This window comes from Strix aluco, chromosome 13, assembly GCF_031877795.1.
Source record: "Strix aluco isolate bStrAlu1 chromosome 13, bStrAlu1.hap1, whole genome shotgun sequence".
Taxonomy (NCBI): Eukaryota; Metazoa; Chordata; class Aves; order Strigiformes; family Strigidae; genus Strix; species Strix aluco.
Window position 1 is genome coordinate 4,304,543 of NC_133943.1, and position 71,256 is coordinate 4,375,798.

At 41.1% G+C, this 71,256-nt stretch overlaps 2 protein-coding genes across 8 annotated transcripts; one reads left to right on the forward strand and one right to left on the reverse strand.

Annotated features, from left to right (window-relative positions):
- Positions 1 to 5,210: 5,210 nt before the first annotated feature.
- On the forward strand, positions 5,211 to 35,094 carry SMAD5 (SMAD family member 5). Of its 7 annotated transcripts, none has more exons than XM_074839086.1 (9): positions 13,201 to 13,368; positions 13,810 to 20,341; positions 20,930 to 21,006; positions 23,069 to 23,671; positions 24,867 to 25,118; positions 26,306 to 26,425; positions 27,073 to 27,294; positions 29,784 to 30,040; positions 30,982 to 35,094. In XM_074839086.1, exons 4-9 carry the CDS (start codon positions 23,269 to 23,271, stop codon positions 31,123 to 31,125), a joined length of 1,398 nt encoding a protein of 465 aa, XP_074695187.1. In that variant the 5' UTR covers positions 13,201 to 13,368; positions 13,810 to 20,341; positions 20,930 to 21,006; positions 23,069 to 23,268; the 3' UTR covers positions 31,126 to 35,094. The 7 variants fall into 7 exon arrangements, with proteins under 7 accessions (XP_074695192.1, XP_074695187.1, XP_074695191.1 ...); XM_074839087.1 differs by lacking the exon at positions 13,201 to 13,368 and having other exon boundaries at positions 13,586 to 19,065; positions 20,139 to 20,341; XM_074839090.1 differs by lacking the exon at positions 13,810 to 20,341.
- An 8,751-nt stretch (positions 35,095 to 43,845) lies between these two features.
- Positions 43,846 to 44,841, reverse strand: SMIM32 (small integral membrane protein 32). The gene is made up of 2 exons (XM_074838680.1): positions 44,600 to 44,841; positions 43,846 to 44,427 (listed from the first exon to the last, which is right to left on the reverse strand). The coding sequence occupies exons 1-2, from the start codon at positions 44,656 to 44,658 to the stop codon at positions 44,049 to 44,051; spliced, it is 438 nt and encodes a 145-aa protein (XP_074694781.1). The 5' UTR covers positions 44,659 to 44,841; the 3' UTR covers positions 43,846 to 44,048.
- Between the last annotated feature and the right edge of the window lie 26,415 nt (positions 44,842 to 71,256).

Sequence of the window (71,256 nt, forward strand, 5' to 3'; positions counted from 1 at the left end):
AATATTTTTTCCTGTCTATGAAAATAATTTCAGTAATGTTCACAAGATAAAAATGGAAGCATGCTGCATGTATTCAATATATTTTTTTTATACCAAGCCTTCATTAATATCACTATTCATAGAAGTAATTGTATGGAAAACAGAAATTCCAATTTTGCCGGGTTTGCTATTGGTCTGGTTCCATAAACACTAACAGTGTTAGAAAATTCTGAAAATCTTTTATTTCACGTTAATTGAAGTAACTATGACAACATAATATAATTGTTTTCCTTTAAAATTGAATGGTGGTAAAATTGGCATTATTTTATGTCAGTTCTCAATTTGCATCAGAAATATTCTAGCTAGTGGTATAAGCTGGCTTATGTTCAAATTTTTCAATTATCCTTTTACTTCTTTTTAAAATGGTCACTTCTCTGGTGAATGGATCAAATGTTAATGACGTTTGAAAGGGGCTTTTTGAGCCGTGTAAGACTTAATAAAACCATAATTTTGAATTTTATTGCTTTGGTGGGGAAAAGCAGTTAATTAGGAGTACCATGGTAAAGAAAACTGCTTTTTGGCTCTGCCTACTAACTGGTTTATTCTTATAAACAATTGGTCCCACTTAATGACCAGACCATACTGTATTTATTAGCTACTGTCAAGCATTCCCAGACCTCATAGTTTTATGTCTGTGAAACACTTGCATATTATGATCTCATCTCATGATACAGAATCTCTCTATTCAAGTTTATACATGACGTGGAAAGTCTCCGAGATGTACTCTGAGGTGTAAAATTAGTGTCATTCCCTTGGAATGAAAGAGACGTGCCAATTTATATCAAGTGAAGCTATGGCCCACAATGTCTCAAAGACATTTGCTTTTGTCTAGCAAACAAGCAAACAAACGTTCTTCATTTCTATGGAAAATTACGCTTATGTCTCTCCTTGCTCATGTACAGAAGAAGATCAAAGATGGCACAATCTCTTCTTGCAAGGCAGCGTTTCACTACCAGACAATTAATATGATAGTATCAGGGAAATGAAAATCTATTCCGTGCCTAGGTGTTTCCCCTCATGGACTGGAAAACTACTTGGTTTATCATTTTCTGTCTTTAGGCAAAAAGGTAACTCTTATTTGCATGTTTGTCAGTTTGTGCTTGAGAGTGCAAGATTTACTTAAAAACAAGCTCAGCCAGCTAAATGAAATGCCAATGGTCTTATTATTCTGAGAGAGCAAAGCACTTAAGCCCATGATTAAAATGAAGTTAATTGAATTTAAGCGTGTGCTTAAATTAAAGCACAGTCATAAATACTTTACTGAACAGACAGGAGATTATTCTCATGTTAAATGTAAACTAATCAGTATTTTCCTAAAACTGAGGTTTATAGCCTCCTATCAGCAGTTCCAACTATCCCACTAATAAAAACTGGCACCAAAGTCAGACTTTTCTAAGAAATTTTTTCGACAGAATGAAGATCAAGGTGCTGATTATATAATACATTGGCAGAGTAGGTTTGAAACAAGAACACAAATATTTAAATCTGGGTGTGATGAGTTATGTATAAGAAAGGCAGGAAAGAGCTTATTTCAAAGTTGAATTGTGTGGCTTTCTCAGAAACACATCTTTGGTAATCTAGAATGGAAACACCTCCCTGTTCTATGAAACCCCAAAATGTCAGTATTTAAGGGGCAGGGGGAACTGCAGTGCAACTACAGCTGCTCTGTGCTTTTACACCCGAGATCCGCTGCATCAGGTTAGTCTTTGGAATTCAAAATTTGGGGTTGAATTAAAAATTTCAGCTCTGAGTTGCCACTGATATATCTGACTGATTTTGGACACGTGGCATTTTCTAGCTGAACTTCATTCTCTTTGTATTTCCAATAGGAATGAAAATGCTTTTCTCAGAAAGTGTAATAATTAAATATTCATGAAGTATTTTGCTGTCCTTTTGAGCTGGACCAAAGAAACTCTGCACTAAATCTGTCCCATTGTCATATATAGATTTGTTAAAATACCTTGTGAAATACGTTGCATTTTACTGCTAGTTTAGGGAAGAAGGAGAACTGACAGATGGAAAAGTTCAGCTGCAATCCCATCTCATCACTGTCAAAACACAAGTTTTGGAAATGACTCTTCCATTAGATGTTCCTCATTTGCATTACTGTTTTAAAAGGATTTTTTTTTTTTCTATCAAAACACAATTTTTCAAATGCCAATGCTTGTCCTTCCTGCTACCATTTTCCCTTCACAGAAAATGTAAAAAAGCCATCTTTTTTCCTGTTTGGCATGAAGGGAAGTTTCCCATTCTTGCACAGCTCTGGTATCGCGGGAAGAGACCAGATGCACATTTCAAAACATAACACTCGTTGTTGTACATAATGATATAAAAGTGTGGATGAAAAGATGTTTTATGGTTAGTTCAGTTAGTATCTGCGTTGGGCTAGAAGCTCTGCACAGTTGTGCTCTGCTATACTGAAGCTTCACTAAATTGAAGCTTCTATTTAAATTACCTTTAATGTGGAGTTCTTAATAATAGTTTCTTAATGTAGATTAGAATAATTGATGCATTTTTGAGTTACATAGTGTAAACTCATTAGTGACTTTGCTCCTGAACATACTGAGAAAGTCAGAGTAGCACGCTTAACAATTTCACAGTTTTTGACCAGAAGAGTTTTATTTCTATTGACAGATGCATTTATATGTGTAATTTGTAAATATGTAACAATACTTGTAGAATGGTGGAGAGGCAGAACCGGGATATCACACAGTTTGGAAAAAACGCAGACCAGAATTTGTGGTATTTTAGACAATAAAATAGGGCTGCAGTGAGATATCAGCTTCAGGATGAAAAGCAGTTCTAACAGCATGTGAAGAACACGAGTGTGACCCTGCCGGGTGGGATCAAAGGTCTGGCTGGCTGAGTGTCCTGCCCCACAGCCGGCCACAGAGGATGCCCAGAGGAAGAATCTAAGTACAGGCACTCGCACAGCAATTTGCAACCAAGGGACTTCCAGAGCCAGAGGTCGGTGTCTTTATATTTAGCCCTTCAACGGGTTTTTCCTTTGTGAATTTGCTCCGTCACCGGTTTTGGTTTTTGAACTCATGTAAACTTTCAGTACCCACAATGTTTGGAGGCAGAGATTTGAACCCCTTATTACACTTTGTGTCTTCTCAACAGCCTGCAGCTAAGCTTCCTTTTACCTCCTCCAGAACTGGAAGACAAAGTCTTCTTTCACCTTCCCTGTTCCACTTGGGCTTTCTGCAGATGTCTCTAATATCCCTTCTCAGCTGTTTCTTTTCCAGATGGAAGAGGCTATTTAGACATTTCCTGCACGGGACCCATTTGATGCTTCAGATCACTCTTTTTGGCCTTGTCTGTCCCTCTGCCAGATGTAGCATTTCTTTTTGAGACAGAGAACCGGCCCTCTGCATGGAGCCTGAGATGCAGGTGCACCAGGAATTCACAGCGTCAGAGCGATCTTCTTTGCTTTGTTTGCCATTCCTTTTGTAGCAATTCCTGCCATTCAGTGCACTCTTGGTCATCAAAAATACATTCAACACCTGCATCGAACTATTATAAAATATTGTTTCTGAGTCATAGTATATTAGAGCACGTCATCTTGGATGTGACTTCACTCCCATGTGTGCAATTTTCCATTTCTATTTACATCAAATTTCATCTTTTGTTTCCCACTCAGTATGGTGAACTCCTTCAGTTCTTCACACCGAGTCCTCATCTACACTTTCCTAGACAACTTTGTTATCCACAGATCGTCTTACTGCCTTCTCCAGCTCACTCAGCTGAGCCGCACCAATGTGCACACGCTTGCCTGTGAAATTCCACTTCCCTCTGCTGTGAAAAGTAACCAGATACTGGTGCTCTTTGCTGCCTTTCTTTTGAGTAGTTATACCTTCTTAGGAGACCATTACCTCCTTTCCCCTGGCAGATTATTTTCCCTGAGAAAGGTGGGGGTCATTGCCAAGAGTCTTTTAGAAATCCAGGTAGAATACGTCAAGAAGAATATTATCATCCTCACACTCTGGCCAAATCCTTCAAAAAAATCCAGTAGTGTTCTGCAAAGTCTGACTTTCCTTTGACAAGCCACACTCATTCTTCCCCACCTTACCAGGGGTGTCTGAACCTTCCTTTCTACTGTTGGCTCAAATCTTGCCAGATAATTGGAGCTCTGGCAAGGGAATTTAAGCTTGCAGTGTGAGGCGGACACAAGGTTTCTCATGAACTAGGGTTTGAGAGAGCTGAGCTGATCATTTAGACACAACCCTAGTCATCTTCATGAAGGCCAATGGCTAATGATCAGACATAATCACAATAATCTCATTATTTTAGTAAAAAATGCTTTCATTCTGCAAGCATCTAATCGCATGAATTTTATTTTCTGTTTTAAGTGGTTCTTTCAAGGTGTACAGCTGTCAGACTGTTCCTATTAACTGGACTTTGAAACCTCTATGAGCCCTGTTGTCAACAAGACTAATCAGCATTTATTGTGTTTAGTTCAGTAGATTCACAGAGAACGATCTGCCTTTTGCAGAGTTATACTCTCATTTATAGATATTACTCTCTGGTTTTGCCATCTTTGTATATACCCACAGAGTGATAAAATGCAAATGTAGAAGGCCTGGTACAAAGATCATTCATACTGTGTAACTGTATTTTTTACAGGAAAAGCATCATTATCCTAATTAAACTGATCCATTTTGAGGTGTGTGTGTGCATGTGCACATAGACATACCATCTGAATGCCTTAAATGTGTATATATATATTTATATGTGTATATATTTCTATGTATATGTATTATACATGTATATACACTTTTATATCCATTAAATGCATTCAGAGTGTGAGTGTTCTTTCTCTGCAGAGAGACTTAATGCAAAGAGTCAATACACCGTGACTGTAGTCGTTCCCATTTTGCAAACTAGATAAATTATTCACTGAAAGGGATCAGCCAGCTCCGGCAAAGCCAGGATTTACACCGGCAAAGCGCTTTTGATCTACGGATTGTACGAAAGACACAGCACAAAAGATGGCTGCGTTGCATCGGACCGAAGAGCATTATTACAGGATGAAGGAAGGAAGCAAAAATAGACTTGACACACAAGTATTGCAGAAAGTTTCTAAAGTGGGAATTTGAATTCTCTGCAGCCAGCTCTGGGTGTGCTGCTGGGTGTGTTACCCGATCCGGTCCCCGCTCCCCGGCAGGCTGGGGACCCTCGGCGCTGGGCTCCTCCCCAGCTGCCCTGCCGCCAGCATGAGAGACACAGGGAGAGAAATAGAAATCACTTGGAAGGGAGCTAGCGAAAAAATAAAGGCTCAGAAAATGGAGCTGCAGTAAGTTGCTGGAAGGTAAAGCTGTGTTCATTTGTTATTGGTCGGTTGCTTTTTTTTTACGAGAGCCAGCCTGCCACTTAATTTGTTGAGCTTTGAAGTACGTTTTGCAGCAGGGAGAAGGAGATTCGTGGAGATGGCGTCACTTTATAAAAGTTTCCAGATTTTACTGAGCTTCTTGTTTGTTTTCTTTTTTTTTAAGGGGGGAGGGGGGCGTGTTGTACTATTCGTAATGCAAGTGGGCGATGTGGCTGAGATCTAAATATACGCCTGTGAAAACAGAACCCCTGAGATAGCGACACCGATAGCAGAGGCTATTGTTAACTTTGGGGATTCCAATTAAATCCTGCAATGTGAAATATTTATTTAATTACTGGATAGAGAGCAGGAATTCTCTCTGACTACACTAATGGAGTCAGAATAATGCAGTACAGGAGAGTTTTTTCTCCTACCCTTCCCCACCCCCCCAATCTAAATAGCTATAGGCAAGCACAGGCTAGAATATGAACACTAAATGACAAAAATTTTCAGCTTTGTTTTAGGAGTTATATTTCAGTCGGGTAAGCAAACGATATTGCATGTATTTTTCCGTATCTTCAGCTCAATCCAAACATAACATTCCAAAGGATAAAATCTGTTACAAAATAAAACCGACTTCGTGACAGCTGAACTTCTACGCAGAGTCTAAAAAATATCTAAAAGCGCCTCGAGAATCCTAAATGTCATTCCCAAGATGTGGTGAATTGTAATTAGGGTTGTGAACTATTTTAGTGACAGTGCCTTACATGAGGCCCATCTAAGCAGCTGGAGCATTTAGGAACTTTTTATTTTTTTCTTTACTGTGTGACATATGAAGGTGTTTAGACAGTAACAATAACCCTAATTTATTTCAGATTTGCAAAAATGTAACCAAAATTGAAAACGTGTTGTTTGCCTTTTGATTTTCCTTCCTGTATTTCCCTTTAAAACATATGTCATAGTGCAGTGCTTAACCGTGGAAGAAAACTTATCAACAATAAAATAGTGAATGAAAAATAGTATTTTTTTTAATGAGGAAAAATCTATTTTGTAATTTTCTCATCTTACTGGCTTCTCAAAAAAGTTTTAATTTTTGTTTTAGAAAATTATCCACTTCCCTGTTCTCCTAACAAAAAGCAAAGAAAGGAAAATAAAATTTCTGTGGAAATTTTGTGAAGAGAAGCAAATAGCTTGTAACATGCTGTCCAAAACCTGCATGACACTATGCCCAAAAGCACTTTAATTTTATAATAGACATTGTTATGCTTGTCTATGCAGATCTTGATACTGCAGAGGAAATTGTTAAACCCAACTATTTGGTCATGAGTGTGTAGAAAAAAGTTGTGTCCCTAAGTGTGCCACGAAATTTAAATACAAGTTGTAAAGGCCCAGCGTCCTGTAACTTGGGGACTTTGGCAGAAATACAGCCAGAAGGAGAAAGTCAGGTCCTGTCGGTTCCTACCTGAGAAAGCTTGAGTACTCTGCATTGCCATCGCTAATTGTTTTGTGTTGTGAAATCCTGAGGTGATAAAACTGCTGTTAGAAAGTTGGCTTGTGAGTAATTAAGTGTAGGTCTAGCTATTAAAACCTGATTTGTTACTCATAGGCTACACTCATCTGCTGCGTCTTCTCTCAAGATAAACTCAGTGTCCTTTTCACTGGTCTAAGCCAAAAGTATCTGCATAATGAATGGAGAGAGATTTTAGCAATAGGTATTGTTTGGATGTATATAGTGGGATGAATTCTCTTTATTGTGATAGGTACAATTATTGTATTAGATCACTTTGATTCAGACTGTTCCCTTTTCCTTTCCTTTTTTTTATTTCCAGAGGAAATGCTGGAGGATATGTGCCTTTCTTCATTTAAAGTTTAAAATACTGATATTACTCACAACCAAAAGTTTCATGTTTTTTTTTTAAATTTCTGTTTCAGAGTGTTTGTTATATTCAAGCTTCTCCATAGAGTGGGTGTAACCAGGAGAAGAATTTGGCCCATGATGCGAGCTAAATTTTCAGTGCTTCCACTATTTAGAGCTCTGTTGCGCTAAAAATAGTTTTCCTGTGGTTTTGGCCATGGAGCCACAAATACAAGTTTTCAGTGCACAGTTATTGTGGATGTTGGTCCCAACTATTGCTACAAGAAATGGAATTCCAGCTCATAACTGTGTCAACAGATGATTATGTTGAGTGTGAGGCTGCATGTTAGATCTCCTCGCTGTCGCAGAGCGAGAATGCGTCCCACCCAAACACCAGTCCCTTCCAAAAGGGACCGTGCTCAGAAGGCAGCGCTTGGGCTGGGGAGTGAAGAGCTCTAGGAAAAACTGGGTCTGTGCAGGCGATAACGTCGAAGAATACACCCAGGAGGCTCCACGTTTGGCTCGCGGTGTGGGACATAAAACAAGTGGTAGGGAAGCGAGTAAATCTTTAGGAAGAAAAGAAGACGCAGTTTTGTTCATGGCTAATTTTGAGCCGTTTTCATAAAGGAAAAATCTCATAGTAACCGCGTGGTTATGGTATGTAGAAGGAGGTTAACGGTGATGTTAGATTCGTTTGTACTACCTTTTCTATCCCACTTCTGTGGCCCAACCTCTCTGTTGTTCACAGGTATTTGGTCTGGTTGTTGCAGACAGCTTTTAGGAGGCAGGGGCCATCTTTCTTCTGAGCTTAGCAGCGGGTGTCAGACTCCACAAAGTGTTCTTACAATGTGAGGTCATGTTCTGGAAATAGTTGAAAATCATTGATTTAGAAGAATAAGAGTACTACACGTTTCTGTACAGCTGATGCAACGGTGAGGGCAAGCTGGGGGATGGTCTAGAAAAATAGCAACACTGGAGGAATATTCAAAGGAATCGTGCCATTTAAAATTCTTTTCTTTATCATTTCCTCTGTGAGAGCAGTGTATTACTTTGTGTTAATCAGCTGGGACATTTTTTCCATTCCTCCGGGAAGGTTTCCACCCCCTGTTCCAAGAGCAGATCCAATTTAGCAGTACTCTGCCCTGACCAGACTCTAGCCACAGGTGTCAATGGAAGATGTGGACTTTGCGACAGTTCTCAGGCAAAGGCTTCTTCTATTCATTACTTCTTATATGTCTTACTCTTCCTGCAGGGTCCTTCTTCCCTTCTTAGGATCTGGCTTTTTTTTATGTTTTTCAGACATTTATTTCTTGAATAGTGTGTTCAATTTTTCACCTTTAGCTGACTCTCAGATCTGTCAAACTGGATATTTCACCCCCAATATATTCACATTTTTATTCTGTAGAGTGTGAAAAGGCACCGTTGAGCTGAACTTACAAAACCTTTACATTATGTCTTTGTTTCTAACATCTCCACAGATGTGCCAGTATTCAGTTACGTGTCTCATCTCATTTATTCTTCCAGTCTAGGAAGAACAGCTTGCAGCTTTAAACTTGCTGGGAAGTTTACCTTTGGCTTGCCTTTCCCTCCCCTGGTCTACAATTTCATGTTAACGTCTTATATCTGTAGCTTCAGGAAACAAGACTAATTCTTCCCTCCCTTTCTCTGTACTGCTCTGTGAGTTGAGTCATGCAAGGTACCCAGAAGTGTGGCTGTAACAATAACAGGGTACATAATTTATTCTCCTAGAATTCAAAGGTTGTGAGCCAGCTTCACAGGAGGCTGCACCACCAAAGGCCTTGTAGATAAACATTTTTAATGTGTTTCCTCCAGACACTAAACTATTTTTTTCTTCATTTTCTTACATACGTGATGCAGTGTACACGACGTTTGTGTAGCCTTCGCATTGTGAGGCAGCCACTCGACCATCTCTCGGGCTCGTTCTCAGCGTGCTGTAAATTGCGGGGTTATTTAAGAGGACCAAATGGCCAGAGCGAATGCCACCTCCCTTTCCACTTGCTGAACTCTGCTCAAACATAACACTGTTTTTCTGCCTCAAAAATATACGTAAAGGTATGTATAGTATGTTAGCCCCTCCTTAGCCTTTCCCACCCTGAAACTTTTCAAACAGGGATGGCATGTTCCTTTCTTCACTGCCAAAAAAAAAAAAAAATTCCTTTCTCAGCATTTCCCCCCTTCCCCCATTTCTTCTCAGCTGACAGCTGTGAGAGTGGAACTTTCTTGAGCTATCCTATCCATTTCCCCCAATTCTGTTTTTAAGCTAGATTTGGTTTAAATATCCAAGCCATCTTTCACACTACAGGAATTTTTTAACACAGTTATAAAGTGGCTTTGCAAATGTTTAATGTGGGTAGAGACATGGTAACTGTTTATATATATATATTTTTTTTTTTTTTTTAAACAACATTCTCCCCTCTCCCCTCAGCAATTTAGAAAGTTGGTAGGGAATTAAACTGAACAATGCCATCATTTTAGAAGTCACAGGAAGGCTAAAGTTTCATAATAAACCAACTTTTTTCAAGACTATTTCCTTATAATTCAAACGATCTATTTGTTTTTTCAAACTATTCATTTCTAACCAAACAAAAATCTCATTAGGGGCTCATATTCAACATAGGGAGAGAAAAATCAAAATAATGTAATTTAAGATAGTTGTTGAACCTCATGGTTGCTTCTCAACCATGCAAGGCCTGATACAAACCGGTGGTAGTTTTTCTGTTGATTGTTTTGTACTTTGATCAGACTGTAGGGTTATAGCTAGCTCCAGCACAAACACCCACAGTAGCTTTGGTTTCTGAGAAGGCAGTTTTCTGTCTTTGTTGCCATTAGACTGTGCGCAAAGGAATGCAAGACAGGTACTTGTACTTTAGTTGACTTTACAAGGCAGGACCAAAAATATGAGCGTGTGCAGTTGTGTCTGCAGAATCTGAACACACAATTAATAATTAAAACATTCAGGGAAGTAGAAGGTTAGCTAGTCATTTTTCCTTGGATTATCACAGCTGCATGTCTGTGTGTTGGAAAATCTAGGTTTGCCAATGCTAGAAGAGGACTGATGGTTCCATGAGTTGTGAAATTAATTAATTCGTGAAATCACATGATTTCTGGAAACTGTGTCCAGGATGCCTGGAGTCTCCTTGCTGCAAGCTTTTTATTGAACTTGATATGTTATTGGAGTGGAGCCTCTGGAGCGTGCCACTAGAGTTCAGTGATGGAATCCGGTACGAAGTAGACAGTGGTGAAAGTGGTGTTAATTTTATGGTGACCTTAAGGGTACACAGACTTGAATCATCAGATAGCCAATGCTATTTCCTTTGTCCTTCGCTCTGTCCCATTGACTAGAAGGAGATAACTTGGCTTTAGACATTTGGGTTTTGCCCATTAAATATTAGTCTGTGACAAAACGGCAAAAAAAAAGATGAAAACTATTTTTCAGTCAGTAGTTCATATTCATTATTACCATACTCCAAAACAGTCTGTATATTGTGCTTCAGAATCACTGCTTTCTGAGGAGTGGTGTGCTGCAAGCAGATCTGACTTGCCTGTGGGTTTAAATTGAGAACGTCTTGGAAAACTTGGTTTTGAAAAACTTAGTTTTCCTTGTCCTCTCCCATACACTTGCAGGCACACCTTCAGCCTTCCTCATCACTGGAACTCTAAAACCTCTGCAGGAGGAAGAACACCGGAGCTCCGTGTTGTAGCTTCATCTGACAGTCTACAACTGTTTTGTAACTTCTCAATAAGAGAACATTTTGTTTCGCAGAGACACGATGGCTGGCACATGAACAACACCTAAAATGCCTGCTGCCAATTTGTTGTTTGTTACTTGGTTTATTAATTAAGTTACACAAAAGATTTGGAAAAAGACCAACAGGTTTTTTTTTTGTCCCATATTTTGGACTGCCTGGCCAAAGCAGAACAATTGCTGGTGCAGAGATACATAGGAGTCCCTAAAGGTTAGCTCTGTGCTGAGACTAAATTACACCAAAGCCTTGCTCCTTCACCGCTGTCATGAACTTTAGTAGAGATATCCCGTGGGGCTATTAACTGACCTCTGTGTGGATCTGATCAGAGTGAACTGGTGCTAAAATCTTCTGTTTACATCAAATATAATCAAGAGCCACGTAGTATCGAATCAGAAGAAAAGTTCTTCAAAGCTCAAATATATTTGAAATTGAAACTTCCAGTTTGGCTCACGGGATATTTTTCCCTGTTTCTACAAACTTTACATTGCTTTTTCTTCTTTTTTTCCCCTTAATTTACACAAATAAAACATGGGGTTTCATGTGGTTTCTTTTTAGCTTAATTATATGTTTGCATATATACATATATATGTATATATAAAAATCACTTTTCATTACATTTGCTTGTTTCTAATATTTTTTTTCAAAAGGAATTTGTTTGATAGCACGATTCAGTTGGCATGCCAGATGCAATTGGTATGCCAGATTTTTAGCTGCTGCAAGATGGTGTAGTTACATGTTCTACAACAGAGATACAAATTTGCATACAAATGATGATTTTGCCTTGTATATCTGTTCCTACACATTTTTTTTTGCCAGAGGAAGAAACTGCTCTGTAGGAATTTCAGTAGTGGATCAGACTAGGATTCAGTTTAGTTCAGCAGTGGGTTTGAAACAGGCTCCAATCAGTCTCCTCAGAGGAAGGCAGCCTTTGGGTTATGAAGTAATCTTCCTGTAGGAGAAGTTTCCTCTTAAAATCACTTTGTAGGCTGAAGTGTGAAATACTTTCCCCTAATTGTGGATGTTCCTGCTGCCCATATAAAGCTAAATTTCTCAATGCTATCAGAGTTTGGGCCTCAACAGTACTTTGTGGCCAGCAGTTCCACCTGCTCGCAGCTCAGCCTTCCTCGCGTTGCTCTAAGGTATCTCATCCTTTGTAAGGGAAACAAGATTTTGCCAGTCCTTCCCTACGATGAGACCTTCGAATGGACGATTGATTTTCATTATCAACGGAAGCAAGCATTCTTCAGATCTAGTGGAAACATAGGTGGAGTTCCAAAAGTCAGTTGTGTGTTGAAGGCAGTTTTAAAAATGAAAACATTCTGACATCAAGTCAGGGCGTGGAACCCAATTCTTCTTTAATTTACCCTCGTATCAATCAATTTACCAGGTTAAAAATGATAAGAAATGAACAATTATGCCTGCAGCATGCTTAATCAAGGTCAGGCGTTGTTGTGGCCTGTTGGAAGTGGCTTTGGCCTGGTACCTCTCTGAAATTTTCTTCTGTACTGTTCAAAAAATAGCTTTGAGGAAACAGTGGTCATTTCCATTTCACGCGATGGAGACAATTATGCAGAAAGTAGGAGTTTATCCCATACTGCCCTTATATACAGTATGAAAATCCTCATGCTCACAGTCCTTTCTAGAGACACTCCTAACACTGCTAACACGTTTTCTTGAAGCTTTACCATGTGGTTTTAGTAACCAGCCACCCGAAGGACGTCAGCTGTACCTCAGCGCCGTGGTTAAACCCCAGCCGGAGCCGCACAACAAACCCCAAGCACAGGGGCTGAGGCCGGTGGGTCACTACCAGCCACCAGGCCACTACGGGCCGCCGGGACGGTCGCACACAGCACCGGGAGGGCCGGATCTGCGCCCCAGCAGCGTGGCCTCGGCCCGTGGGCAGCCGTCAGGGCCCTGCGCAGGCCGCGGCGCTCCTCGTGAGGGGATCGCTGTGGGGCGGCGCTCAGCTTGAGGCAACTTTTTTCATCCCTCCGTCGTGGGGTAAATGATTTTTTTTGCCAACACCCCCGAACACCTCGCTTTTTTATTTATTCCCCTGCTTTTGGCGGTTTGTCTCCCTGCAGGCCCTTCCGACACGGCCCCTCAACCCGCCCGGCCCTTCCCGCTCCGGCCGCTTCCTCCCGGCGGCAGCGCGCATGCGCGGCGGCGCGCAGGATCCCGCCCGCGCGCTGCCCCGCCCCGCTCCGCCCCTCGCGCACATCCGGGTCCCGGCGCTGGCCCCGCCGGCGCCGCCGCGCCGCTGTCCCCTCCGCGGGCTCCCAATAAAGTTTTGTTGCGAGCGGGCGGGCAGCCGCGGCCCAGCCGGTGCCTCCAGCCTCACGGACAGCCGACCCGTGCCGCCGCCGCCGTGGGGAGGCCGCCTCGCTCCGTGCCCGGTGGGTCGGGGCGGCCCGGGGGGGGATTGGGGGTTGGGGAGGGAGCGGCGGCTCCTCGGCGGCGTCGGGGCGCTGCGGTTCGGGTTCCCGGGGCGTGTGTGTGTGGGGAAACGGGCCTTTTTGGAAACTTAGAGGGGCAGAGGCCTCCCCCGGCCGCGCGGGCCCGGCGGTGACAGGATTTGGGGCGTCCCGGGCCGGGTGGGGGGGCGGGCGGGCCGCGGGATGGGGGGGGGGGGGGCGGTGATCGGCGTGTGGAGGAGGAAGGAGCAGCCCCGGGAGGGAAAGGGGAGCGCGGGATCGCGCTGCTGGGCTGTTAAAACACGCTTCGTGCTGATAAAAATAAGTCCGTGCACGTAACTGTAGGAGCAAACTGTTGCAATGCTAATAAGAGGCTCGGTGGTTTTTGTTTCTTTTTTTTTTTTTTTTTTTTTTTTCCTTAAGACGAGGAACTCCGCTCTTAGCCGGAGTCAGGCCCGACCGACCGGGAGGGGAGACTCACAAATCCACATGTTTCAAACCCGTCGGTAAAGAGGCGCTTTCCCGCGGAGTCGATGTTAGGGCACACACACTTGTCCACCTTGGCCTTTCTTGCGTGCATCCAGTCCTGACAGCTGCCTGACAACAGATGGACCGCTTAAGTGATTTAGAATGGCAATTTTTGTTTTCTGCGGGTTGTAAACTTAATAGAGGAAATATGGGCTTGTGGTTAAAAGCACAAGACTGGAAATCAAGTGATCTGTGCGCGGTTCCAGTTGTGTAGTTTTTGATGTGACTTTGAGCTAATTACATGAAGATATTTCTCAGTAAAATGAGGTAGGGAGGAACTGTTTCAGCAGTGGTTGTTGAATATGTTATTGGAGAGGCTCAGTAATAGTTGTTGAATCTTTTGGTGGAATCTGTAGGGATTTAGAGATTTTACTTGGTGAATGGCTTGGGCTCTCTGCTTTAGCAAAACCTCCAGAGAATAACTAAAAATTTACATCAGCCTGTAAGTTTCTTGTCACAGAAAATTAGATTGTCAGTATGTGATGGTTTTAGATGAAATCTCTTGCTGGTTTTCATTCCTTTCTTAATTTTAGATAATTTATTTTCCATGGGTGGCTTTAAAATACTGAAAACTGAAATGAGCATTGTTCATTGCGTATCTCAGTTACACAAGTTCTGCACAGAATATCCTTCTGATATTCAGAATATCCTTCTGGTGTTCTGAGGAATCACAGAATTTGATTGAAGAGATGGGGGGAGAAAAAGGTGCAAACACACTATTGCAGTCATGTGCCTATGCTCATCAAAAGCTGTAATACTTTATGAAGTTGGCAGCTGGTGGTAGTGGAAGTTAATAGAAGCAGCAAATAACTTAATTGAAGATGTTTCATAATTGGTGTGTTGTAACTTTTGAGAGTGCCCTGTCTGTGTAGGGTGCTGTTGGATTTAATGTCTTAATCCCTACCGTTTGATAGTGGTTTACTCTTACCTCTGATATTAAAATTTTGTTCACTTGGCCTTGAAATTGCTGCTAAGTGCTTAATGACACTTATTTTTGCAAAACAAAACCAAACCCAACAAACCATGTGCTTATTGGGATACCTGCCTTTTGTTAAACCTTTCTTTTCCTTTCAAATGTGGAGAAAATACACTTGAGGGAGGAATTTTCTTTTTTTTCTAAAGAAAACTTTCCTAGTGGAAGCCCAGGATGGACAGTCATGATGGGGATGAGGAAAGGAAAAGGAGGAAGAGAGGCTTCCTCTGCATTTCTTGATGATAAAAGATGACAACAAAAGGTTGTGGTGCTGTGATGCTGCATACGGCTGTGGTGGGTGTTTTTTGTTTGAGGTTTGGAGTTTTAACCTCTGATGGAACCTGCAGTAACAATAACGGCGCGCTGTACTACCTGGTTCTTGTTATGAAGTCAAATTTTTAATCTTGCAACTTGACTGGGTGATCTTCCGTGCAGAGTTTTCATGATGATAGAATGTTACCTGGACTGGGGGCAATTCTGTCTCTCAAGATGGGGAGCTCTATTAAGCAACTTTTTTGGTTTATTGGAATGATCTTTGCAAATTATGTTGGGATCTTTAATATTCCAGAGGACACTTTTAATTTCAGAAAAATGTCCTCTGTATTTTCTTTATAGTTCTCTAAGGAAAACTCTAAGAACCCTTTTGTTGTTCTTGTCTGAATTACATACCTGCAGAAGTACTGCTGTGGCAATTCTATGCAAGTCCCTATACCTTCCTTCCCTGCCAGTTAAGTTGGGGTCTTTTTGATTAAAATGCAAGTTTCTTCTAACGTCTATGATAATTTGCTGAAATTAATTTTAACGGATTCATGTTTCTTCTTTAAAGATCTTTAAATTACTTTTTCAGTATCAACAGGTAAGGAGCTCATGCTCAGAATTAAAAGATTTTGTTCTTGTGTGAGCTGAGAACACCTTAGATAGTTCATGGCTAACATTGATAACTCATTAAAAGCAAGTTGAACAGCAGTTTAAGGCTTCTGCAGTTATCATTAGTCACAGTGGAAGTTCCTGCACTGTTTTCTGGAAGCCTTTTTAGCCGTGTTCCTGTGACCACGTAGAGAAGTTTGGCTGGCACTCCAGCGTGCTTGACCAGTGCGGCTTGGCAAGGTGCAGACCGCCGCCTGCCAAGTCTGCATCCCTACTGACCTACCACCAAGGTTGGGCCTGCCAGGACTGTCATCCTTGACAGAGGATCTTTGTCAGAATCGCTGCTACTGATCCACCAGCTATGAGGTAGTGTCTCTGAATTCTGGGTCAGTGGATGTCACAAACTGACAAATTTAGAATACTTTGCCATTCATTCATTCTGTGCAAGGGGGAATAAAAAAAAGCTCGCTGAATTACTATTGTCAGTGTTCCCTCCAAATCCTGTAGCTTTTGTGAACTTGTCACAGTCTTAATGCAATTCAGTTGGAGTGGAAGTGTATACACACACATATACATCTTTATTTTTCTCCTCTTTTAAAGCTTTATGAAAGCGTACAGTCCCTTCTTTCAGGTTATGCTTTTTGTTGCCAATTCACATTTTTAGTGGCAGTATTTAGGATCTTACTCTTTACTGAAGGCCTTGCATATGGGCATCTGCGTTTTTGGAAGGCTTTGTCCAGCTTGTTAACTTTTTAACATACTTTAGGGTTTGTGAAAACTATAAGATACCCTTTATTTTCCCATTTTTTTTCACTTCAGGTGTAGTACTGAGGTCAGTCCTAGTCACCCACTTGCTTGTCCATGTTCGCCAACGTGCCGATGGAGGTGTAGGCTTTTGTTTTCATGTTTAGTGATGCTCTTACATGTAATTTTAATTAAGAAATGGATGTGAACTTGTAGTTATCTGCTGTGGTTAGAGTAAATCTTAAATAACCTTAAAAACATGAGGCGGTTTCAGGGCTGACTTTCAGATGTGCTGACTACTGTTGATGATGACATCTTTCAACATAATGCTTCTGTTGGAAAGTGCCAGTTAGCTGGAGTAGAAGTGTGAGAAAATGCATGGTTCTGACAAAACACTTAAGGCAGAGAGATTTTGATTCTAGGATGGAATTTGTAGTTTTTAAGAACTTCTACAGAAGCTAATTGCTCAGTAATTAGAGTGGTTGCAGAGACCAGGGCCATGTGAGGGTTGGATTTTTGTTTTCTAAGTGGATGCCTTAAGGAACAGATAATAACTTTTTTAGGCTTGGGAAGTTTTTGGGTTTTCTCCTTCCCTCTCTCCTCCCCTATATCACAGTTAAACTCAAGTTTTGCCATGATGCAGAACAAATTCAAAACTTTCTGTTCTTTGGTTACGCTTTTTCTGGGGTTTTCTTGGCACCAGTTGGAAGTGAGGGTGCTTTTGAAATGCAGTGGAGCTCGGTGTTAGTGAACTCTTTCAGACTGGACCTCGTTTGTGGTATAAATCAGTATCACTTGTATTTTTTTTAACAGTAATTTTTGATAAGAGTTTTAAGAAGAAACAGAAGCATCACTTTGCTATCTGAGCTGTATGGCTTTTATGATTCCACTTCCATGTACGTTGTATTACTTGCTGCTCGTGCTTGGCCTCAGAGTTTTTGTTAGGTTTCTTTTAAGAGAGTGGTAGTTAAACACTTCTCAGCTGACAGAGTTAAATGCTTCAGCTTTTTTTCTTAAGCTGTGTTAGATGATGTACAGATGTGGAAATTAAAAGAACAAGTATTGTGTGAGAAAGCCATGTCTGAAGTTGTCAATGCATTTTTTTGTTTGGAGATCAGTCACGGTTAGTAAAATTTTTGAAGATACCAGACAATTCTTTTCTGCTCTTGTTTACGTGTATTATTAGTTAGAACATATTGCCTTACAAGGCATGTTTGAAGCAAAGAAATCTAGTGCTAGTATAAAAGTATTTATCATAGGTTTTGGTCAACTGGATGTGCATTTGGATATGCAAGCCTGGTTCTGATGAAAATACCACAAGTTGCTTTTTGATATAGTTTATAAAGTCTCCTTTCATATTTTACTTACCCTTAAGGGGAGGAGGGGGGAAGAACATGAGTTACATCAAGGATGCTATTCTTCATGGCTAAGATGTTGCACAGGATAGTTGAAGAAAAATCTTTTCTGTTGAGAGGCTCTGTCAATGGTATGGAATACGTAGGCCCTTCAAGTTTTAGCCAGGCTTTTTAACCACTGTGTAACCTTTATTCTTGATGTGTGTGGAAAAACTGTGGAGCTAACATTTCTTCTCTGTTTGTCCTCAAGAAAAGGCTCTAATACTCCCATTGCATGGGACTGTGTGCTGGGCTGCAATGCCAGATGTAGACTTGGGAAAATGATAATAAAACCCAAGCACAATCCTGAGCAATTCCTGTCAGGATTTATAAGAAAATAAAGACCTTAATAAAACCGGGTGAAAGTGATGTGCATGGTTGTACTTTTAGATAGTTTTAAAGAAAATATTGATAACTGAATATAGCATAATATGCTGTAATATACCGTAATTAAGTTTCTGAGGTTTCTGTATGAATGTGTTAATGTGTGTGTGGAGTCAAAATACTTGAGCATTTCTAAGGTTGAAGGGGCAGTAAAGCTAAGCACGAGAGCTGAGTGCAAAACCCAGTTTTAACGGCAAATCTGCAGCAGCTCTAATGAACTACCGATTGTGTAGCTAGTTATAAGTGGTGGTTTGTTTATGTTATGAAATTGAGTCTCAAAGCAGCTTCTAATCATGAGCAGTGAAGTTCCTTATTTCAGATTGGGTATGCTACAGGAAGCTTTCTTAATTTGCAAACAAGTAAATTAGGCAGGAAGAGAATAGCACTTGTACATGTGCGATACAAGCTTAGTATTGGCAGCAGGAGAGGATGAGGACCGTGTAGCTCTTACCTGTTTTATGCTTATGCTTGTGAAAAGCATCATTCATTGCCACGCTGCTTGGGGTGATGGGTTGCTTGGTTAATGGTACTTTAGAGTTGGCACGTGGGAAATTAGTTTGGAAGCAATGGCAGAACATGTTACCTCTCATTAAAATAAACACATTGTATGCAATTTTATATTGATCTGTTTTGCTGTGAGTCTTGCTCAGGCCCTTTTGGCCAGAAGAAGATTCCATGATAGTGAATCGAATTAATGAAGAAGATTCCATGATAGTGAATGGAATTAATCTACTGAACTTGCCAGTTTAATATAGGAGGCTAAGAAACTCTCAGAAGAGGAACTAAAAGGTAGTTGAGTTGCTTAGTATTTGTGACAGTAGATGAGAGGCATTCCATTTCTCCCATCTTCACAACTGAAATGTGATTTGGAAGTTCTGCTGTTAGCCAACTTTGTTTATATCTAGCTGGCTTGAGGTATTAAGAAGGGGTTCAAACAATGGACCTGTTCACACAACTAGTTTCCTTCCATTTGCTGTAGTCGTTAACAAGAACTTTAAATGTATAAATAATGCATGCCCCAAAGTCTAATTTTGATAGAGCGATTCCTTCCTTTTATACTCAGCCGTTAAAAGCCCCCTCATGCTACCCCATGCAATGTATTACACTCCCTCTCTAAAGAGTGTTTGTAACTGGTTTTTTAAATGTAATAACATGTTTTTCAGCTGATGTTCTCTTGTAGCTCAGCTGAAAAGTTATTTAATAAAAGAAGGTAATGCTTAGTAGACCCTCTGCCTCTTAAGGAAATTTAAGAAAGCTTTTTTCCCCATGAAAGTTGTTACGAGCTTCGTCTAGAGGTGCAACAATACAAGTAATTTGTGCAACACTGAATGAAAATGTGACTCCTTAAAGCATTTGGTTTTGTGCTCAAATCTTAGTGACACGCTGTTGTACGGCAATCACAGCTCATAACATGCACTTTTAAAGCCTCGGAAGAAATTGATTGCAAATATAGATGATCTGGTGAAGCTGTTCTAAGCAGATGTCGTGATTACTTAGAAACCTTTCAAAAATTAGATGCTGAAATTACATCAAATGCAAGTAAATGTTCTAAATGTGGTTTATGCTGCTGATTCAGAAGTTTTAAAACCTTATGAGTTGTAGTTTCTACATAAATACCTGAACCTACTGCTTTGTGACCTTAAATGGCTTCAGAGAAGGAAACAATCTACAAATAATTCATGAAGCTGTGCAATTCTATCTTGTTTTCTTAAGAAAAAGCTGTAAACCTTCAGTATATTTGCCTTCCAAAATGAACTTCCGAAAGGCCTCTAATGAGATAAATTCAGTGTCATTTGTACTTCTCATAGTCTATTAGTAGCTTGTTGCAGGGTTTCTTTTTTGCCCTTGCTTTTCTTGAACAGGTAAAAGTATGCTTCAGCAGAAGAATCTTGAAAGCCTCATGGGTGGCCAGAATGGATTTACAGTAAATGCTGTTAAAGTTTCCAACTTCAACAGTCTCGTTTTTCAGTGGTTATAGTACAAGCATGGATGTGGAAACTTTTTCTGAAGAAGTTGAAACAGTGTTGATCAATTCTGTTACAGTGCTTCTGGAATACTTGTACTAGTAGGTTTTGCTTTTGTTGATAGGTTTCAGACTAATGTAAAGCTCTTAGAGTTAATTATGTTACTCCAAGCAGATTATTTCTAAAATCCTAGTTTATAGGACAGAGTAATTTATCAAAATTCTCTTGACGCTTGCCCTACAAGTACTAGTTCCTGCAAAGCATGATTTTAGTAGAACTGTTCCAATTTTCTTTGCTTTTAGTTAGCTTGTTTATTCCATGAGCATACTTGTGGGTAAATGATGTTGAAATGATATACAACCAGTAAAATTTCATTCCTAGTTGATGCATGTTACTGTTGTGTTAAAAATAGTAAAAAAAAAAAAATCATAAAATTATACATGATCATAGAATAGAATCCTAGATCTGTACATTTGATTGCTTAATATAGATGGGGCAGCTGTAATGGAATAGATCAGGGTGGCAACAGTCAAGAGGTGTTTCTTAAAATCTTGTTTGAGCACAATTTAACTATAGAAATTTCTAGTGTGTCTTCTGCCTTGATGATGCTTAAGGTTCTTTGAAAGCATAGCTGAGAAACAAAAATAGAGCTTTTTTTTTATTGTCTTCTTTCTGGTCTGACATTCTAGGTGGGTTCATTTCCTTTTTTAGTGGTGTGAGCAATTGCTGGTATCTTACAGCTATTGAATGTACGCGAGGCTTGGAAGTAAGTTAATTGTGACTATAAACAGCTTTTACTTTTTAGAACAGTAAACTTTTATCCTCAGTAAAAGAATAAATATAGTCTGTGTTCTTGGCCAAGTTTATCTCCCTTTATGTATTTCCTGTTACTTTGAAGGGTGCAAAGGTTCTCATATGTGTAATAGTTCCAGGGAACTAAATTATACTTAGAGTGCAGACATGTCCTTATTTCGGAAGAAATAAGGTGATACATGATGGTAGGAGTTTTTTCTTTTTTTAATACCCTCTTCTGAGGACTTACTGAAGCAGTGGGAGACTTCTCTTAATTTCTTTTTTTCCATTTTGTTTTTTATGAGAGCCTAGGAAGAAAGACCTTCAAACAGTTTTTCTGTTTGTTTTGCTTTTCCCAGTTTTTTCCATATTATTGAAACAAAGCTGAATAATCAAAGCAGTACCAATGGGATTAAGCTACTGTGTGGAATAAATGGATTTTTTTCCTGTAAAGGGTTTTTATAAGTTTTTTAACTTATACTTTTCATTGTAGCCAAGTGTCCCTGGGTTTGTTCCCTGCTTTCCTCACCTTCCACCTCCCTAGTAGAAAATCTAGGATGATTACATGTGGGACATTATAAATGCTTTGTCTGGGGATGTTTGCTGTATCTTTGGCTGATGATGCTTAATACAAGGTTCTGTTATAGGGAAGTACCCGTCCCTGTGTCTGAGTGAGCTTGTAAATGTGCCGAGACACTTAGAAAAGCCTTATCAGATGACTTTTAGTTAATCAAAGATGGGAGGAAAAAAGATCCCTTTGATTAAAGGTAGCAGTCTAAGAGAACCAGCACAGAGGAACTTAAATCTTGCTTTCCCCCTCACACACACACCTTTTTCTCTTATGTGCAGATTTGGTGTCTCGGGATATATTAGGTGTTCTAATTCGCCATGGTTTATCAAAAGTTGAGAGACAATGTTGTTTGGCAGTCTCTGTAGCAAGAAAGGAAGCATCTTTTGTTATTGACATCCTTTCTCTTAGCTCTGCTCTTGCTTTTTGCCAGCTGCTCATTGTCTATACTTGCTTATTTAGTATTCACAAGGGATTTTACAAGTTCTTATCAGTTCGTTGCCACAGCACATCATTTCCTCTTGTCATCATTACTCCTTAAATTGGTGGGGGGAGGATTTGCATTAGAGCTGGTGAGTGGTAGAAAACACCACCATTCATGAGCGCTGAGATGCAGTGGTGTTCTGCTCCTCTCCTTTCTGTGGCAGCTTGTAGTAAAGGTCACATTTCTAGTACTTAGTCTGCCATGCCTTTTCCCCCCCTCTTTTTCTGGGGAGAAGAAAACAATTTTTTTTTTTTTGTCAAAGGCTAAAAATATCCAGTCCTTCAAATATTCTTAAAAGATAGAAGGAAGTGCAGCATAAAAATAGCCACAGCTGAAAAGGTTGGCCACCTTTCTCAGTGGCTGGGGAAGGGCTGGTTTGGGGTTTTTTTATTGGGGTTTTCTTTTAATTGTTTTTGGTTCTCTTGGCTATCTACAGTTTATTCCTCACTTTTTTTAGTACTCTTCAAAAACAGGAGGTACCTAATTAGAGCTCAAGAACAAGCAGATGCTTTAATATTTTCTCCTTTTGGGAAATAAAGATCCATTTGAGAACCTGAGCACTGCTGTGCAGTACTGGCTGTGGAACTACTGGTTCCACCGTGCCACTTTCCTGTTTCTTCACAATGAGTTCAACTCTTCTGGCGAAGCACTGTGACGGGGATATATCAGTTTCAAAGCATATTCCCCAAGCCTGTCTTCTGAAGCAAAGTCATGGATTTAAGGAATATTGTTAACAGAAATCGTGCTGTCCCTTAACTGTCCTTTTTCCCCCACTAATCATTAATGCAAGAACTGGGGACTCATGATCATGTTTTACTTTATTTAGCTTTGAGGTGAGGTCCTGGTACTTCTGGGATTTTGTTTTGAAACAAAATCAGGTGCAGTGGCTAGGATTGAAAGGGGGATTCTTTTAATATCTGCCTTTTTGTTTTACCACATTCATTACTTGTTTACTAATTACTTGTTAACTTATCTTTTTAATAGAACTGAATTGGAGGAATCGATCATTATTTCTGATGTGAAGACTTCATCACTGACATCTATATGTTCGTTTGTCAGCCTCCAAGAAAAAATACAACTCATCAGTGGCAATAACTGCTTTTGGCATACACTGACATTTATTTGAAAAAGCAAATAAAACCAACAGACAGAACCCAACAAACCTTTTTGAAGACTTGTGTCAAATGACGTCAATGGCCAGTTTGTTCTCCTTTACTAGCCCAGCTGTAAAGCGTCTGTTGGGCTGGAAACAAGGAGATGAAGAGGAAAAATGGGCAGAAAAAGCTGTTGATGCTTTAGTAAAAAAGCTGAAAAAGAAAAAGGGTGCTATGGAAGAACTGGAGAAAGCCTTGAGCAGTCCAGGACAGCCCAGCAAGTGTGTTACTATCCCCCGCTCTTTAGATGGACGACTTCAGGTTTCTCACAGGAAAGGCCTTCCCCATGTAATTTACTGTCGTGTTTGGCGTTGGCCTGATCTACAAAGCCATCACGAGCTGAAGCCGTTGGATATTTGTGAATTTCCTTTTGGATCTAAACAGAAGGAAGTCTGCATCAATCCGTACCACTATAAGAGGGTGGAGAGCCCAGGTATGTTGGAACGTGGCTGTTAAAAACTGAACACAATCTCCAGGAACTGCTTACTGTTCACTCCCTCCTCCTCCTCCTTCAGTGCTGTATAACAAATTACATTTGGTGTGTGAGGGAGTTTGGAAGAGGAATGTTCAAAGTGTGTTTTCCTGGTGGGGTTTTGGGGAGTTGTGTTGTCCGTTCTGTACTAGCTGTTTTTGTTAAATCATGCTTTTCCCACAGATCTCTTAAGCCTGCTTAAAGTTAGTGGCAAAGTCCTCATTTGTAATGAAATAGAAAGCGGTGGTCAAAAGACTTCAGTTTCTTTGAGAGACTTGTTTAAAAACCTCAGTCCTTGCAAGGAGGTGGGTAACCTTCTTTCAGGGCCTTAATATTTCATCAGAGTAATATGAATTGAGATTTAAAAAAATAATTCTAGGATGTAGTCTTTCCCACTTGATTTCCCATTGGCAGGCAGCAGAGCTGGACAGAACTGAGCATGATGATCAGTCAGAGCAAGGTACATACCAAATTTGTGCCAGGCAGCAAGTCTGCTGTTAAGGCATGTTGCCATGGGAGAAGGTGAGGAGGATTGTGGCTATGAGTGCGAGAGATGAAGTACGTTGCTTTGGAAAGTACAGTGAAAAGTTGCTTCCATTGTTCCACAGTATCGTTGTAACCCTGCTGCAATTGACTGTAGTGCTTAAGTGTTCTACTGTAGCACTTGAATTCCAGACTCCAGCACTCCTGAATTTAAAACTCCAACTTAGTGATAGTTTTATATTATAGCACAGATTTTGCTTGTCTTCAGTGAAAAGGACCATATGTAACTATATATTTGGACTGTAGTAATATAGACTGTCTTTCCATTTTTACTGATTTATTAATGTACACTAAATCAGTACTTTGGTATGTGCCACATGTGGACTGGTGTTGTTTGTTTTTAAAAATGACTGCTTCCAGTTGCATGAAATATAAGTGTGGTTTTGCTCTGATTTTTGCAAGAGTAAAGTCTGAGTCTTTGTGAAGCATTATGTAAAAAAAAAAAAAAAGAGAGGAAGGGGTAAAGGCATGACAGATGAATTCCCTGCTCCTTTTTCACCCCAGCTAGTGCTGACACTTTCATAATGAGCAGGCTAGTTTATTATTTGTATCTCTTTCCTTCTGTCTCAGTTTTTAATTTATTTTTTTAATCTGTTTTTTGGTTTTTTTTCAGTTCTACCTCCAGTGTTAGTGCCTAGACATAGTGAATTCAATCCACAGCACAGTCTACTAGTTCAGTTCAGGAACCTAAGCCACAACGAACCACACATGCCACACAACGCGACATTTCCAGATTCTTTCCAGCAGCCCAACAGCACTCCGTTTTCCATTTCGCCGAACAGTCCCTATCCACCTTCTCCAGCCAGCAGCACTTACCCAAGCTCCCCAGCCAGCTCTGGACCATCGAGTCCGTTTCAGCTACCGGGTAAGCACAGCCTAAATGTCAACTTAATAAAAATAATTGAAATGTCACATGCTGTTGTGACTTACTACCTCTGGAATTTGTGATACTTGCAATAAATTGCTTTTCCATTTGCATTTTAGGGGGTTTTCTTCCTAGTCTTGTTGCTGATCAGAGTTAATTGTTATAGTTTTATTTTTCCAAATGTTTTTCTCATGGATACAATAGTGTGAGTTATTTTGCACAGCTTCAGTGTACGATAACTGATACATACTTTAGAAGAGTATCTAGCAATGAAAAGAAAGCAAATGTAAGAGGCTGAGCAAGAAGTTTACTGATATCTTTCTCTGAATAAAGACAGACATGGTATTTAACTGGAAAATAGCAAATTTTTGACAGGTGCTTAACCAATTTGGGTGAAAATAAGGAAAAAACAACAGTTGATGGGGCAAAGGAAAGAAGCTGTATTGAGTCTGTCTGGTTATTGGTGTGGTTTATAAAGCCAAGAAGTTAATAGATTAAAGAGTTTATTTTTCCAGTAGCTCAGTGGCCTCATCTTTGTTCTTTCTGGCTGCCAAGTGCCACAAAGAGAGTGTCCATTCAGTGTGGTATCCCTCTTGGATAAGTACTGTGATCCCTGGGATGGATGCATTAGTGGTATCTGGAGGGAATTTCTGAAATAGGGGATAATACTGTGTTGGTGCACTGACTCTGTGCTGAATGGAAGAATACAGAGATCCACATTTTTATAATGAACTCAGTCTACAGAAGCAGCAAAAAACCCCACCTTCATTATGCTATGGCAAATAAAGTTATTTCTTCTATTACTTCTTTCTTTTTAAACACGGAGAAGAGGGTAGGCAAGAAAGCTAATGTTTGTGTGAGAAAAAGTGGGAACTATAGTCATCTTGCCCAGCTGCAGGAGTGCAGTTATTAAGGAAAAAAAGGCAAAAAGAAAAAAGCACATCTGATTTTTTCTCAACTGTCCAGTCTTGTTATTAGTCCCAGAGATAAGAATCCAGTTATTGAAGGAGTTAACTGTAAAGGCATCTGGCTGGGTTGTCTTCACATTACTTTGAAAATGGGTCCAGATGTTTTAACATCTCTTGTTCAAGAGTATTTTTGTCTGTTTACAACTGTAGAATGAATAAATAAATATTCTAAATTGTTGAGGTTTATTCTGGTTTATTCTTACTTTCTCATGTTTGTAGCTGATACTCCACCTCCTGCATATATGCCCCCTGACGATCAAATGGGGCAGGATAATTCTCAGTCTATGGACACAAGCAATACAATGATCCCTCAAATCATGCCAAATATATCTACCCGAGGTAAGCTGTATACTGTGATGTAAAATTAACATAGTTTGACTTACAACTCATGGCCAAATTGAACGTATAACTCCAAATGGCAGAGTAAACCTTGTTGATGGTAAGTGGAAGCAGTCCTCCAAGGCAAACTGGGCCTGTAACAGAACGAATTGAGAAATAAAACTTGCCTTGCTTCTTTGCATTTCTTGCTTTTAAAGCCTCCAGTGCACAGTCTGGCTTACAACAAGTTGAAATTTTTTTCATTTCTCAGAATTAGTCTTTTCTGCTACCTTTGCCTGCTGTTGGAATTGTATATGCACTAAGGTTCTGAAAGTGAAGTCTCAAAATACCAATTATAACAAATTTTTTTAGAAGTGGGCAGAGGAATCATGTTTCACCTGATATCGCAGTCATTTATAATTTTTTGTGTAGTTTCTTTTGTTTAATATCAGGCTTAAAATATGAAAATAATTATAAAATCAGTGAACTAGATAAAATGTATGACAGTACAAATCATTAAGACCTTAATCAGGACAGTTCTTGCCCGTTATAGCTGTTGACTAAGTTTTTAGTTATCTGTTGATAGTTTGGAAGGCCTGCTTTACAATTTTGTATTCAGTATTTTAACACTTAATGTGAGCTGTTATTTCCATTTTGCTTATTTTCAGATGTTCAGCCTGTTGCCTATGAAGAACCCAAACACTGGTGTTCGATTGTGTATTACGAATTAAATAATCGCGTTGGGGAGGCCTTTCATGCATCTTCTACAAGTGTCTTAGTAGATGGGTTTACAGATCCCTCCAATAATAAAAACAGGTTCTGCTTAGGTTTGCTCTCAAATGTTAATCGCAACTCAACAATTGAGAACACTAGACGACATATTGGAAAAGGTAAGGTTTAGTTATGTTAAGCATGATTGAGAAGCCAAGTCCTTGGTTTTATTTCAATGTTTGTGTACTGCAACAATGATTATTCTCAGATAGGAATAGTAGAACTAATCTGTGGTATATTATCTACCTATCCAGTATTGGAAGACAACTTACTTAGGCATGGTTTAATTTTAATTAGTCTAGGAATTGCGTACCTTTTTCCTTGGCACTAATTTAAAAGATTAAATATTACCTCTTCCTTACCAAACTATAGTGTTATAGGGGCTTGTTTGTTATGGTTAATGATAGTCTCTATGTAGAATTTTGTGTTTCAGCACCAAGAAACATATTGCAGGACTTCTGATATTCTATGTTATATCTACTTCTTAAATCAAATTCTTCATACCACTTCACAGTATATCAAAGATTTTTTTTTTTAATTTTGTTGTTCATGCAAGGTATTATGCTGCTGTCTACGGTATGTTCAAATATCTTGCATGAGTTGGCAGCAGGACTTTGAAGTGCTAATGCAAAACTGCAAGGGCTCATTTGTCTGAGTGAATCCATGGGGTGTGTATGTGTGTGGGAGGGATTCCTGGAGACAGCAGGTTTTGCAAGATCTTCTAGTTTTCCCGTGCTGTTTGGCTGATAGCACATATAGATGCATGGTTTTCATCTTTGATGGAATGTGCTTGGATTATCTTAAAATGTAGTACTCCTTTTCTGAATATCTCCTTTTTGTAACTAAGTCCTGAAGACAGAACCCTGTTTCTATTGCACATATGTACAGGCATTTTTAACACCCAAGATCATTTGGTACAGCTGGTCTTGAGTTTTGTTTGATCAAAGTCACTGTTGCTTGTAATGTATCTTCAAGACCCATCCTGTCCCTTAAGTCTTTTAATTAGTAACTACTATAAATACAGCAAAAATTGCAGATAATCCAGAGACCACAAGTTATATTAATATCTGTTGAAAACTTGGCCCTGCAATGCTGTTGTCCGAGAAAATGTAATGTTATAAAGGGGAACAATTGATTTCTGGGGCGTGGGTGGTTTGACAGGTTCTTTTGTTTTGGCTTACCCCCTTTGATGGTACTGGCAGAGAAATGTTGCATGTCTGCCTGGGGTCAGAAATGTAACTAGGATCCAACAATGTGTTGTAGAATAGTATTGGCTACAGTGAGCTTTAAAATGTCTACAACTTTAATACTAATTCTTAAACTAAAACTTTGCTTTATGGTAGCAGTTCTGAGAACAATTCATTGTTCTGGGATAAAAAACTATTTATTTATGGCTTTTGTTTAGAAGGTCTTGGTTTTTTGCCTCCTTAAAACTACCCAGTCCTATTTGCTATTTGTGCATTGGATTATTTTTGAAGTGTCTGTGTTCTTCTCAGACTGTTAGATTATCCAGCTCCCTTCTTCAGAGATCTCTCAGAAGGTCTTTACTCAGAAGAAGTTAGCTAGCAAGTGGTGGTTGCTGCCTTTACATAAATAGGGTTGTGCTGTGAAAATGCATATTTGCCCACACCAAATTTTCTGACAGCCACTTATAGCTGATGAAGCCAATGGTTCCTTTGTGTAACCTTCTTCCTACCTTAGTCCCAAGTGGATCTGCCAGTGTTCCCAACAGTTGCTGCTGTCTGAAAGATTAACTTGCATCTGCTGACTTGCTGCAGCCTCCTCTGGCAAACCACGGAGTGGTCTGCAGTGGATTCCCAGGGTATTCCAAGGAAGATCTAACCTGAACTGTATCCCAACCACGTAACAGTGCTGGGTGGGGGGAAGGGGAGAAGATCTGGGAGAAGGAAGGAGAGTATCTCAACTGAAGTAGCAGTGACAATCTGTGTTTGGATGCTGAAAGGATCAGCAGCTTTTATATATTAATTTTTAGTCAGTGTTACATAGGCTTCAGAACATAAAGGGAGGGAAGGATTTACATACACAGCTGAATCCAGGCAGATGTGATAAATCCAGGGGCTTTGTTGATTTTTAAGGTCTCTAAAGCCTGAGGGTATTAAAGTTGTGCACCTAACTGGACTTACCTCTCCTTTTGCTTGATAAAATACACTGCAAATCAGAGCAGACTATGGATATACTTTCTCATTCATGTCTGTCACTGCCCCTTCTCCCAGGATGCTTTATTGCTGTTGGAATTGCCATAGGCAGAAGCTACCAGTTTTCTAAAACTGGAGTTTTAAAATCCACGTAAGTTCTCTAGGAAAATAAATAGCTTGAAATAACTGTTGATGTGTGGAGGTAGCTTTTCCATGCTGTTCTGTAATTGATGAGAGAAGGCCATCTAGTGGCTCATGTATAATGAAGCTTACAGTATTTCGAAATGAGAAAGTATGTTACAGTGTGGGCGAAAGAGCTTTTCTGCAAAGCTCCTCAAACAGAAAATTTACTTTATCATCTCTGATTTACTTTATCAACTCTGAGGGAGTTGTTTTAAGTACTGTATTTTTGGAAAAAAGTAATTTGAAACATTTTTATCTTTGTTTTCAAGGAGTTCATCTCTACTACGTTGGTGGGGAAGTCTATGCTGAGTGTTTAAGTGATAGCAGCATATTTGTACAGAGCAGGAACTGCAACTACCACCATGGCTTTCATCCGACGACTGTATGCAAGATTCCTAGTGGATGCAGTCTGAAAATCTTTAACAATCAGGAGTTTGCTCAGCTTTTAGCTCAGTCTGTCAACCATGGATTTGAAGCAGTATATGAGCTCACCAAAATGTGCACCATTCGAATGAGTTTTGTAAAGGTAAAGAAATTATTTTGAGGGCACTTAAATTTATTGTGGATTTGGGTACTCAGCAGTAATTATATTAGCACTGTAACAATGTAGCAAAGCTATTCTGACCTGATGTGGTTCTTCTCAGTGATAAGTATGTTGAAAATGGTTAATTTGGGGAGAGGGAGATCAATGCAAGAAAGGCAAAAGCATAGATTGCTGTATTGAGTGATGGCTATGTATTTAATTACTTCAGTATTCAGGACAGGGATTTAATCGTTGTGGTTGCTGTAATTTTATTAAAGGAGATTTGAGCTCATGCTCTAAATTTGAAGGAACAAAGTAAACAAGACCACTAAAAGGATGTAGTAGACAGGAGCATAAGTGATTGCAGAAAAAATTGCAGCTTCTTCAAGGTGATTAATATTATTTTTGTAAAAATTGATTGATTTGAACTTGTGCAGTCAAACTGTGCTGTTGTTCTCACAGTAGTGTTTTAACATTATTTAATCCAGAGGCTGTCCATTTCAGATTTGGCATGGAGTCCAGACTTGGGCCTTCCAGGGGTTTTTTTGCATCTTGTCCAAAAGATACCTTGTTTGTTTTGTCAATTATGATCAGTACTGCTCAGTTTGAGAGTGTGGCAGATAGGAAGCAGGAGAGAGAATTGGAAAAGGGATGTGGCCATAGCCAGGAGTCGTTCCTGAGTCAGCAGCGCACTCCACAGAGGAGCTGCTGCCGTCGCTCCGAGTCTGTAGCAGAAAAGGCTTGGTTCAGGCTTCCAGGTGCAACCCCCCTCCCACTCCTTGCCAGCCTCAGGTTTTTTCCTTTAGATAAGAAGTGTTGCTAGATGGTGAGTTACCTTCAGATAAGTATCTTAGAACGTGATTTCCTGCTTCTTGTTAGTATAGGTATTTAGAAAGACAGGCATGTCCTCAACTTCACTGATAATATTTTGTTCTTTTTTATAGGGTTGGGGAGCTGAATATCACCGACAAGATGTCACGAGCACCCCATGCTGGATAGAAATTCATCTTCATGGGCCCCTCCAGTGGCTGGATAAAGTACTTACACAAATGGGTTCTCCTCTTAATCCCATTTCATCTGTTTCATAGTGCTGAAATTCTATCTTCAGCCTTATTTTTAGCGAACTTATTCTAATTCTAGAGAAACTTCCAGTGTGGATACTGTGAGCTATATGGAGAATGGATCTTACGGTTTAACTTACGGTTTAACTTTTTTTTTTTAAATCCCTTTGTGACCAATTCCATTGTGTATAGCTAATCAGTTTTACATTTCAATTTGTTCTTGTGATGCTTAAGTGACAGCTGAGCCCTAAGGGAAAAAAAGTCTATTGAAAAATTCAGAACACTTTTCCCCTCCTTCCCCTAGAACTTAAACAGGCATATGTCTTAACTGGAAAATTTTTTTCTTTTTGTCCTGTAGGGACAAGAATTATGAAGACTGACTTCAGAAAATAAATACATATCATAGTTTGGGATTTTTTTTAACGTTTATGAAACTGTTTGAACATGTGCAGCTCCAGCTTGCAAGCTGTATTTTTAGCATAGTTGTTTAACATCTTAAGGTTGACATCTGTCATAAGCAAAATTAGACTTTATTACAGCTAATTTGCCTCAGATTGAACAATGTGATTTCTTTTTTTTTTTGTTTAAGTGTACACATGAAATATACTTTTTACGAATATTGGAGTGGTGTAAAAACACTTGTATTGTCTATTGGAAAATGCTGTCATAAACACACTGTATATTAATGCAGAATAGCAGTTCTTAGCCTTTTCCCACTTCAGTTTTGTAATATCTCTTATAACCACCGTTTTAAATAGTAATTGATACAAGGTAAACATCTTGCACGTTTCTGGAGTAGTAATTCTTGTTTTGCTTTGATTTACACTCATGCCGTTTGGATTTGGTTGCCAAGGCTATTTCTTTTTAGGTACCCTTCTCTATTTTAACATAAACACTACTATTTGTAAATGGCAGTGCTTACTACTTTTTGGAAGGAATAAGTTCTTTGTTTTCTTTTTGGTGTTCTAGCTGTTTATTTTACCTGTCTGGAATTGATCTGTGTTAGGCCTTTTTAATCTCTCAGTAGACATTACGCAGTATTAGTGATTACACTGTATTTAATTCACTTTCAGTATGAGTTTGAGTCTCTTTGAAGACTGTGAGTGGCTTAGCAAATAAGTAACTGAATGCAGAAGCTTTTACTTCCAGATCATGTAATTTAATACAGACCTGTTGGTAATGACCAAAAGTAATCACTTCTTTGTAGTCTACATGAAACAGTGGTCTTGATCCTGTCCCTGATGGCAGGTGTTCAATCAGAAGACTTGTAACTGTAGTTGGCAGCTTTGTGGGATTGAAGGACTGCATTAATATGATGATGAAATTTCTCTCTCACGTGTAAGGAATCCTGTTGCCTGTGCTGTTGTATTACTCAGTAGAGAATTTAAACACTGTACTAAACACTAAAAGAAATCAGTTAAATAACATATGCATATTTTTCCCCTTTAATAAAAAAGGAGGCTGAAAGAAATGTTCTAAGAGAATCAGAAGTGAATTATATACAGAATTTCTTTGCATGCAGAAAAAGACCTGTTGTATGTTTTAACTTCTCACCCTCCTTTTTCTCTTTCCTGAACACTTCTTCAGAAGAGGGTTCAGTATTTGGGGGAGAGGCTGAAAACTCTAAAATGCAAATACTTATGAAAAGATGTGTTGCAGTTAATTACTGCGATCCTGAGACATTGATTGCTTACACAAGTCCTTGTGCTCTCTATTGAATGACAGTTTCTGCTCAAATGTGGAAATCATGCATCATATGGTACCTAAGTAGCAAATGATCTTAAAGGAATAAAACTGTTTACGTGTCATTAAAATGTTTATGAAATGCCTTAAAGGAATAAACTGTAACACTTCTGCAGAACCCTAATGTTCTCTTGTACAGGAATTTCTGTATTACTTGGTGGTTTGTTTTTTTGGGTTTTTTTAAAGCAGTTTCTCCAGCGTGTTTAAAAACAAGTACGTCTTCAGGAGAAGGGGAATGACATTATTTGCCGCTCACCTTTGGGGTCTTCTCTTTCATTCTTTGGAACTGCAACCCACAGATGGTCCTTTTGATCGAATAAGATGCAAAGTCAGTTGGCCACAGGATCAGGCTTCTGTTTTCTTCTCCCCGGGCCTGACTTTTGTCAAGTTGCTGAATAGGTATTTTGACACTACAGGATATTTTTTTCTTGACTAGCTCTTATAATAAATGTCATGGCACATTGGATTAAGGAAAGATCGCAGCTGTAGGTACAAGATTGTACTTTATCCAAAATGTTTTCACCTGGCTTCATCTCTGTTCACTTGTATGCTTAGATGTGGCCAACTAAATGACTCAAGAATGGGTGCTGAAGTGGGTGTTTGTGAGCCAGAGCTGGTTCTTAGTGCTAGTATTGTGGTTAGATGGGCTACCCGTGCACTGAACCATAATTTCTGCAATAATATCCAGTTAACCCACTTCTGATGCTGTCATTAAGTACTAAAGTACTCTGGCATTTTTCTGCTTGTGTACATATTCTTGAACTGTAATATATGCAGTGCTGGGGTTATCCTTATGACTGCTGATTTTGCCAGGGTAGGCTTGCAGGAGCAGACCCAGTAAGATTTGTCTATGTTCGACTCTTCTGTTCCTTTTAAGTAGGACTTTTTGAGAGCTTTCTAGTTAGCAAATTTTGTGTGCTACTGGTTCATGGTGTTTCTAATCATGTTTAGTTTATCTGTGCTGCTGATGCAAAATTCAGTTATCAATGCACAGAGGGATTGGATGAGAACTGTGTGGCCGTAACGATGATTTAAGTGTAGTGATAGCAGAGGGTGCTGCTTCTTTCGCAGCATACTTGTGTTTAAGTCACTTCTTGATCTAGATGGAGGGATGGAGAAATTGAATCAGCCAGTAGTGTGGTAGTGGAAGATGGAGCCTTCCCAGTGTAGCCCAGCTTAGACTGAATGTTATTCATCAGTGAAAACTGTTTTGGCTTTTGTAGCTTAAGAATTTTCCTCTTTTGGGGCATCTTTCTACTTTGCACCAACCACAGCATTAACTAACAGCTTTGGCAATACCAGGAAAGAGCCTAGAACAGGCATATACTGAAGTTCTTTCTGGGTTTGCTTTTATAGTCACTTAAGATAGTAGCTTGGATATTCCTCCTCAGAGGGCTTCAGTCTTGCTGGCAGTCAATCCAGTGCCTTGCGTAAGTATTACGTTCATTTAATTGCATTAGGCATGAAGTAGTTGTACACGAAGGGATGACATTGGGTTATAGTATTTATAGGACCAAAATAAAACTTTCTAGTATGAGTGACCGATGAGAGACAAATCTAACAGAACAGCCCATTAGTCAAAAGAACGATGAAACAGCCTATGTGTTATGATTTGGTATAGAATTCTTTAAAATACTGGAATTATATTGGGTTTGGCTTGAAGCTATGATTTCCCCCCCAGTATTACAGTGTGAAAGTTGTCAATTCTTGGGCAGATACTCTTGCAGTATAAGTCTGGAGAACGCTAAAATGTGTCAGGCGTTCTCCCTAGCTTGAAATAATTTATTTTTTTTTTCATGATATTGTTTTAGTTGCCCAAAGTGTTGCTAGTGATGGTTTTTAGAAGAAAAAAAAAAAAAAAACACAAACCAAACCAGACCATTTTCTAAACGTTTTGCTTCAAAAAACAAACATGTGACTAACGTTTTGGTTTTTTTGTAGTTGTGAAGTTTCTGTTTAGGAAGGTAACCCATTCTGAAGTCAAATCAATAGACCAAACCATCAGATTACAACATAATGTTGCTTTATTGTGCTGCTCCATAAACCTGCTTCTGTGTTTGTTGCAAGCATAACCTTTATGCTTTTGTTTACATTGTAGGAAACACAGTTCTAGCAATGAGTTTTTTCATTTAACTCTAAACATCTTTTTATTTTGTTAATTTTAAAATTATTAGGTTTTGCTATGTTATGTTTTTAAAGATATTTTTTGCATACTGCTGCTCATATTTCAATAAACAAAACAAAAAAACCCCACAGATTTTTCTGACTTCCTTTATCTGCAATTCAGTATGTCTCAAATATTTGTTTACAAGGGTTGATTTATGAGTTCTTGTAGCTCTCGATGCTGATGCCTTACCACGTACGTATTCCTCTGCATACAAATGTGATCTTGTAATTTTAAAAATACTTTTCTATAGCTTTTTGGTAATGCAAAAGCTGCAGTGTTCTTGGAAGGAGAGACTAAATCATTTCATTAACTTCTTTAAGAGTGCTTTTTTTCTTGTAGAATGCAGCCAGCTAAAACCATATCAATTTTTTTATATTTATAAGAATAGTTAAATCAGTAGTACAAAAACGTGTATCTATAAGACTTCAGCAACACTCTATGTGGGGGTGGTTGGGATTTGGTTTTTTACCATTGTGGCTGACCATAACATTTTTAAAACCCTTCATCATGTCTGAATGTGTAGAGCTTTAACCTGATGACCAATAGCCTCTTCACTGAAAGGAAGGCTGTTTGAATATCTCTTGAAACTCAAGTACTGTTCCAATGAAATGGAAATTTAGGAGAAGTTTAGTGAGCTGTTCTTTTACTGTCTATTAGCCTTTTAAGATTGAGGGGAAGAAAACTTTTTTCTCTTGTTTACCAAGATACTACAGAAACAGAGGTTAAAATAATAATTGGTGGTGTGCACAAATTAAATTTTTTTTTTTGGCAGGATGAGTACGAAAATACTGAATCCCAATTCCACAGGGATATCCATATAAGAACTACAGAAAGGACAAATTATTTGTTTAGTATAAAACTGAAACAAAAGTGTTGATACTGCTTGATCTTGTCTATGCTTCCTGCTTTGGGATTTAATTTGGTGAGCAGGCTGCCACCTTGCAGTAATATTCCATCAAGTTCTCTCATCTTCTCAATAGCTTTTTTTCCTCTGAATGTGCAGCTGCACTATACTAAGAAGGATCCAGTCAGGTAGTAATTTTTTCAGTATATCTCCTGATAGTGTTTTGATGCTTTTGCTTCCAAAACAATGGTTGCCATGTAAAGTTCCCAGAAGATTCACTATGATGGTATTACCTACATGATACAGTCTAATTTGTGAGTAACATCTCAAACTAAGTGCTGTTAGCTTTCCAGAAACTTTATATGGGCTTGTATTAATAGCTTTCTGTATAAGTAAAAACCAACCAAACAAAAAAAAAAAATCTTGGTTATTAGAAGGTCTAAATCATTATTTTTATAGAACTGAAGAATTTTTTTCATCTTGCTAGTCTTCCTCTCTGGAGGAGAATTTAGAGGTATAGTAACAGTTGATAATTACATCTCTGAGTAGCTAGCCAAAGTAACCTGTGAAATGAATTGTTCATTTATGTGTTTTTCAGCAGAAAAAAAAAGCTTTGGGCAAAACACCTCTTCTACCCCCACTCCAACCTGCGTTGTGTGTTGAATGAGTCAGAGGCTACTTCTCTTCACTGCTACTAAAAAGCGAATATCTCACTGGCATTTAATTAAATGTTGGGTGTCCTGTCTCCTGTGCCAAGAGAAATCTGCCTTGTCTTGGTGTGCTTCCTGCCCAGTTGCAGCCAAGGGCTGTGCCTTCTCTGACACCATCCCAAGAAATCCTACTCATCTAGAAAAACTGTTTCATAGAAGTTAGGAAAACTTGGGAAATTACTTTTATTATAGATATTCTGGTTCGAGGACATTGGTGATTGGAGTGTCAAGTCAGTGCACTAAATCAGGCTTTTCCATATAGCTTTTCTGAACTAGCCACTTGGTATCATGGAAATGCTGACTCCATTTAACTTGTCAAATTGAGTATTTTGGCCTATATGACTTAGAGCTTTTGTTTTCCAGACACTGGTAGCATAAAAAAAAAAAAATTCGACTACACTGAGTGATGATACTGGTTCTAGTTTCCCTTGAAATCTTGAGCACTGTTAATCTGATTTAGGATGCAGAGCAAGCTTTCTTCTTCTGTGTGCATTGAGGCATTTGTGAAAAAGTCCCAAAGTACCTGTGAATTGTCAGCTACTCAGTTAAATGTAAATGTTTTCAGATACTGCCTCATCTTAATGCTCAATTATTACTGGCAAGAGAATTGGCTTAGGGTTAGGCTTTTGTAGCCAGCCAGTGTCAGCACTCTGGGTTGGTAACTGAACAGAAATAATCACTCCCCTTATTTTTGGATATCTGAGTATAAACTTTGAAGAAACGTCATCCTGTGTATTTTTATCATACAGGCGCAGCGAAGATGGTTGCCTGTAGGTCTGTCGTGTGAATTCTCACTCCAACCACTTGCAAATTCAGTAGCCAAGCAGAAGAAAGCTGTGTGTTGGGAAGTGGCTTACCTAGACTGAAAAATGAAGCCTACGCAAGCTGTAGAGTGGAGACTTGTGCAAGCTGTCTAGCGTCTGTCCCTGGGCTTCATAGTGTGCTGTGGGAACAGCAAAAGTCGAAGTAAAAGCTAAATTTTGAGGGGGAAGAAAACCCCCAAAAAATGTATTAATCCCCACAGCATAAAACCATCACCAAAGCCACTGGAAGGACAATAATTTTGGAGTGGTGATGTCTTGCTGCTTCTCCCATATGTCCTGGTTCTTTTCCATGACTTTCCAGCTCCTGTGAGTTGGAAGAACTCTGTATTGTGGGTGTTGTCCCCTACCCAGGTGAAGGGGACTGTGCGCCCAGGTTTTCCAAAACACAGGAAAATGTCATGTCATGCCTTGAGTATGCGCTGGCCATTTGTTGCAGGTAGATTAAAACACACAGTCTGGCTTTCTTTGCCCTATGTTTCTACATTTAGCATTATTTTCCTCTCGAACCATCGTGAGAGGTCTCCAAAGTCCAGCACAAAGGACTAGACCTCAAGATTCAGAACAAGAATCTGCTGGCTGAATGAGTTCTTGGGGCACAGTTACATTAAAAAGAGGGAGCCAGCCTTAAACAGCTTAGCCTGAGCACAAACACGTACAGTACCTGTGTGATAGGTGCTTCAGTGTTTTACAACTTCCAGGCAGTTTGCATCAAATTATTTTAAAATATATTGTTCTTGTTAACTGCCTTTCAGGGCCACGTGTCCAAGTGTGCTGTACAAATACTTCTTTAAGCAACATTTCTTTAGTTCTAGTTGAGTGGAAATGCAGGGGAAGGTCTGGTTTGGGATTCTCTTAATCCTCCTGTTCTCTGCTTCTAAAGGTAAGTCTGAGGCCGCAGTTTCACTGGCTGGTAAATCCGGTTGTAGGGCATGTGGGAGTCCAGTTAAAAGCAAAATGTTGCAGCTGCTGACAACATATAACACTGAAATGACAAAAAAAAATCAGTCTAAAAGTTCATTCCAAAAATCTGGAGGCAGGCAGTATATCCCAGCGGAGATACCTTGCCAGGCAAGACATTTTTTTCACTACTACCTTAAATTTGTGCTGGATTGGTAATCAGCTGCTCTTCTAGGGATGGCAAGAAGCCAGCATCACAGCAGTGTCCTGTTTTCTGAGCGTGGTGGTCACACCTGATCTAGAACAAGCGGTTGCTGTTGGGCAGTCCCGCAGCGAGCAGCTCTGTGTGAGCGTCTCTGTTGAAGGAGCTCTGCTCTAGAAGAACACTGAAAGCATTTCTTGCACCAAAGTGAATAAAGACACAGATCTATAGAAAAATCATATGAGAGGAGCATGTTGTTAAATTCTCTTTTATCCAGGATTTTTGCTGTGCTAGCTGCAATGTTTCCCTTAAATGTATGTGACTGGGAAAACTGTGAACAAGCCAGACCAACTATAGCTGCAAGTAGGTTTGTGCCAGGTCAGTCAGTTCTGTATTTAATTGATTAAGCTCTGTATTGCTGTTTGAATGGTACTTGCTGGTGTGATGCTGGAGGGAAGAGAAGCAGGACGAAAGCAGAAAGGCAGCAGCACATCCAGAGGTATGGGTTGGTTTTGGCGTGGGACAAAGCTGCCACCAAAGGGGTGTTCCATGTTACCAGGGCCTCGGCTGCTCCGGAGTGGGGGGTGGTTGCAGAAACAGTGATGGTGTTGTGGAAATGCTTTAGGTGCTTGTACCCTCTGCGGGCCATGTAGGACAACTAAAGCAGGGTAAAAGTCTCATAAAGACAAAATGATACGTAGTTATTATACACATCGGCAGATTAATGTGAAATCTCACTTTTTTCAGTCTTAACTCTTATAAAAGAAAGTAAAATTCAAGCTGGTGTTCAGAAATAAGCCTACTTAGTCATCAAATCCCCCCCACAAAGACAAACTGTAAAACTACTTCACTCCTATGGACATGTGAGGGAAGGTGTTTGAGGGGTGAGGTTCGGGGTGGTGGAAGCTGTTGGGTCATCTCCAGCCATTCTGTGTTCAGTCCTTGCAGGATTCCTTTCCATAAGACACTTGGAGAAAAAAAAAAAAAAAGCTTTTAAAATTAACAGCTCTTTTGTTCTAAGGCCAGTTTTCTTTTGTTCTTTATAAATACCTTTTTTCCATTCTCTTTTTGAATTTGCCTGGCTATTGCAAGCATGGTTGTTTCCAGGACTAAACAAGAAGTGTGGTATAATCCTGTCTGTCCTGCAAAGTCTCATTTTCTGAAGTCTCTTAGATATAGAAACTGTTGTCAGCAAACTAATGAGCCTCTTGGGAAAGCTTTGAGCTGTGTGTGTGACTTCAACTTTAGAGCTGGATTGGAGGAATTTGGGAGACAATGCAAAGTAGACAAAAGAGGCTCATTTCTGTAAGAACCAAACGGAGAGTTTTCTTGAGATCTGTGAGATTTCAGGTGAACAAGTCTCACTCTAAAAGTTCTTTATATTCTCCTTAAGTTTCCTCTAAGAAATTAGAGGTAAATATAGTATATTAAACCTGGAACTGCAAGTTTAGGAGTGTCCATGGAGATTATTCACCAGTGGTACTACAGGCACTGCCTGGGCAAATGCTCAGCCCTGCAGGGGGGAATTGGATGTCGTCAGGAGGGGAAAAAATGTGGAAGAGAGGAAGAAAAAAACTTGCACAGGTGTGACTGTGTGTGTAACTTTCTGCCTGGGAGACTTTCTGTATGGATTAATAGATTTAAACCAGACTTCTTTGCTTGTCCCTGTAGCTTTTGTATTTGCTCAGGGTCTTGTGAGTTAAGGCTCGGAAGGAGCAACCTCCTAAAGCCAAATGCACTGTGAACACAATCCAGCTTTCATCTTCTCAGTCTGATGTATCTGCCAGTGTTTTAAATGTTCTGAATACCAGGTGGTTAAAGCTCCTGGATCTCTGGTTTAGGAGAACGAGGACCATGGTCAGAGCAGAGTTCAGGGAGGGACACCATGCTGTGGCAGAGCAGAACCAAACCTCTTGCCCAACACATTTGCTGGGATCAGGCCTGGCCATGAGTCAGGGGCAGCTGTTTGTCACTAGGAAATCAAGGCCCAGACCCTACTCAGCCTCTTCAGCCATTCTCTGAATTTGTGAGTTTGGAGGACAGAAAAAACTCAGGAGTGTAACTAAACCCTCTCTCTTGTTAGCACCCGCTAACGGCTTTACATAAGTCCTCAGCCTTTTCTCTTTCTTAATGGAAGCTGAGTTGTGGAGGAGCCTTCTTCTTGGCTATTCCTGTTTTGAAGTGGTGTCCTGGGATAAGGGCTTTTCATTTCTTTTGAAGATGCTACTAGAAAAAAGCCTTATTAGAGCAAGTGCAGTTACAAATTGCTGTGGCTCTTGTGGTTTGACACTGGTTTGGAGAGCGTGATCATGCAGTGTAGCTTTGCTTTCCGCTTTGCTGTGCGGCACCCGGGTATTAACGAGCCTGAGGCATCCCAAATAGATGTGAAATATTTAGCTTTTGGGATTTAATTCTTTGCCTTTTGCCTTGCTGTGTAGCTGGATAGACTGGTGAGTTCTACAGATAAGTCCTTTCCAGGCATCAGTTGTGATGGCCATGTGGCATGAGGTGTAGAAAATGCTCAGCTCCTGGTTTTTGCTGGGGGGAAAGGGAAATGCAGGAGGGTGAGTGCCCATAGAAAAGTCCCCAACAGCCCACCTACAGGTAGGAAATGCAAGAAGAAAGATGTGTCCTGCCGGGTCCCTGAAATGTTAATAAACCCACTATTTAGGCAGAGCAATGGGATGAGCAAGCTCCCAGTTTTGGGGTGCTCTTGCAGAGGAGCATCACACTGGCAGCTCCTCCAGGGTTACTCCATACTAGTGCTGTGGCAAACTCCCCGTAGGCAGTGTCTGTGCCAACCGTGCAGGCAGCTGGGTTCAAAACCATCTGTGGAGTGAGGGATTAAAGTCCCCAGACTGAAATAGAACAATAATAACGATCTGTCAGAAGGGTGGCATCAGATGCAAAAGGTCTCGCTGCTTCCAGGTGGAAGTGACGAGTTGTTTCCCTGGCCCAGAGGAAGAAGAGTTAAAACCTTATTTAACATGCAGGTCCTGATTCAGCAGAGCACATAGCCATGTATTTTGAGTGTACGGATGCTCTCCGGAGCGCTTTGGGAGCTGCTCATCTTTCAAAAGCAAAGCCTATAATTAAGAGCTGCTCTGAACTGGGGCCACCCCGCTTCTCACAGCATCGTGTCCCAGATTTCTGGTGTTGCACTCGTCCTTTTTGTGTTTTAGCGTATCAACCTCCAGCCTGCCTTGAAGAGGAGCCATCAGGCAGGGCTGTGAGTGGTGAGAGGCTGTTTTGAAAGGCACATTGAGAAAGTGGGGTTTGCTGTAAAGGCCCAGTGAATGGTGTATTTGTGCTGAGCAGGAGTGTGACTGGCAGAAGGTGAGGGGAAAGGATGCAGTATATAGACATTTGGGACCCCGCGTGTGTCGTGCACCTAATAAACCAGTTACAACAAGTGAATAAATGCCCGTCAGACCCTCTCTGGCGTGCCTGTGGTTGGGAAGTTGATTTTATGGGCAGCCTGAATTTTGGGCCTGGTGAATGAGAATAGATCAGATGTTTTCTATACGTGTGTTTCATACATTGGTTAAAATGTCATTAATAGAACCTTCTTCTGCAACAGAAGTGATTCAGGTAATAAGAGCAACACAGTGCATGTATAAAAGCTTTCCCAGTAAATCAGCTAGCACTCTAAGCATGACGCGTTTTCCTGGGGTATTACTCCAACTGTCAGGCTGTGGAGGAAAAATAGGATTATTCTGGGGTTATTCTTGAACACTTAAATAAAATACAGTAGGGTGCAATGCAACATGTGCTTTACCAGGTTCTGAGGCTTTTGCCAGCAGGAATTCTTAGACCAAACTCGTGGCTCGTAGCTGAAAACAAGCTGTTGTTACTTAAAAATAAATAAGAAATGCCTGATTTGATAAAACTTGATTTATTCAAAAAGGGCTCAGATGATAAACACACTTGACTTTATTCTCGCTTTCTACATTAATTACTTGGAGTTACACCAGTTAAATTTGGTTCAGAAGAGGTAAAAATTGGTCGCCTATCGAGAAATAAAATATTTAAGCCTGTTATATAGTAGTTTAACTTGAGCATAATAAAACATGGTAACCAAGACAATGACATGGAAGTGTTATCAACTGTGCAATTTCTGTGTAAAAAAAGCTTGAAGACAGGCTCCTGTATATACACATTTTGTGTGCTTGAGTGCAAGCCTGTATGTGTGTGTAATTGCATTGTAAAATCTCCTCATTTGGATTAAATAAGTTATGTACGTATATACACACAGCACCTCTGCTGTACTCTGCATGTTAAGAACAGATTTAGGGGCACAGCTTCTGACACCGCCTGGACCCCATTCTTCTGATAGATGATCCACTTGCCAAAACTGGAACGAAAATAGGGTTTAGGACTTCAGGGTTTCTGGATAGCTGCAATTCAGTTGTATGTTGAGACACTGGGGTCAAACAAAAAAAAAAAAAAAGCCCTTTGCCCACTGTTTGTGGGAAATACAAATACTGTTCTGGAATTGTGCTGTAACTGCAAGTTTACTAGAAACCAGCATCTATAAAATAGCATGTCAGCTAACAAGGTTAAGCAGAAGCTTTTAGAACAAAATCGGATAGCTAGTCATTTAAAATGGTGTTTTTTGCCAGTGATCAATGTTGAATTAAGCCATCTTAATAAAGCATGCTTCTAATTGTTCTAGATTTATATGAAGAGCAAGGGAGTGGGAATGTTGTGCATTAAAGCAACTATTCCTATAAAACGGTGTTTTATGGCTTTCAGGAGTTATCTACTTGTGTACTGAACTCAGAGCGCTCTGCTCTCCCCTTTCATTAGTTTACATACTATTAATGATATTTATTTTCTCTCCTTCCTTCTCCCCATCCTGATTATTTTGGTTTCATGCCATGGTAAATGATTTCCTTTGTAGCCTGAAGTTGAAAACAAATTCCTTAGGTATTTAGTGTTTCACATATCTGGTAACTTAAAACCTGATCAACGATGCAGTAAAACATCAAAAACACCCTTAACAGAATCACAATCAAAAGTCTTAAACATTTTTCGTTTTCTCCTCCTGCCTGGCAGGACTCCCACTGCATTACCACGCAGTTTCAGCAGCAGTTGAGAGAAATGGGTCTGGAAAGTAAACTCATATCCTCAGCGTGGAGCCGTTAGGTAAATATACTCTGTTTTTTACATTAGATGCTATGGTTTCATAAACGTGGCTAACAAGCTCCACCAGATGCCCAAATCAGAGATCGTTGTTAATGCAAATATCCTTGTATGGACACTGAATGGCTGGATGATGACATTTGCATACATATAGAGCTTAATCTGGAATCATGGGGCAATTTTTTTGCACAAAACTGTATAAATTTGCTAAAGCATTTTCTCTTTAGTTCACAACAGAGCTTTTTATTTACAGCTATTCTGATTTGCATACAGCATATTTTTCAGCAATCTTTCCCTGCGATGCAGCCTGTTACTCTAAAGAGGGTCGCATCCTCTCACTGACACATGGCAATAACGCCTTATTGCACAGGGTTTCTGGTGCCTGCTACTGTTGTAACACATAGTTTTTTCTCTAGTGTCAGACAGCTTGTGTCCTCCACGGGCTCCTCGCTTCTCTGAGCGATCTGTCATAAGGAAGAGTCGCAAAAAAAGAATTTTTCAGCTGGCAGTTTATGAAGAGCACAATGAGTGTCACAGTCAAGAGCAGAAAGAAAAACAGAATGATGTAAGTCACCAGGTCTGGCTTATTTATTTCCCCTTCTTTTAACACCCTGGCTGTTGACATGTAAAAAGCGGAGGAGCTCACGGGTCTCGGTGTGCCGCTCAGGTAGGGCGTGTTGGTCTGAATGATTAGGTGAGCTTCAGTGGCACTGGTTGAATTTAGCAATTCACTATACATGTTCTCGCTTAAATTCCCTCCACAGTAGAAGTAAAGCAGGAGAACAAACTCAGTCAGTCTTTGGCATAGGAAAGAAATAATGTTCCTGCTTGTAAAAGGCTGAAAACCAGCCGCATTTTGTCTAAAAGCAAATTAATTTGCTTGCATGGCTCAGTGACTTTCTTTTAAATCTTCTTGGCTCATATTTACAGCATTCATCCACAAATATTAATCAAAAATGGTACAGGTACCTCGTGTCCTGGCCCTCGTTCCCCCAGCACACCTCTTTTGGGGAAAGGTGCTGGATCATCTGCTGGTCAGCTGGGACGGGCTGGGAGCTCCGGGGGTCTGCTGGGAGCCCCGCTCCACCCGCATGGGGAAAGGCTCCCGTGCCAGCAGCCGGGCAGAGAGGAGCCAAGGCTTTGGCTGGCAGCACTCACAGTCCGTGAAGGGACGGCACGATGGATATCCAGCTGATTTTCAGAAGTGGGATGCACGCAAATCTGGGGTTAAATGGCATCTGCGGGGAGAGGCGGCTGCTGCTTTGAGATCCTGCTGAATTTGCTGTCGCGGTTCTCTGCCTCCGGAGGCTCCGTGCTGTTGAAATCCTGGTGCTGTGAAGCATTAGTTGACTTTCTTAATCCCAGTTAACGGCACGCTGTGGAGCCAGCGTTAAGAGGCTGAGCTTTCTGCTTGAGCTGTCCAGGCACTGCTTACGATTGCTTTGAGAAAAATTAAAAAATAAAAAATTGATCAATGTCTCTTTGTTTAAAAAAGAAACACCGAAAAAACCTCCCTGTAAATGGGAGGGGGGGTTAGCTCTTTGGAAACCTCAGCTCAGCCGAGCTGTGAGGTGGGACTGTTGCAGGCTCCTGTCAAACATGACTTTTTTTCCCCCCTGACAGAAGCTCCACCGCAGCATCACTTGCTGCTCCACCGCAGCATCAGTGGCTACCGTGGGAAGGGGAGAACTGCGTGGTGGTGCCGACCGCTCTGCAGCCCATGGTGCATCTGGCAGTGACACGATGCTAAAAAGGAAGAGATCTTCTGATAAATCCCCGTGAGTGCCTGAGGCTCTGGTTAGAGGTTTGGAGCTGGGGGAGGGTAGCAGAGAATGGGACAAAAAGAAGAAAATTGCATCAAACCCTTTCTTTCTTCCTCAGACCCTTATTGTTAAAATCTAGAGTAATCAGAAAATGTCTTTTGGGTTGTTTTTTTTTTCCCTTCGATACGATCCCCAGCACCCTCTCCAGCCTGACAATTAACATGTTAATTTTTTTTTTATCAAATTGCTTTTATGCTGCTATTAGCTGCTGGCTGCTTGCCAGCTCCCTCTCGCAATCTCTCGCTCCCATGCATCAGATAAGCGCTGTTAATACTTTTATTTTAACACATTGCAACTTGAAAAAGGGGCAAGGGGCAGAGCTGGGGGCGAGAGGAGAGAGGAAGAGAGAGGAGCACTTGGTAACTGGGCAGAGGAAAGCATGAAACACTGTCTCCAGTCCCAGGGTGCTGATCCAAGCAAACGTTAAAGCTACTTATGATGAGATATTGCAGCCAACAGTCCCGGGTGGTTAAACGTTTCACTTAGCATAATAAATGTTTCTGCTGGGAGAGGGGGAATGAAGAGAGGAGAAGTCTTCTGGCCAGTTAGATTTCAATAAAATAAAGTCTCTGCTAGAGAGCAACACCCTCTGAGGCCCTGGTTAGCGTGTTCTTCATCTCCTGCCAAGCTCCAGGTACCCCAGTTAAACCTCTGGTGCCTCCAGCAGCTCTGCTGGGTGGTCGAAGGCTGACACATCCCTGTTCACATCCTTCTGCAGCTGTCCTCAGAAAAGCCGCTGCCTGCGTCTTTACCTCCAAGTCTTGAGGGACCTTTTGAATTCATGAGATCTTCCTTTAACGCTTTCCTGATTTTTGTTTCTCTCTTTGTTTTTTCTTTTTCTTTCCTCCCCCTCCTTTTTCAGCCCAAGTGTGCTTGACTCTTCCACATGCTGCTCTCCAGGATGGCTGGAGGGTCTCTCCCTGCCTGTACCTAACGGTCCTCCTGGGGACATGTCTCCTGCCCTCAGAGCTGCAGTAGTTACACCTATTTACTCTGTGTGGGTTCAAAGAACAGGACACTGAGGCAGGCAGCCAGCACGGGGGTTGGAAAAATCAACAGAGTCATAAAAAACCTAATATAGTTTGCAACTGTTTTACCTACCATGTCTCCTTGAAATTGAAGAGTTTGTGAGCAGCAGCACGACATGGATGTCTGGAAGGCTGGATGTCTTCCCAGGACCATCCCGTCTGCAGCTCTCTCCTCCCTGAACTGTTTTTGAGTTTATCCAAACTTTGCATCCTTTTTTATTTATTTACTTTATTGACTTTATTAGTCTGTCGGAAAAGCAAGACGGCATCTGGGGGCTGAGACCTATAAACAGTGTGGACAGTCTTAATGTTTCGCATACTTTAGCAAAAAGTTTGTTATAAACAGCTTCTCTGCAAATGTTACCAACTCAATGGGAGGGGAGAAAAATACAGCAAAGGATGCACATGAATATTGAGTCATGGGTGTGTTTTCTCCCTGCACAGAAGTGTGGTTTTGGCAGCCCCGTGGTGCTCTGCTCGATGGCTCGGAGTCAAACTGGGCAGAGGTGGAGAAGGGCTCTGCTCGGGTGGCTCCTCGGTGGCCGTGTGCTCATCCCTGACCTCCCTCCCTCCCTCGAGCCTGCGGGGAGCGTTTCCCTGAGCCATTGGACCCGTCCCTGGAGGTCGGTGGGATGGTCACATCGGTGGGACAGTCACCTCAGTGCCAGGAGGGGACGAACGGGCTGTTTGCTCTGCCAGGTCAGTGCCTCCCTACGACCTCGTGTGGCTGCGTGTCTCTTTGCTGCAAACACGGGGTGCCCCCTTCGAGCCTTCTCTTCCCACCCCTGTTCTCCTGCAGGGTCACACAGAGACACAGAGCCGGAATCATTATTTGTTTTTTCCCTTCTACTCCTACAAAATGTTAACTCATTCTTGCCAGATTGGTTTCCTGCCCTGAATATACAGTAGTTCAACTCCAGCTCGAGCGCTTTGGGTCGAGGACTGTTGCTAATGGTCGTGGTCCAACCACCCGGTGCTGGGATGAATCCCCAGGGTGGTTTACAAGCGCTCTGTGTGCGTGCAGGCTCGGGAGTGCACAGGACTCCTGCTTTTTGGCTGGCTGAAGCTCATTCAGAAACTGATGAGAAGCCCTGGGAGTAAATCAGATGTGTTTTCTGCAGCACTGCACCCAGGCTTATTCTTAAAAAAGCTAATTTGCCATAAATAATACCTTAATTGCAAAAATAAGAGCTGATCCTTTCCCTTTGTTCTCCTTAATTTAGAAGTGCTTTTAAAGTCTTCAATTCCTTGTAATTTTTCCTCATTAACTTATTTCTTATTGGGTAGTTTTGTTGTTATTGTTTCTTGTTTTCTTTTTTTTCTTCTTTTTTCTTCCCCAAGGTTTCCAGCATTTAATGACTTGTTTTGTTAGTTTTTTTTAATGTACACTGGCAATAGTGCTGCAAAAGGATGAATGTAGAGCCTCTGACATGGGCTGGAGTTTAACAATAATAAACTTTTCAGTGTTGCAACTTCCTGTGCGTTCGGAAGCTGGGTCAACATCGCTGGCCCTAATGGCAGCATGGGGACAAGTCCCAGGGCTGGAGAGGCTCTCTGCCTGCTCCTGTCTCACCCTCCTCTATGGGGATGTCTCCCCTCAGATACATTCAAGAGCAAGAAATTTGTCTCAGAGGTGTTGGAGCCTCCCAAAGCCCCAGCTGACACCAAGGAATTTATCGGTGGTCGTGGGGATTTAGTGGCAGTTCTGGCCTGAGCTTGGTCCAGCCTTGCCGTAGTGTGAAATAAATAGTGACATAAACTATGCAGAGCTGAAAGGAGGAAGAACAGAGACTGCGACCCTCAGCACCGCTCTGCTGCTGCTCTCTGGGCTGGCAGGACGATCGTATTTGCTTTAACGATCCTTCAGCCAAGCTACCACCAAAGACGATGCAAATCTGAACGGGTGGGAATCGCTCGGGGTTCAGCTGCGCTGTGAAAGGCTGGAGCCTTTCCCCGTTTCCAGATTGGTAAATAATGCATGATCTCTGTCTTATATGCTTACGCAATCCCTACCACAATAAATATCAACCGAGGGAAATGAAAGTGGAAAGAAACATTATCTTTCTCAGTAATGCAAGCATTTACAATCTGCGTTACGATCCTTCTGCTCTTAGGAGTGAGCAGCAGTCGGGAAGATGTTTCTATTAGCAGACCAGAATGCAACAAATCACGGGCTGTAACTTTCCAGTGCCGCATAAAAGCAGCCTTAAAGCCATATAGAGGAAAGAAAATAAAAATAATATATAGAGATTATTTCCTTTTTTAATCACTCCAAAAGAAAATACTTATTTCCAGGTACCTGAGAACTGGATATTAAGGATCATATTTTCAAATGCAGGGGCATAAAACTAAGTGCTAGACACCTGGTCTGGGGATCTTTGGTGCTTAAATATGGGTCTGGATGCCTGAAGAAATTGGCCCAAGTGCAGAGATGTCTCAAATATTTTGTTTCAAAAGAGCTTGTGTGTACTATTTAAAACTACCTTCTACCATTAGGTTTCTTGGGCATCTTTGCACCAGCTGAAGCAGAAGCATTTAGAAAGTTTCCAGGGAAGTCTGTGGAAAAGGAGCTTGTGTGCATTTTCAGAGCTGCATCCGAATCCTTTGTTCTTCTCTTCTCCTCACTCTGTGAGGAGCGTCATGATTCACCAAGGCACGTTCCATCAAAGGATGGGAAATAAGCATCCTGCACCTTCTGCCATCCAGGTAAGCTTTGCTGCTGCTCAGGTGGCTGTAGGGAAATAACTCTGGCTGTTTGGTGAGCGGTGACAGCATCCCAGCCTCCCTGCCCTCCTATCACTGGTCCAACATACTGCAGCAGCTTGACAGAACTTCCGAGAGCTTCACCCATAGCGAAAAGATTCATGTTCCTGTGTGGTAGATCTGTGAATTCCCCATGTCCTGAAAAAAACAATCTCATTTTCTCTTTGCAATAGCTTGCTTGGTGTATGTAGAAGGGAAAGCACAACTTGATAGTTTCATGCAGCCAGGAGTGTGTGGGTGGGCGTCCAGTGATGCTCCAAGGGATGCAGCATCAGTAATGCATGTAGAACATGAATCATAGAATCATCTAGGTTGGAAAAGACCTTGAAGATCCTCCAGTCCAACCGTTAACTTCACACTGACTGTTCCCAACTACACCAGATCCCTCAGCGCTGGGTCAACCCAACTCTTCAACCCCTCCAGGGATGGGGACTCCACCACTGCCCTGGGCAGCCCATTGCAACGCCCAAACCTGTACAGGAGGGTGTTATGGAAGTAAAAGCAAAAGATGTAGTTGTTGTAGAGAAAGGTTGTCTTTGGTACCTCCCTTACACTTAAACCAGTTTCTAGTCATGAGGCACTGGTTTGTTTGCTGAGCTGGGTGTGAAAGGGGACACAGATGCTGTGCTGGGCTCTGCGGCAGCCCAGCTCTGGGCAGGAGAAAGGCTTTGCCCAGGCCATCAGGTGGGTGTCGGCTTGGTCCTCAGACACGGGCTGCTGCTCCACTGGCTGCCTAAACGTGTTAGCTTGTGACCCTGTTAGTCCTGTCTCCAGCACGATGGTGCCCCCTGAGGCTGGTTCCTGGTCCCGCCTGTCGCTACTCAAGGAGGTATCTCCAAAAACATGTTTGTGCATTAACAGGGCTACGTGCTGTAGACAGCGTCTGTATTCCCAGTGTTTAACCCCAATTATTGGGGGTTGAATTTTAGTTAAGAAAAGAAGGGATGAAGTGTTAAAACTCACTGTGAAGTTTTAGTTTTGAATACATTTTGCTTTTGGTGCTAGCAATCGCTTACCAACCTGCAATATGAATAAAAGGCAACGTCTGTCCCATCCTGAATACGCTCTTTGGGGATCAAAGTGGATTTGGGGAGGCTGTGGGAATACTGCTTTTCGTCTCTCTCCTATTCATATCTCTTCTCAAAGGGGATAGAATGAGTCTTTGATGCACAAAATCCATCCTCCCCCTGTATATATAACCCTCCTCCTGCCTCTTCCACTGGTATATTTTAAAACTTCATGTTTAACCATAATATTAACTTTATTGTAGGGAATTCAGATCAGGAGGGGTTGGGGCATCCCCAGCATTTCTGGAGAAAGAGTTGGACTCTCAGCTAGAGATCCTCTTCCTCTGGCATTACCCTGCTTCTCCCTACCCTAGTTTTGCCTTAATTAGGTGTTTGGGATGAGACAAGGATTGTTCAGGAAGCTTCCCAGATCATCTCAGGGTTCCTTTATTAGCAGAGCCTGTCTCTATTCATGGTTTCTTGCTCGTACAACTCACCTGTTCGATGTCAGAAATTTGTCCTCCTTTCTTGCAGGTGTCTGGGCATGGTCTGTCAGTGGGAAGCTGCGGCTGTGTCTATCAGACAGCAGATGACAGGCTGGGTAAACAGGGCTCCTCTTTCTTCTCTGGTTATTGATTTTTTTTTTGTTTGTTTGTTTTGTGTTTTTAAGGTCTATATTGATTGTAAAGTTTTAGGGGAGTCAACACCAAGTAATGAGGGTGTGTTATTAAACTTAGGTGATCCCCTGGATAGGGAAGTTTCTTTTACAGACCAGGGGCACCCCTGCCTGCATGCGTGCCAGGCCTGGGTATCTCTCTGATCAGGTTCTGTACAACAAGGTGTCTATTTTGCAACCCTCTTCCTAATTTGAAAAATGGACTTCATAATGCTTCCTTACCCTGCAGGGGTCTGGAGGATTAATTACTGAAGGTGACAAGGTGCTCTGATGTGGTAAAAAAAGACTAAAGAACCATCCAAAACAAGGTGGAAGAGAGAGATGAACCCTGGGAGAGATGGAGCCGAGATCTTAATAGGTACCAACACTCTCTGGAAAGTTAAACCCTTGTCCCGTTGCTTATACACAGCACCTCTGCCCCAGCGAGGCAATCCTTGCCTCCGAGCAGCATGAGGGTTTGCTGTGTGTGTGCTCCCCTGCTCATGTAACTTAATAAAGCAAATGTGTTGATCAAGGTTGGTTATTTATTATTGGACTTGGCGTGAGCTCAGCCTGCTTCCAGCGTTACCTCCGAGAAACATTGATCATATAAACGGGGCTGACTCGCAGGTCCGTGGGTGCCCCTGGGTGACAGGAACAGCAGATTAGGTTAGAGAGTGAGCAGCACATCACCCTTCTCAGTCTGCACATAAACTTCAGTGTTTTAGAGAAACTATTTTGGGAAGTACTAGACTCTCAGTGTGGCTGGCTACCGCTTTAAGGCATATTTCTGTCTATGACTGCAGAAAAACTAAAGGAAAACTGAACACACTGTTCCTCAGTGGGCCAGGGAATTGGGGAATTTAATTGTTTGTGTGCTGCTTGATAAAGAAAAACAGTTTTATAATTTCTAATTTGTCATTCATAACAGTCTGACTCAACAAATCACATTGCTCATTGTTTTTAACAATGGTCTTTTTGGTGTTAAGATAGAAACCTTCTGTAAAACACACGGAGCATCCCTGGAAATGGGTGGCCTGCACATGGAAGGGGATGGTCAATCCTCAGCAGAGCCAAGGTTTCCATCAGCTGAGTTCTTGTCTCCCAAATTGAAGTAAGTTACCTGCAGGACGGCAGAACAAAAGGATTTGTTTTAATTTTTTTTATTAAACCCTTCATTAAGAAAGACAACCTTTTCACTTTTTTCTGCTCTCCCAAACCACCTGCAAACGTACAAGGAAAGGGTAAATGTGTCATTTCAATTCCTACAGCAGAGCTGAACTGAAAGATTTGCATTGTTCATTGAATGTATTCACCCAAAAAGGGGGGGAAAAAGACTCATAGACCTGTAAGTCAGTTTTCTGTGTCTGTTTGTTCCTTATTCTATAGTGGAGTCTGAATTCCAGAGAAGGGCTTGATATATATCATCAGTGCTCTATATTTAGGCTCCATTTAATTATATAAGTGACTATGCAATGTCCCTGCCTGGAGCATACCCAGCCTTCAATCAGATGAAATCAGTCATTTTTTCTCGTATTCCAGATTCCTAAGTCTCCCCATAAACCTAGGAGCACCCTCTACTTGTTTCTGTGGGAGGTTGCTGGTCAGACTTTTATGGAAAAGCAAGGTTTGCTTTAGGTTATTTATGTGTTTGTATAAGCCAGAAGAAAGAGGAAAGCCCAGCTGGCAGGCAGAGATGGGAAAAGAGATCTGTGAGCGGCAAGCCCAGCCGGCAACGTCTGCTGGAGGGGAAACCATTACGCATCCTCTTGGTTCTCCTGCTGGCACAGCTCAACCTTGTAAGTCCTCTTCACCCTCTTCATTAACTCTGATGGTTCGGTGTCTTTGGCTCTCAGTGCCTAAGACTGTAATTATTATTAGGCAAGGCAAGGTAGCTGCCCATGGTTGCCAAATTGGATGGGACTGTGCTGTGCTGCCCTTGCTTTGGGAAACCTTGGAGAGGTGCCCCATCGTGGGGTGGTGGCTGGTTGGTGAGTATGCAGCATCCTGGTGCTCTCTGGCCACCACCCAAGGAAGCTCTAAAGTGCCCTCAGCAAAGATGGTCTGGAGCTTATGCTTCTTGAATACACTTAGAAAATCTATCAGTGTGTGACAAGGGTTATTTTAATAACCTAAAATCTTATTGCTTCTGGAACATCTGCTCTTTCATGGAGCTAACAAATTGTTTTTAATTTCATTGCCATAAGTTCATGGAAATAAATTTGAAAAGCTTGAAAAACAGTTTGGATAACGATATTATCTTTTACACATCTTCAACAGTGCTCATAAAAGGAAAACTGCGTGAAACATAAAGCAAATAGAAATACCTCAAATCTCAGCCCCTTGAAGTATTTGCAGCTAATGCCCCCTGTTAGTAAAATAAAATTTCACCTGACTTTTAACTTTGCAGGGGAAAGCAGTGTTATCAAGTGCTGTTTCTTTTTGAGATGATGCAAGATGTTGTTACTCAGTCACGTTCCTTGCCTAGACAGAGGCAAATACATTCCACTTGTATTTTAATTAGTTCTGAACCTATGCTGGTGAGAAATAGAGTATGGTGTTGTTATTAAATTCATGCTTTACAATCAGTACAGTTAGTACGGTCTCTGAGAACAGCAAGCCAGAGGACTTCTAACTTTGGTTAATGGTGGAATTATCTAACTCTTGCTATCACTTAACCCATTGCTAAATTTTTAAGTAGAGAAAGGTTGTGATCATAACAAGAAATTGTTACGTTGAGATTTTAAAGCAAAAGGTTGTGATCCTTCTCAAAGGCTACATCAGGCCATCCCTTAATTATGAATGCTCATTAATTATAACAGATTGCCATAAAATCTCTTTAACTGAACTTTAGAACTGAACTTCAGTAGGGCAATTTTGACAAATATAGATGGGACTGTCCCTTTTAAAATGCTGGGGTTTTCTCTCTCGTGGCATCCATATTTAAAATTAAGAAAAGTGACTAATGAAGTAAAAAAACTCATTCTTTAGAAGATCAAAGTCATAAAATGCTGTTAATTCCCTTTGAGACAAAACTATGAATTACAGCTCAGAGATTTTTCCCTGTAAGTTTTTGTTGCATTTTAAAATTCTAATTGTTCCCCAAGACAGTCTTCCTTTGTATTTTGCTGTTAATTTGCTGAAGTGTCAGGAACCTAAAAAAATCTGTAGGACAAAACCTGTCATATATTCTTCTTAACGTACATTCTTCTTAAGAACCAAAGTAACACCCTATTCCTCCTTAATAAAACCCAGAACAGGCTGTTTGGTTTAGCAGAGAGCTCTGCTGGCACTGGAGTACACAAAATCCACGTTCATAGAAAGAGGGGGATAAATCTTGTTATTTTTGTTTAGCATTTATACTTCTGGGCTTTTCCACTCCGAGCTGCCTCAGTCTTCTCTTTTTGTGCTTTGAGACTCTTTGCTGAATGTTTATAGAATAAATTTCATCAGAATTTCTTAAAAGCAGCCTGCCCAAGTGTATTTTTGCGCCCCCACCCATTTTTGGGGAATCCTGGGGAGTAGGTAGGGCTGGAGATGTTTGGCTGTCGAACCTTGGGAGCACAGATGCCTTGTGTGCACAGCCAGTGATAACGGCATGGTGGTGATATAAAGAAATTAGGCTTTACTTTTTTTCTGAAGCTTTAACTGGAGTTTTTAACTCTTCCAGTGCCAGGTTATTCCTAGAGCTGCTGTCATTGCTTTGCCCTGTCTAGTGTTGTGTTTAGCTGCAACATCACAGATCTACGTAGTATCCACTCGGTAGCCTGAAGCTACACATCTTTCAATTACTGACAAATTTCCGTAGAAGTATTTTTCCCTCTGATATTTTAGAAAAATCTCGTAGGATGAGAATGTTGCATCAATATTTTTAATGGTTATTTAGAGAGCGAAGTGTTTGGACATGCTTGAAAATACCGCTGGGCACCTATTTGCATGTGTAGGTGCCCAAATATCTGAGAAAAACAACCATCTGGTGTCTCTGGACTTGGATCTTCAGAAAATATGTAGGCTACTGAAACAAAGAGAATTTAGGCACATACATTTCTTTTGATGATTTGTTCAACTCTTAATGTCTCTCTCTCTAATGTGCGGAGGAAGAATATACAAAAGACTCTGAAAGGCTCTGATACCTTTGTACTCTCTGCATGTGTTTTACAGATAATGTTATGGAAGATTAGCAGGAAAAAACCTTATATTTTGTACAAGTATTCTGCCTTTCACTTTTAACATCCCTTAGAGCTCTTACTTTAAAATAAATAATTGCTTACCTGGTGCCTAAATAGCATTGCCAATTACTTCAAAGTCAATTAAATTCTGAAATAATTTTGAGCTACCTCAAGCTTCTTCTCCTGAAAGATTGTTTTCTTCCATCCTTTTCTAATAGAATTTCAGATTTGGTCTTTTAATTTATGTGAAACTCCTGGGTTGGCTGTAAGAGCGGATTTGGCCTCAGCGTGCCAGAATACAAACCATTGTGATGTTAGAAATCAATCCTGCTTTATGCATGCCTTGACTTGATGCAAAACACAGAAGCATTAGTACCTGAATGCAAAATATTTTCTGGTCTGTGCACCGGGTCACTGCTGCAAAGCAATATAAGATCCTGTAATTCAGAGCAAACGCCATATTTTGCCACATTTTGGAAGGAAGTTCTCACTGAGGTCTGGGTAAATCCCAGTGGGTAAATCCCAGGATTTTGGTGTTTATGTTTGGTCACTAGATTAAACGAACCCTGAGAAACACTGGCTAAAAACCACTCCTAAACCTAGAAGTTGTTCCAGCTTCTACAGGGGGGAGCTTGGGACAGGAAAATAGTAAAATTATTATTAATTTCAATGATGACTCTTTAAATATAGGACAATGTATTGACTCTGAACCTGTTACATGACCATTTTCCTGCAGTGTTGGCGGTATTTACTGCCAAAATTAATTAGAAACTCATTGATGCTGGGCCAATTCCCTGACTTGCACATTGTCAATCAGGTAGAAATCCAAATGTTCGCCCACTCTCTAAACCGTTTTATTTCTCTCTGACACAATCAGAAGCACATGACACATCTTGTGGATCTTGTGGAAGAAAATCAGATATTCTCTTCTTTTCACTCTGATAGAAAAAAAAAGCCCCATGATTCTCAACTGTATAATCGTTTCCTATAAAATAAATTACTTTATCTGTCTTAATACTGTCACACTTCTGTTCTCCAGTGATCTACTTCTTCCATCTGTGTGCATAACTGTAATCTTTTCTACACCTACTCTATGTACTCTCAAGTGTCAAAATCCAGCCTCAATCATTCCTGTCATTAGTCTCTTGCTCCTGACGGGATAGCGAGGAAAACATCACAGTTCCTCAGACCTCTTTGGATAATTCCTGGGCTTACTTTGTGGAGTTTACGCGAGCTATCAGAAATACGATGTGACTGAGTTTTGTTTTGTTTTGGTTTTTGTCACATGAAATTTTCCACTTACTACTCTTGAAACGACTGGGTATTTTTGTTGCTGTGTGTGTCTTGTTCCCATCATGACTGCTGCTGCAGCTAAGTGTAACTTCAGGAGACATCCACATTACCCAAATCCTATGAAAGTTGACTTACTGTTTCTTATTGAGTGATTCTGTGTGACTCATGCTTTGTTCTCTGATACAATTTTTTACACTCATTTGCAGAATATTGTTCAGACAGTTGATCTTACTCAAATCACCATCTTTTGTAGCGAGACAGTGCAATCACTTTCCTCTTTCACAAAGCTGTGCAAGAACAATGGGGTGACCCATAAATTATGACCGTCTTGTTTTCCTTAAAATATGGATTATACTTGGCTAAATGAAATAACTGCAGGAAAAAAGAAACCCTCTTGGAAGCTATGCATCTTCATAGTTTAATGTGACGTGCCTCTCCTGCTGAGCAATGACCTACTTTGCTCACAAAATGCTCTCATTACCTTCCCCCAAACATGAGACTGTCGGAGCCTCAGGAATTCTTCACCTCTGGATCTGAATTGTCAATCACTAACGAATGGTCCTGCAGTGGTTTCCTTGGGAATCTGTCTGTCAGGCGCTGCTCTGCTTATTGCGTCTCATGTAAATACCCCCGATTCTCCTACAGTTGCTGTTTGTATAATTTCTTGTCTTTGCTCTAGATTCCAGCCTGCCCTCAGCATCCACCTCTCAAATCAAGAGCTGGATAAATTTTGCTATCATCTCATGAGAGATTTTGATGCTGTTTTGGACTCTTTTTTTAATTTTTTTTTTTATCAGCTCAATTAAAATGTTTTGTTCTGCTATTTCAAAACATTTCTCTCCCCCCCCCCCCCCCTTTTTCCCCCCTTTCCATTTTTATTATTGAAGAGGAATCCTTTTCCTCTACCCAATATGTTAAGTGCATCAAAACTTGGTAGGATGCCTGCTCATGGAGAAACAGGAGAAGAGAGATTAAACATCAACAGCCATGGGAATGACCTGCAACATATGGGACATTTGGTAACTATCCAGTCTATATTATGTAAGACATAAAATCATGCAGCTCTGCTAAAACATGTAAGTAGAGAGCAGGAAAATGATGGCAAGTGACTGCTCCCAGAGATAAAGGTCCTTAACTATACATTCATATTTTTTTGGCTCTTCAACAAATGCCTAAAATCCGCTTGTTGAATTGAAGTTTGTTACGTAGCAAAGGCTTGGCTTTCAGAGGTGTTTATTGATAAAAGAAGAGATGTTTGCAGCATAAATATTCACAGCTAAGAACGGTTTGCAAATATGTGACTGCAGGGACTGGCTGTAAAAGGAAGCCTGTGCTGGTCTACCTCTGCTCCCATTGGAGTCAGGGGAAAACTTCTGATGTGTGTCAGAAAACAGAAGGGGAAGCTGTGGACTTCCAAAAATCCTCCCACTCTCAATGTGTGCTATTTTATGTCCAAATGAGGCAGGCACTTATACTTCCAGAGGGGTGAAGTCATCAGAGTAGAGCAAACCTACAGCAGGGAGATCTGTAAAGTTATGTACAGAATAGGTCTCTTAGTAACGAAAAATTAGGACATTCTGTCCTGCCATCAATGGATGTTGAGTTGGACGCTACAATACAGTGAATGAGATGGGACAGGCCTGTAGAAGACCCAACATGTAGCAGTTTCCACTGTCACAGTTTTGGTCAGAATTTCTTCTTAAAGAACATGATGGTTCCTGACCTGCCTTGAAAAATCTGCTCTGCAGCCCTCAACACAAATTTTTGTCTTGGTTAAGGGTCACAGCACTCACATGTAAAGACTTGAGCGTGTCCATCAGGTTGTACATTTGCAACTCAAGACCAAAGGTGCTGATCACAGCACTGTCATCCACAAGGAAATTGGGCTCCTCAAGAGGACATCTCAGCAGAGCTGTGGGGAACCTCTTCCCTGGCTATATGGGGAGTCTCAGCGCCTGCCTTGGTGCTGAAGTTGGTGGAAAGATTCCACTCCTGTGATTTCTACATGGAATTGTTTTTCCCCCAAACTACTTAATGTTGAACCTAGTAACACACTGGAAAACCAGCTTGCATGCGCAGTGATTTAAGGACCCTGAATTAATTTACAAACTCCCTCTGGGAGCTGGTCCAGTATGTAATTTCCTCCTTGAAATTGGAACTTTGAGTTACATTAAAGAAGTCTTATTGCACATTTATCAGCTTGAAATTTGGATACCACTATATTGTTGGGAAGTAGAACTATTGTATAATAATATATAACATTATTTTTTTAAATGTGTGTCTTTGTAATTAAATATGATGTGTACAGAATTGGCAGAGCGAATTTCAAGGTATTTATAGACCATGTGTTTAACAATACAGCCCAAAATGATCAGTCCTGGAGTATTCTGTTACAGTAAGGTATAGCCTTCCCTGTTTTAAATGATCAAAAGTCACCCTTTGCAATAATTCTCAAACTCTTTACTTAGTACTTACGAATTCATTTTGTATTATGCTTTGCCTGCTTATGATATTGCTTTACTTGGATTTACAGAACTCATCGCTGCATACAGAAAGAAGCTGTCTGCACTGTATCTTCTAGGAATAAAGGGCTGTAATCTGCTGTACTTGGGTTAATAAATATTTTATTATTATTCAGTTTCAAATATTCTCCTGGTGAATCTTAGCAGCTGTACTTTCTGAAAATAATGCCTGATTCAAGGATGAAAATTGTCCTCCAAGTTATGAGAAAGAAACACAACCCAGCACTGCCCTTCCTCAAATAAACCCCCAAACAATTGCTGAAGCATTGCCGCATTTTTCCTCTTGCTGCGGTGTACTTCTACCTTCTACCCGTTGCCACACACTCTATTGAGAGAACTTTATTTGTAAGAAATAAGTGACATGTAATAAATAACTTCTCTCTGAATTTGCAGGAGCCTCAGCATCTTCCATGGCAGCAGAACCAAATGTTGACGTCCTGTGCTGTTCTCACCAAGCAATAACATGGAGCTCCTTGGCCAGGAGGTAACTGCGGCACCGTGATGGAGGGAGGATAACCAGATCCCTCTTGGTCCCACCACTCTGGGCTTCCCAGGGTCAGCTGGAAGGGGTGAGAGAGGGTGCAAGAGGAGGAGGGTGTGGGGTAGATGAAGAACTTTTTCCTAGTACCATCCAGGGCCTTCCTGACCCAGAGATGCTCAAGAAAATAGTTCATCCAACACCCGGTTGGCTGGGTTAAAAAAATCTGGTGTGATATGTAAAAAGAAAAAAAAGGGAGAGCACTGGGTTATAGCTCAAACCACAACCTACCGCTGGAGTTTGTTTAACACAGTGGGTCAGACACAGCTTGCCTCCCTCATTTCGGGTTGTTCCTTACTCTGCAGTCAAGTTCATTGATTTCACCAGGGCTACTCACACTCTTGAGTACAAACTGTTGTAAATAAGGGTGAGAGAATCATACCCTAATCCCTAAACTGTGTTTCAGACCACCTTGTCCATCCCCTAAAATTTTGGTGCCATCTATGGAGAGTGAAACAGTGAATTATGTCAAAGATCTTGGGCTTAGCTAAAAGACTTGGGTGGGTTTGTTGTTTTGATTTTTTTTTTTTTTTTTTAAAGTAAATTCTAAAACTACCTCTGAAAACGCTGCGGATTCACTTTTCAGATATGCAATTTTCATTCTATTGAATTTTTTGACATATGGTTATGTAAAGCATCTAATAGCAAACTCTATCAATTTACACTTCCAAAAGGCAGTAACTTCAGGAGTTAATGCAGAATTATTTTTAGTATGTATTCAAGTTTATGCATGCTGAAAGGTGGTACTTATCTTTTGTAATTTTAGAGTAGTTATTTGAATAAAAACATGAGTATAGTTCCATTTTAACTGCCATGTGACATTTGGGAGCTGGTTAAAACCTCTCCCAAGATGCGAAAGTCTCAGCATTTTTTCTTTGCAACATCTCAGTGGTACACATAATACCTGTGTCCGTGTTTGGACCGATGTCCGTAAATGCATAAAATATGAGAAATCTCCTATATGCTAAGAGAATATGATACCATAAACAATTAAAGTATCCGTTGGCTAGAAGAAAGCACAATTTTCTGTGTTCTTTGTATAAAAAACTTGTTGAAGTTCAATTACCCTTTTGAGTCCAAATTCCATATTAAACTGTCACCAGAGAAGCTGTCAGATAAAAATCTATGGCTGAGTATTTTCCCTAGAGCTGGGTAAATATTTCTGTTAGCCAAGTAACTGAGCCCTTTTTCAGTTCATAGACTATCTGTGCAGAGGTTGCAAGTTTCTCATGTTTTGGGGTCACTGTTTAGATAAGCCTTATGCTGTTGTTTCTGCTCTTTAACGGGATAGTGAAAAACAAGGGGTCCGCAAAATCAGCGTGTAATTTTGGTGGAAGGAGTTTAACTGTTCATCCAAGAGGACACGCAGGGATTTGGCTGGGACAGACTAACATGAAGGCAACAACAAAAGGTCAGCAAAATGTGTTTTGTGAAATTGTCTTTGTTCTGAATTTGATTTACAAGAAGAGGAATATAAACCTCTTATTTAGAGATAACTGTGGGTCTGACACTGGAAAAAGCTATGCAGTAAAAATAAGTGAGTCATGATGATAATGAGGCTGTAGTTATGCAATACCAAGTTATCCTTATTTCCTTTGCAGGCAATGCACAACTGTACATTTTGATATTCAAGATAATCTGGGTTGATCCTACTTTGGGGGCTGTATTGATACCTCTGTGCAGTACCATCTTCCAGAAGAAAATATACCAATATTCGCAGAATAATGACTTTCAGAGTCTTTTTCACAAGCAAACATGCCATGAAAGTATTCGTACTAGTGGGTTCATTGACAGTAATGTTCAAAGAGGCATTTTATGATGTATTTATACTCCTGTATTTCTAGTCAGTATATTTTGAAAGCATTTTCCAGCTCCTGAGTCCTAATGAACCAGCCCTGTATATGCTTGTTTCATAGAATTAATCACAGAATACCAGGTTGGAAGGGACCTCAAGGATTGTGTTTCCTCGACAATAAACTCTCATAACTCCCAAGCAGCCTTTGGCAGGTGAAATCGTGTAGCTGCTGTAGATCAGCGGACAGCAGATTCATAGCAATTCCTCATGACGTGACCAATTCACAGGAACAGGAAAGTGCATTGAGCGACCAGTATTTGTATTCAACTTTCCCCTTGCAGCAGCTGACAGGTTTTATAGACCATCGCTGTGAGCGCACACTATTTTCTTAGACGTTAACTGTGCGTGGTGTCAGGGCAGTCACGGCAGAACTAGCAGCTCCGATGCTGTAGATCCCAAGGGCTGTACCCACTTCTCCAGCAGTATCCCAGCCCTTACAGGTGCCTTCATGTCTTCCCTACAGCTGACCTGGCTCCCAGCAGATGACAGGCAGAGCAGGTGTCTCCTTCAGCACTCATAAAACATGAAATAGCCCTTACTCCAGCTGGGACTGCTGGCTGCAGCCTCTGGTGTCAGGGCAGAGGGCGGAGAGCTCATAAATTCGTTCGGATGTGCTGCTAATTTTCATGCCAAGAGTGTGTATCTTTTCCTAATCCTTTGCCTGAATGGAATATTTCCATGACTTGTGAATGGAGCTAATTCCAGAAGACTGTAAAGAGGTCCTGGACTGAGTGAGCTATCGTAATTCACTGGGATGAGACTCAAACATACATGGATGCAAAGAAAACTGAAGTAAGTCCTCTTTCTCTCAGTTACAGGTATTTTCTCTTGAGTCTGGGATTTTCTTAGTGAGAAGAAGCTGCAAGAGATGCTTCCTCCCTCTTAGCACTGCTGCTAAAAAATAAACTTTAGTAAAACTGTTATTTAAACGACGGAACCAATTTATGCCTGCAGCTCCCAGAGGTCGTGTGGGAGCTGTCATGCTCTCCTTTCAGTGTGATTTGGATTGTGGCTAATGTATTTAACTCCAAGCAAGTTACTGGTTTCTATTTACCATACATTCTTGCTAAATTCTTTATCTTCAACTACTTAAGAAACCGAGGGCTTCCTTACTGCAAAGCTGTTATCAAAGACATTCATGAGAAATCGGTTCAGGTAACACACTCTTGATTTTTTTGCCTTGGTTTGATGTTTTTACAGCCAAATATTTCCCTGCACATGTCTGCTGTCACAAGAATCCATGTGAGCTCTCCCTGACCAGTGTCAGACACGGACCCTCCAGGATCTTGCCCATCGCTCCTGTCCCCTCTCAGTTCCTCCTTCAGGTAAACTAAGTGCAGTGTTGAACAGAGCCTCCATCTAACCCTTTTTAGAAACATTTATCGTAAGGCTCATGAGATGATAGCCTCGATCCTGCCAGCTTTGTTGCCATCTCTAACAGCCCCCTGACCTACGGTGCTTTTGGAGAGTGCCCACTTGGGCAGGTTGTACCTGGAGGTGTCACTATGCAGCCCTCCAGGTACAGCTGAGATGTGATTAATCAAGGACACTTGAATAAATGGAAAAAAAAAAAACAACCTCTGTGCACAGCTGTTTCATCCCTGCTGCAAAGTCAGGACAAGTAACCCCCTGGCTATGGAGAGAAATCAGGCCATATTTCTTCAGCTCCTTTGGAAATACACACAGGTACAGTGGGATCCTTGAATATGATAATTCTCTGTCTCTTGATGTGAAAAGAAAGTTGCTTTATATTGTGCTTTTCTTCCTTGGGAAGGTGTCAGTGCCTTCCCTCCTGCCCCTTCAGTGTTCAAAGATGCATTTTCATCTTCAGATAAAAAGCTTATATTCAGATAGAAAGAGCAGACAAGCATCCCAGTTATCTGAATATCTGCACTTTTGATCCTTCCTCGAGGGCATCTCTTCTCCTCTTCAGCCATCTCATCCCACGTACCCACCTGAGCCCCTTGCTGCCAGCCCAGCAGCCCTGCCTGACCCGCAGTGCCTGCAGCTTGGCTCCTCCAGCAGGAACAGCAGAGCTAAACTGCAACCAAAGCATTATTTATTTACCTCTGGGCCCTCCTCGTTTTGCTAATCTGTTCATTGAATTCGTCATTGATAAATTGAGGCCATCTCCTTTCTTCCCTTTCCACCTGCATCCTTCCTTTCCCTCAAGGGCTGCGTCACTATTCCTGCATCACTAGTCACAGAAATTGCTCTGCTCCTACTGCTGGTCTCTGTATTCAGTTTTTCCGCATTTCTGAAGTGGAGTTTTGAGAGGAATTACCCAAATCTGGAGGAACACCACCATGAATCAGACCCATTATCTCCCTGATGTTTTATTCTTTTGTTCAACTTCTCTTTAAATATATTTGGTGGGAAGTGACATGGTGAGACAGATCCAAAAAGTCAATATTGAAACTTCCCCAGCTAAAGCCCTGGTGCAGCATGTGAATTATAGACACACTATGAAACAGGCTCCCGTCTGCCCCTCAGCTCCTTGCTGCTGACAACTTTAAGTCTGCCAGGGGTGAAATCAAGGCAGGAACTTGTCCCTGACGCTGTTATAAAAGTCTCAATACAAAAATTCATGCTTTTGTCCTGGGTGGGATCCAAGCACATGGCAATCAGCAGGAACTCCTGGCAGCAGGTGGATGGTGGCTCTTGGGCTTTGGAGAGCTGCATTACATGTTGCTTTGTTTTTGAGCTTCAAGAAAGCAAGAGAACAGCCCAACTTCTGTTTTTGCAGTGAAAACTCCTGGCAGCAGCGCCAGGATGTTTCTACATTGATTCTTCCTCTGCCTTTTAAGTCTCGTGAGAAATCAATTGGTATAATTTGTTTGTGAATTTCCATAAGGTGGCTATAGAGACATGAAAGGTCTTTGCCAGGCTTAGTCCATTTACAATTTATGAGTAAATAATTTAATTAGTGGCAAAAATTTGTACTAAGCACATGCAAAGACTGTTGGCTGGGATCTCTTTTCAGACTCTGGCAGCTCTGGAGAGCCCAGCTTGGCCTGATACAGGATGAAGGTCCATGGTGGGTGATGGGTCAGATCCTTCCTTGGATACATTCACTCCTGCTCCCTAATCTGGTGTCTGGTATGTCTGACACAGAGCTGGTTTTCAAAGCTCAAGGTGAAAAGTGTTTTTTATCAGTCTTTATGGCAGCATCTGCACTGCCCTACAGGAATGATCTGCAAGGCTGGGCTAATGGACAAATTGCATGTTTTGGCTTGTCCGAGGATGATCAGAGTCTGTTGAGGGGTAGCCCCAGCTGGAGAGGAGGGGGGCTCTGCGGTTTGGGCTGGCCTCGTTGCCTCCAGCCAGCCAGTCTGGTTTCACAAGGGCCCCTTGCACGCGACTCACCCAGTGCCGCAGGGGCTCGGGTCATGCTGGGCTTGGGGGGGGGTGGCGGGTGCTTGGTGCCCTGGGACCCCCCCCAGCTCCCAGCCTCAATCCATCCCCTCCAGCCTCTCGACCACGTCCGAGGCAGGATGCAGAGGGGATGTGGTAAGAAGGGCCTGAAATCTGCAAAGCAGCTTTTTCTGTAATCTGTTTCAGGTAGTGATTTTTCTTGCCTCTATAAAGGACCCAAACACCTCAGAAGTTTTAGGGAAAATACAGCTGTTTGCAGTATTTACATGCCTCTTTTTGGTAAACTAAGAAAAAGAGGAAAAAAAACCCCAGATCTTGTGTCATAGATTTTTTTTTTTTTTAATCTCTGTATCTGGCTTTATTTATACAATCCATCAAGAGGTGTCTCACCAGCAACATTATTTAAGCTGAAATAGGAGACTTACTATTAGCCTTGAAAATTCATAAGATAAACAGATTTTGACATTTAATTTGTTGTAGCCAGTGGAAGAATAAATTACTGAGCAAACATTGTGCAGAAAATATTTAAGCAGCGGAGAAATCCGTGTTCTTTCTATGAGATCTTATACCAGGACCATCTATTTTGCATGTCTTGTTTATTTTTGTATTGGGTAAGATGAAGCGTGCAGTTTGTGTTGTTTGCTTAGGGAATAATTTAAACATAGCTAAGGATGGAACATCTGTCGAACAGCTCTTTGGTCAGTAAACAGTATAAGATATATTTTTATTAAACATATCCCAGCTCTCTCCCTTTACATCCCCGCTGCTGAGAACAGTAGGCGCATGAATTATCTTCAGCAGAAGGCACCAGGCTTTGCTGTGCAGGAAGAAATGGCTGCTTTGTTTCAGAGCTACGCATGCATCTAAATGATTTGCGCTGCAAAAAAAAAGAAATGAGGGGCAGAGGTAAAGAAGCTGAGCTCTAGAAAAATTAATGAATGTCAAATAAGTGAATGCTTGAGGTACCATCCTCCTAAAGAAAGCAGAAGTGGGATTGGACTGGTGGATAATGGGTTTTCCATTAGTGTCCCCAAGCCCACCGCTTCACTGAGCTGATGTTGGAGACCAACGGTGTTGGTACAAAGAGGGATAATACTTCTCCTTGAGAGATGTGCTGTGCACTTCTGTCTGCTGAAATCCCGGAATGGCAAATGCAAAGAGGCCAGCATTCCCCAAGGAGGGATGCAGGGAAGAAACTCTGGTATAAAAGGGCAGTTCTGGGCTGTTGGGGCTTCACTGTCTGCACCCGAAAGGGCTCAGAGCTGCCTGGCCCAGGCCCTGCTGTCACCTGCTCTGACCTCCAGCACTGGTTGTTATTGTGCCAGCAAACACTCTGGCCCCAGTATCTGTGATAAAACAAACATTGTGGTTGATTTTAAAAATCCCTTCTTTGAAATCTACTAACTGTTGAGAAATTCTGTTTTAAAAAAAAAAAAAAAAAGGTAAGCCTGGTAGAGGTGAACATACTGCTTCTGATTATTTTTTTTTTAAAATTTTAATGGCTTCTGTTAGAAAACCACACTCATATGAGTGTTATCCAAGTGAACACAGGGTATAGACCATGGAGAAGTTTTGCCTGTCTTTCCCTGTTTTGCTCTTCTTTCCCTCCATTTATTTGTCTGCAGCTCTCGCCTACTTCTGACCTGCAGTGATGAGATCCTCGGGCGAGCTGGGGCTTCTGGCTACTGCTACCGTGAATATAGTAAATGAGAAGATGTAGTCAAAACGTAGTTCCACATACAGCACAGCTATTTTGATTATTTCTAATGATACATATCGAACTCTCAAGTTCGCGTACCAATTAATTAATTACCCTCTTCATTTGGTCTAATGGGAATTGTGGTACAAACAAGGGAGAAGAGGCTGGGACTGAGCAGCCCTTGATGGGAACCAAATATGGAACAGCAGATGCTAGAGATTTTGCTGAGAGATTGGATTTGATTAACTCTTCTGCATTGTGAGTGCTATAAATTTTGGAGCTGGGTGGGCCAGATTGTAAAAGAGAGGTGGCAGATGGGACGAGGGGAAGATGATTAATAGAAATACAAGCAAGCAGCCTTGTATTAGCTCCTGCTGTGTGTTGTGAAAGAAGCGGACTGAAGATGGAAGTAGCAGGAGGTGGCACAGATGGGAAGAGGACTGAAAGTGATGGCAGCTAAAACCTGAGATGACAATCTCAGGATGTGAAAGTCCTCAGCCCCTTTGCTGTCCAGTCTGGGAAGCAGGTCTGTGTCAAAGGCATTAGCTGGAGGGTGCAGGTCAGAGCAAGGCTGCCTTCTCATTTTCTGTGTTTGGTCTGGAAGGAGTATTGCAAATGGAGCCTGAGTAGGTGCTCACAGGAGTTGAGGAAGATTTGGCAACGATGTTCTCTGAAAACTGTTTGGTTTTAGTTTCTTAAACAGTGGAAGAAGCAGAAGGGGTGTTACAAGGATCATCTCTGGTTTTGGGGCCAATCTGCCTCTCACGTGTTGGCCTTCAGAAGCACTTGACTGTCCACATTGCTTACAAAGTTGGGAAGTGAAGCAGCAAAGGAAATTTAAAAAAAAATACAAGGAATAAACAGGAACATAGTCCCCAACTCCCTGGGGTAGGCTGAGAAAGAGGGACAAGAGAGGAGCTGCAGCAGAAAAGCATTAAATAGACACCCAGACAGGCATAATGACAGAGACAAACTTTTAGATCAGTAAGAAACTGTGAGGACAAGCCTGTTCAATAAAAAGCTGATAATAGGGAACCACAGGGATAATATGCACTAAATGACATAATTTACCACTCTGCTTGTTATCATTCATTATACTGCATTATGCTGTAGATCCTATTATATTCTTCTTAATACAAATCTGGCCCCTGTTGTGTCAGGCACAGCACACAAAAAGAGGAAAAAAGTCATTCCTTGCCCCAGGGAGTTCATGATGGAGTGTGAAGAGTATTTCTATGAAAAACTGCATCATCGGTTCTGTGTTGGAGGCTGGGGAAGACAGTGACAGGTGGACAGCATGTTTCCCGGAGTTCACAGTTCTGTAACAAAAGCAAATTATATATATATATAAAGTAGAAATGACTGTTGGCTGAGTAGATTGCAAAGAGAACCTTAGGAGGTATAGCAGTTTCAATTTGTTGAGGGGGAATGATTCATTTTAGTGTATAGAGATGCTGGAGATTTCATATGATCTTAGATTTTAACAGGCTACAAATCTTCACCCTTTCTAACTCCGGGACAAATCCGATGTGGTTTGCTAAAGTATTTGTGGCTTTAATTTGAAACCTGTCAAGCCTTGGTAACCACTTTTGCTTTGACATGGTGGCTTCTTCCAATGAAGAATCCAAAAATTTAGCAGGTGATAAATGCCAAAAAAGAGAAGGATTCAGGCAAAGTCTTGTGATTCAAAATGATGTCTTTTTTAACAGCTCCAGGAAGTCTTTGTAACACAACAGCAGTCTGAGATTCAGGGAGGAGCAGACATCAGCAAGAAGCAGTGGCCTGGAGGAGGCTGCGGTCAGCCCAGCCCAGGGGTATCCACCGTGCACTTGTGGATTCCTCTAAATAGGGAACTGAGAAGGACCCATTATTAAATGGTAATAAGAGGGTAAACAGTTAAATGGTAATAAGAGGGTAAACAGCCAATGTCCCTGGTCTCAGCAAAGAATAGAGAATGTGCAAGAAACTAGACAGAGAGAGGTTAATTGAATTTAGGAGAAATAAGAGATTTTTGTTTACAGCCCTTGGTAGGAAGAAGCCTGAAGACACGTAGTCGGGTTTAAACAAAAATTGTTTGGTTTGGCTGGCAGGGAGCATCCTTTGCTAGTTGTTAATAGGGATTTATTTGGTGATAACAGGAAAATGAATTCTCCGTGAAGGAATGATTGCTACCAGCTGGCTCACAGCTTCAGAAGGATGCAACCCAAGCCTGAGGTGCCCTTAACTACCCCACACAACTCTGTAAAGCACAAAATTATCTTGAGACCCAAGAGAGAGGAAGCTTCTTCTAAACTCATCTACTGTGGTAAGTGGGGTTTGGGTACTCTTTGTGAGAATGGCAAGGTAAGATACGAAGCTCAACAAATTTCAGGGTATAATTTAAACTGCACAAAGCCTTGACACACTTCTCCATACATAAATGTATGTTTAATTCATTCATTTAATTGAGCAAATTCAGGAATGTGTAGCAGCACAGGGCTATGCCGCCCTGGCCCCTGCAGGGACTCCCTGTTGCAACTTCCTGGAGGAAAATCCAAGCCTCAGACTCTGCCATTTGTATGCTAAAATAAAAGTTGGAGTCAACCACTGAATGGATGTGAAAACAGTGCAAATATTTCAGAGTAAAGGACTTTGATGGGAAAATCATGCCAACCCCATAGGGCCCAGTCCAAAGAAAATACCCACTCAGGAGGCTGAAACCAGACTAAAACCCAGCGTTTAGTTCAGTCACAAGGAAATTGCTCTGACTCAGTTTCCTCAACTTAGTCGGGGTTAATTGGTTTTATTTTGAAGAATGAGCCTTATTCTATAGAACTTGCCATATTCCATTTATTTCCATAAAGTCCTCATCAACTGGAGAAGCTTCCTCCTTTGTTTCATTGCATTTGACCATAAAAGAGTTTTCCTCTCTCAACTGGCAGATTAACCATTATAGTTAGTGAAAAATAGTGTCCAGCAGAGTTAAGTCATTCTGCTTAGATGGCTTTGACTTTGCTGTGCCTATTATTAATTTTCATGAATTTCAGAATATGTTTTATGCTGATAAAGCTTCTTAAAGTGTTTCCTCTAAAGCTGTATTAAAGAAAGTGGCACTTACATAAATCCTTTGGAATACTTAATGTGCCATGGCTTTTGCTATAAATATTCACCAGTTCATTATTTTCACTGAACTTCACAAGTGGGTTGGTATTGATTATTTTACCCGTTACAAGAGAAAAGTCTTGGACACTTGCATGCAGTCTGAATAAACTTGCAAAGCAATCTGCTGCTTTCAGTCTGGCCAAGTGGGCAATTATTTTTCTAGATTTCCTACCTTCTGTTTCCTCTGGAGTTTTTGTATTTTTCTGCTTTTATGTTGGAAATTAATTTGCTCCTGTAAGAGACACTTTACTGACAGGATTCTTCAGAAAACTCTCTCCCCGAAAGTCCAGAAAGGTTTTTCACACCAGGGAAGAACTTTAACAAATGTGGGGTTTGGGGGGGTAACGGTGGCTCTTGGCAGCTGGGTGAGGATAGAGCTGCCCCACAGCAAATCCCTCCTCTGTGGGATAGACCAGATTTAATGGCTCCATCTGCATGACAGAGCAAGTTCTCACACAATTTGCCCAAATTGCCCTTGCTTATGGTTCTCTAACTCCTTGCTTAAAACGCCTGCAGCCTCGGGGTGATGAAATGCTGGTTGAGCATCTGCAGCTGACCGAGAGTGGCTTTGGGGTGTTTGTCCACACAGTCACATACAACTTAAATATTCTGACTGCTAATTGATTCCCTGCTACTATCTCTAACAGGCCCAATAAAGCAACCAGAGAGCTGTCAGGCTGGTGTGTTTTAGGCACCTCGGAGCAAATGTAACATGCTCGGCTGCTAATAAACCTGCTGTCAGCTGAAGGGCATCGTGCACACTGCACTGGTGACATGCCATCAGCTCTGGGGCAGTTTTGTTTGCTGCTTTGATTTTTCCCTGTCATTTTTCACACAGAGATAATTTCCAGGGTCTCACGTTTTGTTATGAAAGTATATAAAACCATCTTTCTCTGATGAAAAAAGACCCAGCACCATGCACGGTCTTCTCACCTCCTCCATGGTTCAGGAGGTTCACAGGCATCCTGGATGTGGCCTCCAGTTAATCCTGAAATTTCAGAGTGGATTATTTCTTTTATTTCTGAATATCAGAAGTGAGTTTGCTAATTGGGGAAAAACCAAGGCCTATCACCGTGGGGACTATTTTAAGAAATCAGGTAAGTGTCATTCCTCTATGACAAATGACACTTTGCTGCTATTATTTTATCATTGCTGAGGTTATTTGCTGCTGATGTTGCAGAAGTCTGGAGCTTTGAAGGACTAGAAAAGCTTGATCTGCAATTTCAGCTTCATAAGGGAAAAGGAGGAAAATGTAAAACATGTGATTCATCACTTAAAATAAGATGGTGGGTAGAAAGTGAGGGAAGATGACTCTCCTACCTTCAGATGGAAGTATGTCCAAAGACCTATCTGGAATGTCTGAAAGAGCAGACAGAGCCAATACTGCTGAGTTGCAGCTTTTTGCACTAATTTCCACAACACCTTCACTCCTCTCTGAAATTACCTTTGTGTCATTGAGCTCAGTTCAGTTCGGGAACTGGGTTAGGCTGAACTGGGAGAAATTAATTTTAGTGGGGAGCAGGAGGACTTCATGCAAATGCTTGTGGCACTGACAATTCACATCCTGGATGTTTTGTACTGATTTCTCAGTGGAGACAAGCCCTGGGGATCTGGCTTTGATTATCTGAATCGGCAGCTCTAGATTACCTTAATATTGTGCTGACTTCATCGGGACTGCTCGTGCAGGCAGGGTGCATTAACCACGCAGCCGAGCGTGGCCGAAGGCAGCCGCGATCGGATCGGCTCCAGGTGCTTGGT

Bases quoted from the DNA above. Each gene is read 5' to 3' on its own strand.
- SMAD5 (XM_074839091.1), top strand. From the start codon at position 23,269: ATGACGTCAATGGCCAGTTTGTTCTCCTTTACTAGCCCAGCTGTAAAG. The intron at 23,672-24,866 runs GTATGTTGGAAC...GTTTTTTTTCAG, and splicing joins TAAGAGGGTGGAGAGCCCAG to TTCTACCTCCAGTGTTAGTG. The intron at 26,426-27,072 runs GTAAGCTGTATA...GCTTATTTTCAG, and splicing joins GCCAAATATATCTACCCGAG to ATGTTCAGCCTGTTGCCTAT.
- SMIM32 (XM_074838680.1), bottom strand. From the start codon at position 44,658: ATGATCCAGCACCTTTCCCCAAAAGAGGTGTGCTGGGGGAACGAGGGC. The intron at 44,428-44,599 runs GTACCTGTACCA...CCTATGCCAAAG, and splicing joins AACGAGGGCCAGGACACGAG to ACTGACTGAGTTTGTTCTCC.